Source organism: Crotalus tigris, unplaced genomic scaffold (assembly GCF_016545835.1).
Source record: "Crotalus tigris isolate CLP2741 ecotype Arizona unplaced genomic scaffold, ASM1654583v1 scf7180000019298.7629538967:1458412, whole genome shotgun sequence".
NCBI classification, from domain to species: Eukaryota; Metazoa; Chordata; class Lepidosauria; order Squamata; family Viperidae; genus Crotalus; species Crotalus tigris.
In genome coordinates, this window is record NW_024097474.1 from 698,374 (window position 1) to 769,739 (window position 71,366).

The following is a 71,366-nucleotide window of genomic DNA, read 5'->3' on the forward strand; positions in this document are numbered from 1 at the left end:
CTTGCTTCCGTGGTTAAGCGAATCACGGCCGTCGTCCGCTTAGTCACCCGGTTGCTAAGTGAATCGGGCTGCCCCCTTCGATTGGGCTTCTCAGAAGTTTGCAAAAAAAAAAAAGAGATCACGTGACACCACTATCCCCCCCCCCGGGGGATTGCCGGGACGGTCATCAACACAAGCCAGTTGCTAAACGTCTGAATTTTGATCACGTGACCCTTGGGATGAGAGACGGTCACGAGTTGCTCTTTTCAGTGCCCTGGTCACTTTGAAATGGTCGCTAAATGAACCGTTGTAAGATGAGGACTGCCTGTACTGTACTGTTGCATTTCATTTTTTAATGTTCTTTACCCGCTTTCCATTTTTCAGCCTCTATATATTTATAATATTTTGCCCAGGCCTTGGCCCGGTATTAGTCCATGGACAGGGGACTGGGGACCCTTGGATTAGATAATAGATAGATAGATAGATAGATAGATAGATAGATAGATAGATAGATAGATAGATAGATAGATAGACAGACTAGATGATAAATAGATAGATTAGATAATAGATAGATAGATTAGATGATAGATAGATTAGATGATAATAGATAGATTAGATGATAGATATATTAGATGATGGATAGATAGATTAGATGATTGATAGATTAGATGACTGATAGATAAATAGATTAAATGATTAATATATAGATTAGATGTTAGATAGATTAGATGATAGATTAGATGATAGACAGATTTGATGATAGATAGATAGAGATAGAGATAAATGATAGATAGATGATTGATTGATAGATAGATAGATAGTAGATAGATTAGATGATAGATAGATACACAGACAGACAGACAGACAGACATAGCATGTGTATGTGTTATGTATGTGTATGAGTAGGTACACGTTTTCTTTTGAGAGCAGGCAACAGAATTTCATTTTTAATGTGGGCCAGGGTTTCACAGTAATAAATCACAATAAAATCTTATCTTATCTTATCTTATCTTATCTTATCTTATCTTATCTCATCTCATCTCATCTCATCTCATCTCATCTCATCTCATCTCATCTCATCTCTTCTCTTCTCTTCTCTTCTCTTCTCTTCTCTTCTCTTCTCTTATCTTATCTTATCTTATCTTATCTTATGTTCTTAACTGAGGTCTCCAAAACTAGACTGGAAGAAGACTGAGGACTCCCCCCCCTTCATTTCCCAGATTGCTGGCAGCAACCTGCCCAGATATGGCCAGGGATGAGCGGTTCAGGTCATCTGGAATTGGCTCCCACCCCTGTCATCCGAGACACAATCCCTGGCGGTCCTCACCAGAAGAGATTCCTCAGGACTCGGCTGCTTCTCCACTCTGGGCTGCAGCTGGGGCTGGGGCCCTCTTTCTAAGTTTTAACCGGAGAAGAACCATCCATCCTTGCACTCTCGGTTGAAAAAGGAATTGCAGGTGAACTTTTAAATATTGGGCTCCACACGTCCACAGGGAGGGGGTCAAAACAAGACAGCAGCCACTATTGTCAATCAGGTTTGGTCACCATAATATAAAAAAAGATGTTGAGACTCTGGAAAGAGTACAGAGAAGAGCAACAAGGGTGATTAGGGGACTGGAGGCTAAAACATATAAGGAACGGTTGCTGGAATTGGGGATGTCTAGTTTAATGAAGAGAAGGACGAGGGGGGACAGGATAGCAGTCTTCCAGTATCTCAGGGGCTGCCCCAAAGAAGAGGGAGTCAAGCTCTTCTCCAAAGCCCCTGAAGGCAGGACAAGAAGCAACGGGTGGAAACTAATCAAGGAGAGAAGCAACCTAGAACTAAGGAGAAACTTCCTGACAGTTGAAACAATTAACCAGTGGAACTCCTTGCCTCCAGAAACTGTGAATGCTCCATCACTAGAAGTCTTTAAGAAGAGACTGGACAGCCATTTGTTTGAAATGGTATAGGGTTTCCTACCTGAGCAGGGGGTTGGACTAGAAGACCTTCAAGATCCCTTCCAACTCTGTTTCTATTCTATTCTATTCTATTCTATTCTATTCTATTCTATTCTATTCTATTCTATTCTATTCTATTCTATTCTATTCTAGTCTAGTCTAGTCTAGTCTAGTCTATTCTAGTCTAGTCTAGTCTAGTCTAGTCTAGTCTTTCTACACCAGGACATCAAAAACCGTTGGGTGGGGGTTATGGATTGTCTGAACCTGAGTAGGCAAATTATTCTGGACTCGGTTTCACTTGGGCCTGGGACAGCTCCAAACGTCCAGAAACAGCTTCCATTTTGAAAGAAAATGCATTCTGTGTTTTTTGTGCACGCCCTTATTTTAAGCCTAAATAAGTCTTTTTTTTTTGTTCTATTTTAATTCTTGGTCTTCAAATCTTGTGTTTTAAAAACTTGAAGGTGATTCATGCCAAAGTTGTCCCATCTTGTGTCTCCGAACCAATCTTGGTGCGTCCTCACCATGGATTCCTTTTGCATTTTACATGACTTCGGGGTTTGTTCTTTTCGCCTGTCAAGTCTATTCAAATCACTTAACATATACTAGAGCAATTTTCCACAACTGGATCTGCTGTTTATCCCGTGTGTGTTTGGATCACAACCGCTGCAGTCTTCTTCTTCTTCTTCTTCTTCTTCTTCTTCTTCTTCTTCTTCTTCTTCTTCTTCTTCTTCTTCTTCTTCTTCTTCTTCTTCTTCTTCTTCTTCTTCTTCTTCTTCTTCTTCTTCTTCTTCTTCTTCTTCTTCTTCTTCTTCTTCTTCTTCTTCTTCTTCTTCTTCTTCTTCTTCTTCTTCTTCTTCTTCTTCTCCTCCTCCTCCTCCTCCTCCTCCTCCTCCTCCTCCTCCTCCTCCTCCTCGTCCATCATCATCATCATCATCATCAGTAGAACTCCTTGCCTCCAGAAGCGGTGAATGCTCCAACACTGGAAGTTTTTAAGAAGAGACTGGACCACCCTTTGTCTGAAATGGTGTAGGGTTTCCTGCCTGAGCAGGGGGTTAGACTAGAAGACCTCCAAGGTCCCTTCCAATTCTGTCGTTCTGTTATTCTGAATCAGTCCCACTCTCCAAAAATATTCCGCCACTCAACTAGGGCTTATTTTAGGATGTTTCCCCCCCCCATTTATATCAAGTCTTTTAAATGTAAAATTACAAAGAAAAAGATTGAAATAAATAGTTGTTTCATTTGCTTCTTCAGGTCTCCTTTCAACCAGCTTCACCTCCTTCAAAATACCCTGATATTTGTAATGCTGCGCTACTGCCACAATGCAGTATTTAGTGCCATGCTAAATGCCATTTCATCTTGAAGCCCAAATGCAGTTGCCACTTTCCCAAATGAGACACATTACGAAATTCTGAAAAGACCTCCACGGTCCATTCCAGTTCTTATCAATTGATTGATTGATTGATTGATTGCAGTCTGCTCAGGATGCAATGTAACAATGGTCTTAGCACTATTCTAATGTTTTAAAGGACAATTTCAATCAATCAATCAATCAATCACAATAGAGCTGGAAGGGACCTTGGAGGTCTTCTAGTCCAGCCCTCTGCTCAAACAAGAGACCATAGACAATTTCAATCAATCAATCAATCAATCAATCAGAATAGAGCTGGAAAGGACCTTGGAGGTCTTCTAGTCCAGCCCCCTGCTCAAGCAGGAGATCCTATACCATGTCAGACAAGTGATTGTCCAGTCTCTTCTTAAAAGCTTCCAGTGATGGAGCACCCACAACGTCTGGTGGCAGGCTGTTTCACTGGTTGATTGTCCTCACTGTTAGGAAGTTTCTCTTTAGTTCCAGGCTGCTTCTCTCCTTGATGAGTTTCCACCCGTTGCTTCTTGTCCTGCCTTCAGGTGCTTTGGAGAATACTCAATCCCCCCCTTTCTTTCTTCTTGGAGGTCATCTAGTCCAGCCCCCTGCTCAGGCAGGAAACCCTATACCATTTCAGACGAATGGCTGTCCAATCTATTCTTAAAAACTTCCAGTGTTGGAGCATTCACCACTTCTGGAGGCAGGTAGTTCCACTGGTTAATCGTTCTCACTGTCAGGAAGTTTCTCCTTAGTTCCAGGTTGCTTCTCTCTTTGGTTAGTTTCCATCCGTTGCTTCTTGTCCTGCCTTCAAGCGCTTTGGAGAATAGCTTGACTCCCTCTTCTTTGGGGCAGCCCCTCAAATATTGGAAGACTGCTATCATGTCCCCCCCTAATCCTTCTTTTCTCTAGACCAGCTATTCCCAAATCCTGCAACCGTTCTTCCTATGTTTTAGTCTCCAGGCCTTTAATCATCTTAGTTTTGAAGGAAAGGGCTGTTTTAAAGGAATGTTTAAAAAAAAAAGAGGGGGAATGCGTTAAAGGAAGATTCTTGGTGGATTTGGGGACGGGAAGAGTCTATGGCTGACAATAGCCATGCCTTTATCTCGTCTTACACAGGGCTGTCGGTCCAGCGCCTAAACCAGGGGAGGAAATTTCTTTCAAGATGATTAACAACAGAACTTTTATCGCGCCCATTGGACGTGTTCGAGTTTCTCCTTTCATTTGGAAATGGATAAGTCATGGAAAAGGAAAAGAAAGAAAAAAAAGAACACAAAACCGAGCCTCGGGGTCCCGCCTGTCCTTTGTTCTCCTCGCCCCCCCCTTTAATTTGATTGCAAACAGATGAAAGGCGCGACGGGGAGGGTGTGTGTGTGTGTGTGAGAGAGAGAATCACTGGGGGCCCGGACATCTCCCGTCCGCAGAGCCCCCCAAAAGGCGCTGGTAGCGTTTAAGCTGCTCTCGCGGTGATCAAAGACCCCCGACCCGTCTAGACAGCCGAGGTGTGGAGGGAACAAGTGGCTTTCATTACGCAGCGGTGCTGGGCTATTGTTCTGGGCTGGGGGGCTCGGGTGGGGGACCGCTAGTCTTCTTCACCAGCCAGCCGGTGATTGATTTCGGAGAGGAAGCCGTCCGGCGGGCAGGGGACCTGCCAGTCACCTTAGCGCAAAGTGACACCTGGATTGAGCGCTTTCGTCTGCAGCCCAGTCTCTCTGGAGGCTTCTTTCGGCTCTTGGCTCCGGTCTGGGGGGGGGGGAGTACACAATACAATAGAATACATATTGGAGAAAATAAGAATAGAATAGAATAGAATAGAATAGAATAGAATAGAATAGAATAGAATAGAATAGAATAGAATAGAATAGAATAGGGAATGGAACGGAATGGAACAGAGTAGAGTAGAGTAGAGTAGAGTAGAGTAGAGTAGAGTAGAATAGAATAGAATAGAATAGAATAGAATATAGAATATAGAATATAAAATATAGAATAGAATAGAATAGGGAATGGAACGGAATGGAATAGAATAGAGTAAAGTAGAATAGAAGAATAGAATAGAATAGAATAGAATAGAATAGAATAGAATAGGGAATGGAACAGAATGAAACAGAGTAGAGTAGAGTAGAGTAGAGTAGAGTAGAGTAGAGTAGAATAGAATATAGAATATAAAATATAGAATAGAATAGAATAGAATAGAATCAGAGCTGGAAGGGACCTTGGAGGTCTTCTAGTCCAACCCCTTGCTTTGAGTAGGAGATCCTATAAAATTACAGACGAGTAAGTGGCTTTCCAATCTCTTCTTAAAAGCCTCCAGTGATGAAGTACCTACAATTTCTGGAGCCAAGTCATTCCACTGGTTAATTGTTCTCACTGTTAGGAAATTTCTCCTTAGTTCTAGGTTGCTTCCCTCCTTGATGAGTTTCCATCCGTTGCTTCTTCTGCCTTCGGGGGCTTTGGAGAATACCTTGACTCCCTCTTCTTTGGGGCAGCCCTGAGATACTGGAACAGTGCTATCCTGTCACTCCTCGTCCTTCTCTTCATTAAATTAGACATTCCCAATTCCAGCAACCGTTCCTTGTATGTTTTATCCTCCAGTCCCCTCATCATCTTTGTTGGTCTTCTCTGGACTCTTTCTAGAGTCTCAACATCTTTTTTTATATCATGACGATGTAACAATCTGTCTCCAGAAGTGATGAATGCTCCAACACTGGAGGTTTTTAAGAAGAGACTGGACAGCCACTTGTCTGAAATGGTGTAGGGTTTCCTGCCTGAGCAGGGGGTTGGACTTGATGACCTCCAAGGTCCCTTCCAACTTTTATTATTATTATTATTATTATTATTATTATTATTATTATTATTGTTATTGTTATTGTTATTGTTATTGTTATTGTTATTGTTATTGTTATTGTTATTGTTATTGTTGTTTTATTATTGTTATTGTTGTTTTGTTGTTGTTGTTATTATTATTATTATTATTAACCACAGGCCAGCTGGAAACAGAAAGAGGGACCAACGCTTGGAAGGAAAAGGAAAATGAGCCGGATTTTGAAGGACTCAATAGGTCCACTGAGAAGCAAACTCAGGTGGCTTTGGTAAGACTCAATCAATTTCAATCACAATAGAGCTGGATGGGACCTTGGGAGGTCTTCTAGTCCAGCTCCCCGCTCAAGCAGGAGATCCTATACTATTTCAGACAAATGGCTGTCCGATCTCTTCTTAAAAACCTCCAGTGATGGAGCACCCACAACTTCTGGAGGCAAGCTGTTCCACTGGTTAATTGTCCTCACTGTCGGGAAGTTTCTCCTTTAATTCCAGGTTGCTTCTCTCCTTCATTATTGTTTCTCGTCTTGCCTTACGATGCTTTGGAAAATAGTTTGATCCCCCCCTCCCCTCTTCTCTGGCTCATCTGAAATTCAGCAGCATAGAAGAAATAACCTTCCCCTGGGCATCTTGAATCTGTGTTGCTTGAATAAGAGTGAGCAGAATGATTGCCCCCCTTCCCCATTCATCTGTCCTGGAGGGTCTCTTCTGGATGTGTCTTAACCTTTGCAAAGGTAAAGTGGGATTAGGGCAGTGCTAGCCTTTCTCTAGAGTGGCTTATTCCCTTCCCGGGCATTTCTGCAACCTTTCCAGAGTCCCATGGCCCTTCCAGGAAGCTCCAGTTGGCAAAGAGAGCCAGCAGTGGGCTCTTTCAACTCTCAAGAGAAAGGATCTACCGTTTGTTTGAGGAAGGAATGGAAGCAGTGGTGGGATTCAGCCGGTTCGCACCAGTTCGGCAGAACCGGTAGCTAAATTTTGTTGAGTTCGGAGAACTGCTTCCGGAAGTCTATTCTAGGCTTCGGAGATCTGAAGGAAGCCTCCCAGGCCTAGAAGGGCCTGCCGGAAGTGCATGGATGCCACTTCCGGAAATCCGTTCTAGGCCTCGGAGGCCTGGCGGAGGCCTCCCAGGCCTAGAGGGGCCCGCCGGAAGTGTGTGGATGCCACTTCCGGAAGTCCGTTCTAGGCCTCGGAGGCCCAGGCCTGCATCCATGCAGAGAACCAGTTGTTCTGGTATTTGAATCCCACCACTGAATGGAAGCCTTTATCAGGCTCTCCCTCATATATTTCCAGAGAAGGAACAAGCGGGATTTCCTACTGGCCTCCCATTCATAGCCTTGTGCAGGGGTAGGCAACCTTGGCTCTTTTATGACTGTTGGACTTCAACTCCCAGAATTCCTGAGCCAGCCACGCTGAGGGGAAAGGTTTCCAAGCTGAGTCAGGCTGGTTTAGGAATTCTGGGAATTGAAGTCCACCAGTCATAAAAAAGTCAAGGTGGCCTACCCCTGGCCTTGTGTATCGACTTATAACCATTGACTTAGTGACCGTCCAGAGTTACAATGGCACTGAAAAAAGTGACCTACGACCCTTTTTTTCCCACACTTACAACCATTGCAGGAGCCTTCTGGCCACATGATTGACACTGGGATGCTTGGGAACTGCCTCGCCTTTATGACGGACGCAGCGTCCCGGGAGATGCAAAAAAGTGTGCTTAACTGCTGTTTAAAAAAAAAAAAGCAATTATCTCCTGGATGCCTCTTTTTTTTCTGGAAGTTGTCTTGCACATAGCTCCGCCCCCCCTTCAAGAGGGTCACTGAGTTAAGTCGCCCCAGGCAGAGTCGGTCTTTCCTGACCCCCACTCAGCAGCCCCCCCCCAAGCAGGGAAGAAGCTGCTCACCACACCAAGGGGACAAAGCTCATGTTTGAACATGAACACCCTGCTCACAACTTGGATGCTGCAACTTGCCAAAAGCATTTGCTCTTGTTAACAAACTCAATTTGTTCTGGTCCACTTCCTGGCACAGATTTATTATTATTATTATTATTATTATTATTGATCATCACACAATTATTATTATTATTATGGATCATCGCACAGTCAGCCAGATGTTCAGACTGGATTTGGCATTTTGTCTACCTATTGAGTCCTTACCCAGGACCTGGCAGATGTGGATGTTTGATGGTATTACAGATATCGTCGCAGGATGGAAGCAGTTCCTAATAAGGCCGCCTTTTGCAATTATTATTATTATTATTATTATTATTATTATTATTATTATTATTATTATTATTATTATTATTATTATTTTCCGTGCGAGGAAATCTGAGTGAAAGCTTTAGTCCTCTATTTATGGCCACAATTGAGCCCGTCGTAAACATGAGCCAGTTGCCAAGCATCCGAATTTTGATCACGTGACCACAGGGATGCTGCAAGGGTTGTAAGTGTGAAAAAGGGTCATATGTCCAGGCCTTTAATCATCTTAGTTGCTCCTCGTTGCACTTTTTCCAAAGTCTCAGCAGCTTTTTTGTAAGGTGTTGACCAAAACTGGATGCAGTATATTCTAGGTGTGACCTGACTAAGGCTTTATAAAGTAATACCAATCATTCACCTAATTTTGATGCTCTGCCTCTGTTTATGGTAATAATGAGAGGGTGGAGATCTTGTGGGACTTTCAAATACAGATAGATCGCCATTTGGAACACAACACGCCAGATATCGCAGCTGTAGAGAACTGAAGCATACAATGACTGATATTGCTGTACCAGGAGATGCCAGAGATAAAGAAAAAGTACTGGAAAAAACTAAGAAATATCTGGCCATTGAAACTGTGCGATTATGGATGAAACGTGCAACAGTGATGCCATTGTCAGGGCTTTATTTTTGTCATAGAACGCCCAGAACGGAGTTCTGGCACCTTTTTTGGATGGAACCTTGTAGGGTAGGCAAGGCAGGTTGTATGACGTGTGTGAGTTCCGGCACCTTTTTTTTTTTAACAAAAAAAAAGCACTGCCCATTGTCATCGGGGCATTAGGAATCATGTCCAAAAACTTTGCAAAATACATCAAGAAACTGCAGCTTCCTGCGATAACTCCAGCAATGTTACAAAAAACTGCGCTACTCGGAACAGATTTTAAGGAGGTACCTGGTTGACACCTAGGATGCTGGTAACAACCCATGTCAACCATCAGCGCCAGTCAATTTGAATGTTCAGTTGACTGAAATTCATGTCTAATGAATAATAATAATAATGATGATGATGATGTTGGAAGGGACCTTGGAGGTCATCTAGTCCAACCCCCTGCTCAGGTAGGAAACCCTATACTATTTCAGACAAATGGCTGTCCAGTCTCTTCCTAAAAACTTCCAGTGTTGGAGAATTTACAACTTCTGGAGACAGGTTGTTCCACTGGTTAATTGTTCTAACTTTCAGGAAATTCCTCCTTAGTTCCAGGTTGCTTCTCTCCGTGATTAGATTCCACTCATGGCTTCTTCTCCTGCCTTCAGGCACTTTGGAGAAGAGCTTGACTCCTTCTTCTTTGGGACAGCCCCTGAGATACTGGAAGACTGCTATCATGTCCCCCCTCATCCTTCTCTTCATTGGACTAGACATCCCCAATTCCAGCAACCGTTCCTTATATGTTTTAGCCTCCAGTCCCCTGATCCTCTTTGTTGCTCTTCTCTGCACTCTTTCTAGAGTCTCAACATCTTTTTTACATCGGAGTGACCAAAACTGATCTTTAAGAGGGAGATGGAACCAGGCTCTTCCGCTATGCCACACAGGGCTGAGATGTCTCCGCAGCAGACTCCGTGATGGGGGAGGGGGGAACTCTCATTCTTTCTTCTTCCTGGAAGCAGAAGACCACCCTTTGCAAGGACTCCAACATCCCTTTGGGAGTCGTTTTCCCACCAAACTGTTTCTCAGCCCTTCTGTGCCCTTCAGTTTTGCCTGGGGGGCAGATCTCCCCCCCCCCCGTTCCCAGGCTGTTCCCAGGCAGACTCAAAGACCACAACGGCAGAGACGACAACACAAAGAAAACACCAACAGGCCAGCCCAATTGGTTCCCATGGCTGAGCCTCCGCCCTCCAGGGCTCCAGTTGCTGTTTCCACTCTGCTAACACTTACCCGGAGAGGGGGGGGGACTGGCTCTTTTTTAAATGCGTTTAATTGGACTGCTAGTTAGACAGTATCTATTGCTTGCTTCGCTATTTCCAAATAGCTTGAAGACTTTGATTTTTTTTTTACGTATATATTTCAATTTGTTGTTGTTAATTGTGAAGTCGTGTCCGACCCATCGCGACCCCATGGACAACATTCCTCCAGGTCTTCCTGTCCTCTACCATCTTCTGGAGTACATTTAAATTCACACCTACTGCTTCAGTGACTCCATCCAGCCATCTCATTCTCTGTCGTCCCCTTCTTCTATTGCCCTCCATCTTTCCCAGCATTAGGCTCTTCTCCAGTGAATCCTTCCTTCTCGTTAGGTGGCCAAAGTACTTGAGTTTCAACTTCAGGATCTGGCCTTCTAAAGAGCAGTCGGGGTTGATCTCTTCTAGGACTGACAAGGCAGTAATCCATAAAGGGGATATATTTCAATAGAAACATTAAAAAAAAAACAGAAGAGATTGTGCTATATATGAGAGCTGGGTTTAAATCTCCAAGATGTATTTGGGGCCGTTGTTTAAAGGTTCCTTAATGTCAGCCAAGTTTGGGCTACATTCCTAATTATCACTGATAACAAACTTGAAAACATATAAGGCTAAAACATACAAGGAACGGTTGATGGAATTGGGTCTGTCTAGTTTAATGGAGAGAAGCACGAGGGGTGAAATGATAGCAGTGTTCCAATATCTCAGGGGCTGCCCCAAAGAAGAGGCAGTCAAGCTATTCTCCAAAGCACCTGAAGGCAGGACAAGAAGCAATGGATGGAAACTAACCAAGGAGAGAAGCAACCTAGAACTAAGGAGAAACTTCCTGACTGTTAGAACAATTAACCAGTGGAACTACCTGCCTCCAGAAGTGGTGAATGCGCCAACACTGGAAGTTTTTAACTGGACAGCCATTTGTCTGAAATGGTATAGAATAGAATGGTATGTTTAAAAGTTTCTACCTTTGGATACGAGCGTGTGGTTGTGTGCACACACACACACACACACACACACACAAACTTTTTACACCCACCACTCCACTCTGTGTCTCTAAATGACTTACAAAATCCAAAATTCAATAACAATTAAAAACCACAAATCCAGGCCACTTTTGCTCCTTTTTTTCCTCAGATGAAAGTTATTATTCAGTGGCACCATTGACCTCAGATATACATAAGTAATGAGAGAGGAACTGAATGACATCATTTCAGAAGAACCGTTTATTTTTAAAAGAAGGTTTCTCCTTGGCTTCTAGAATTAACACATGAAAGCCTTCCTTTGGCTAATATAGTCACCCTCCTCATACAATACTTGTAGGCTTTATATTGTGATTAGCGTTATCCCATAATAATAATAATAATAATAACAACAATAACATTCTAGACTTAACAATTGTCGATAAGAAACAACAAAAAAGTCTGGATAGTGGACGTGGCAGTGCCTGGAGACAGCAGAATAGAAGAGAAAGAACTGGAGAAGATCACAAAATACAAAGACCTACAAATAGAAATAGAAAGACTATGGCAAAGGCAAGCAAGGGTAGTACCAATAGTAATAGGCGCCTTGGGTGCAATCCCAAAACAACTGGAGCACCACTTGGACACCATCATCGACATTGACAAATTCGCCATCAGTCAATTGCAAAAGGCCTTACTAGGAACTGCTTCCAACCTGCGACAAAATCTGTAATACCATCAATTCAAACATCCACATCTGCCTATACCAGGTCCTTGGGAAAGACTCGATAGGTAGACAAAAATGCCAAGTCCAGTCTGAACATCTGGCTGACTGTGCGATGATGCATAATAATAATGATAATAATAAAGTAAGCCTACAGCCTATCCTGCTAAGTTCCTGCTGCAAGCTCTGGAAATCATTCTGCACAGAGAGTACATCTTTTGTGGGAAAGATCGTTAGTGCCAAGATGTACAATAGCCTCCACATCACAGTCCTTGCTGGCATTCTTGACTATTTTACAAATACGCTTCTTGTCCCTACTGTCAGTAGCACCTGGAAGACACCTGACCTCTTTCGAAACCTCTGTGTGCTTTCCTAAATTTACATCCCTTATAATTGAATCACCAACCAGAAGGTGGCTTTTCTCTTTGGATAACTTTCTGTTCTTGCATGACATGTGTAATACCTGATTCGCACTTCTCCGTATCAAAAACAAGTTATTCAAACGAGATAAAAATGTTGCAAATCAACTACAGGTAATCCTCAACTTACAATAATTCGTTCAAAGTTACAACCTTGTTGACAAGAGTGACTCATTTTTCACCCTTGTGACCGTTGCAGCAGTCCCCAGGCTCATGTTATCAAAATTCAAACCACTGGCAACTGTCTCATACTTACGACGGTTGCAGAGTCCCGGGGATCAGGTGACCCCCTTTCTGATTTTCTGATGGAGCAGATTTACTTAACAACTGTGTTACTAATTGAACAACGACAGTGAGTCCCTTAACAACAAAGGTGGCCAGAAAAGTCATTAAAATGGGGCGAGGCTCACTTAAGAAATGTCTCTCTTAGCAACATAAATTTTGGCCTCAGTTGTGATGGTAAGTCAAGGACTACCTGTTCTGTATATTATAAGCTACTATTCAGGGCTTATTTCATACCAGGTGTGCTTACCTAAAAAGGTTAAATCATGGCAACTTGACTCAGTTTATTAAAACTGAGATGTTTCGTTACTCATTCGAGCAACTTCAGATTCAGTCCCAGCTTTGTTCCATAAAGTATTAACCTTGTGAACTCTAAAGCTTCCTCCTTCTGTTACGCATTCAAGATGGACAGTGATTAATATTTATAGGTTACTTATGTGTAAGGGTGTGGGTCTATACATATGTTGTATATAGTATGTTTTAAATTGTGTTATGTATGTGTACGCTTTGAAAGCAAGCAACTAAATTTCATTTTTAATGTGTGCTGTTGTGCCCACAGGAAAAAATGACAATAAAGGTAATCTAATCTAATCTAATCTAATCTAATCTAATCTAATCTATAGTAACAATGAAAATTTTGGGTAAGCAGAGAATCAGAGAATTCTGAAGAAGTTACTCGGCCGAGTCACAAAACGTCTCCGTTTTTATAAACTTTGGTCCAGTTGCCACGATTTAATCTTTTTTAAACACCATTAACCTGGATGAATGAAACTCCATTTACAACTAGATGTGCTTATTAGTCTTGCCTTGCTGTAACGAAGGATGACGTTCATAAAGAGCACGATGCTCAAGTTCCCCCCCCCGTCCTCCCAAGTTCCTGAAACTGGCAATGTTCTTTCGAGAAAGGCAAACAGATGCCTCCAACGAATACACGGAGGTGGTTCAGCTCCAAAGTGGTGGTTTTTAAAGACGTTGTCTCCACGCGTGCGCAGTTGCCCGCACGGCTCAGTGCTCAGATCGCATGAAATCAGTGATAATCCTGGTGAGGCTTGATCTTCCCCACCATTCCCCCGTCTGGGGCCTGTCATGAGAAGAATCCAGGACACCTTCTTTGTGTGGCTGCTCTCGGCTAACCGGAGAGCCAACGCCAGACCTGCCTGCTCAGGCAGCTTCCTTCCATCTCCTCCCTGGCTGCTCTCCTCTAGGAAGATACAGAGTCAAGTTCACGTGGTGTGCTGATGCCATTTTGCAAAGCCTTGGCGAGATCACTTGGAATATTGCATCCAGTTTTGGCTGCCAGAATGTAGAAAAGATGTTGAGACTCTAGAACAGGGGTCCCCAACCCACAGTCTGTGGACCGGCACTCGGCCGCGGCAGGTCAGCAACCAGGCCACGCAAACAAGCGAAGCCCCATCCACGGGATGCAGGCAGCACATGAAACCATGGCCCCTGCAGTCCACAGAAAAATCTTTCTCCATAGAACCGGTCCCTGGTGCCCAAAAGGTTGGGGGGGCTCTGCTCTAGAAGTCTCAGAGCAACGAAGGAGAGGAGAGCAACAAAGATGATCAGGAGCCTGGGGGCTGAAACATACGAAGAACGGTTGCAGGAATTGGGTGTGTGTATTCTAAGGAAAAGAAGGACGAGGCGTGACATGATAGCTGTGTTCCAATCTCTCAGGGGCTGCCCCAAAGGAGAGGGAGTCAAGCTATTCTCCAAAGCCTCTGAAGGCAGGACAAGAAGCAACGGAGGGAAACTCATCCAGGAGAGAAGCAACCTGGAACTAAGGAGAAACTTCCTAACAGTTAGAACAATTAACCAGTGGAACAACCTGCCTCCAGAAGAGGTGAATGCTCCAACCCTGGAAGTTTTAAAGAAGAGACTGGGTCAACCACTAGAAGAACACTTCGAGTGACTGAAATACTCAGCTGGCATGGGGGGAGAGCCCAGCACCCTCTAATCATCGTGGGGTCCCACCAAAGATCGCCTTTCATGGTGTCTGAACCTAAGCACCGCGTGGAGGAGCTGAAATATTTAACCTGATTTGCCCCCCTCCTCCCAGCGAATAACATTTTCCCTAGTCATCTCCTGAAAAACGGCTTTCGCAAGCAGATAAGATCAGAACGAAGCAGGAGGGGTGGACTCTTTTGTCTGTGGGAGCCCAAGCCTGGACTCATTGTTTTCCTTTCATAATTAGCTTTTGCACCGCTTTGTCATCCTAATGCATCTGGATATTCTTCAGTTAATCAAACGGAACAAGAACAAGAGGGCTCTGGCTGTTCATGAGGTCACTCGTAGCAGGGACTGGATTTACACCCTCCAAAAGCGGAGCTGAGGAGCGTGTCCTGATCCGTCCTGACAGCCGCTGCCACATTAAGCCACCCCACAGCTGCGATATGAAGGTGCTTTGAGCTGTTATCATAAATACCCTCCACTATCTTTAAAGATCATCAAAACAGCTTCCCATTCTGCGGGAGCCATTGTCAACTGTGGTGTCCGCTGCATTTGAACGGCATAAATTGGTTGAACGTTTTAATAGTAGCTTAAAGCCCTAATGTGGATCATTTTAAAGTGGCGTTCATCCTTGGAGAGTTATCCTATGAACCGCAAGTACGACAAAACGCATAAAGGCTTTAGACGGAGCTGCCTTTCCTTAATAAATACTGAGCATTTTAAAACATTTGCCCAAACAGAATGCCTGAATTAAGGTTGTTGAGTTTGCAGATCACTCTGGGAGATTATGAAGCCTCTCGCTCTTTAAATCGCCATCATGAAGCAGCTTCGAAAAGGATGGTCCTTGAAGATCCAGAAATGTACAGCAGTAGTTCTCAACCTGTGGGTCAGGACCCCATTTGGGGTCGAACGACCATTTCACGGGGTCGCCAAACAACGCAGTCCGCCATTTTTTTCCCCCTTTTCCTTAGCTGTGCTACTCCCTTTTATTCTATTGGCTTTTGAAAGCCAATAGAATAGACTCTCTTGAATAGAGTCTAATTCTATTGGCTTTCAAAAGCCAATAGGAATTGTCCAGGCTGTCTCTGCCCTGCTGAGCCCGCCAAAAGTCCCATTCTGCAAACGGTGCTGCACCAGTTGAGTAGTCCTCGACTTACGACCGGTTGAGTAGTCCTCAACTTACGACTGGTTGGGGTTGCAAGATTAAAAAGGTTGAGAGCCACTGATGTAGAGAGTCTTGATACCAAGTGGGTTAAAATTTATTTGGATAAAAATAAGTTTTTTTAAAAAAATTGTGCAAGCAAAATTCACCCATTCTGCTTCGGTGTGCGGTTTCTTGGACTATTTTGCAGAAGCTTAAGATGTTTTTAAGAGGCTGTGTACTCTCTTAGTAACCTGCAAGCGCATTGTTTGATTGGCAGATTTCAGCAACAGTGAACCAAAGTTTTGGTAACTGTAAATCAGGGGTCCCCAACCCCCGGGCCATGGACCATTTGGAACCGGGCCGCACAAGCAGCAGGCGAGCGCGTGCACCCAGTTCCATTGCGCAAGCAATGGGCACTCGCATGTGCGTATGAAGCTCCATTTGTGTGAGCAATAGGTGAACCTGCCGGTCACACAAATGGTGCTTCATGCGCACGCTCAAGTACCCGCCACTCACGCAAATGGACCAGTGAGTGCATGCTCGCCTGCCGCTCTCACAGAACCATTTCCTCTCCCCCCCTGTAAGTTCGCACAACAGGGATCTCTCCTGTAAATGATCCCATTTGATGTCCCAAAGGTACTTTTTCAGGAGGCAACTGGATTGTCTTGTTTTTCCTTTGAAAACATTTCACTTCTCATCCCAGAAGCTTCTTCAGCTCTGACTACGCGGTGGGGAATGGAAGGATTTATACTCCTTGCAGATAGCTGGTCATTTGCCTCCTTTTAGAGGGTCGTTGAGGCCACTTGGAGGTTTATCTGTGTCCTCAGGGTCACCTGAGTGGTGCAAATGGGTGTGGAGCCTTCTTGGAACTGCTGAAAGGGCTGTGTGGTAGACTGGAGATAGATGATGTCCTATCCCTCCCCCTCTGTTGAGGGAGGGCTGTTCAAATAAGCTGTTCCTCTATCTCCAGTCTACAACACAGTCCTTTCTACAGTTCCAAGAAGGCTCCACACCCATTTGCACCACTCAGGTGACCCTGAGGACACAGATAAACCTCCAAGTGGCCTCAACAACTCTCAAAATGTCTATGGAGATTTTCAGCCATCCAGGTCATGGCTGTCCCAAAGATGCTTTTTTCAGGAGGCAACTGAACTTCCTTGTCTTTCTTTGAAGACATCTCGCTTCTCATCCAAGAAGCTTCTTCAGCTTCTTCCCTCTTTTGCGAGACTGGAAACTCGGTCTGCAGGGAGTCTAGTCAAACACTCCTTCTGGGGATGGAGAACCACCTCTGAGAGCAACCAGCCACTTCTTCCAGGGATCTTCCACAACTCTCTCCAGGGCATGCTGTGGGAGGGTCCAAGTGGCAAAGAAAGAGAGAGCCCTCGGCCCTAGCTGTGGGGGGCCACTGGTGGTGGGTGTAAACTCCTCCTGCAGGTCTTGCCGTCCTGCCTTTTTTCATGTCACCACTACAAGAGCGTAGAGGGACCGACCTCTTCCCGGCTGCCACTGAGGAAATGTGGGTGATAATGGTGGCCTGCAAAGCCAGGAGGCGAGAGATAAGGCCTCTGGAGAAAGCAGGGCGGAAACACTTCAGAGAGAGCTGATAATCTGCCGGTTTCTTTCCCCAAGGAGTTGGCTGAGAGTTGGCAAGCTGCTCCCTTGATTGGCACCCCGTAATGGAGGAGGAAGGGGGACACGTTCAGGAGGAGCAGGCGGGACGAGAGGACGGGAGGTTACCCCATTACCCCCCCCCCCCCGTTGGGAATCCTCGTGAAAGAATTTGGCAATGGTTTTTAAGAAGAAACTGGACAGTCACTTGTCTGAGATGGTATAGGTTCTCCTGCTTGAGTAGGGGGCTGGACTAGAAGAGCTCCAAGGTCCCTGCCAGCTCTATTCTATTCTATTAGAACAATTAACCAGTAGAACTCCTTGTCTCCAGAAGCTGTGAATGCTCCAGCACTGGAAGTTTTTAAGAAGAGACTGGACAGCCATTTGTCTGAAATGATATAGGGTTTCCTGCCTGAGCAGGGGGTTGGACTAGATGACCTCCAAGATACCTTTCAATTATTATTATTATTATTATTATGGATCATCGCACAGTCAGCCAGATGTTCAGACTGGATTTGGCATTTTGTCTACCTATCGAGTCCTTACCCAGGACCTGAGATAGGCAGATGTGGATGTTTGATGGTATTACAGATATCGTCGCAGGATGGAAGCAGTTCCTAGTAAGGCCGCCTTTTGCAATTGACTAATAGCGAATTTGTCAATGCCAATGGTGTTCAAGTGGTGCTCCAGTTGTTTTGGGATTGCACCCAAGGCGCCTATTACTATTGGTACTACCCTTGCTTGCTTTTGCCACAGTCTTTCTATTTCTATTTGTAGGTCTTTGTATTTTGTTATCTTCTCCAGTTCTTTCTCTTCTATTCTGCTATTATTATTATTATTATTATTATTATTATCATCATCATCATCATCATCAATCATCGCACAGTCAGCCAGATGTTCAGATTTGGCATTTTTGTCTACCTATTGAGTCCTTATCATTCTTCTTCTTCTTCTTCTTCTTCTTCTTCTTCTTCTTCTTCTTCTTCTTCTTCTTCTTCTTCTTCTTCTTCTTCTTCTTCTTCTTCTTCTTCTTCTTCTTCTTCTTCTTCTTCTTCTTCTTCCTTCTTCTTCTTCTTCTTCTTCTTCCTTCTTCTTCTTCTTCTTCTTCTTCTTCTTCTTCTTCTTCTTCTTCTTCTTCTTCTTCTTCTTCTCCTTCTCCTTCTCCTTCTCCTTCTCCTTCTCCTTCTCCTTCTTCTTCTTTTCCATTCCATTCCATTCCATATTTTCTATTCTATTCTATTCTATTCTATTCTATTCTATTCTATTCTATTCTATTCTATTCTATTCTATTGCACGTTGGACATCATTTTGATTTTTTTTTTCACGCTCCTTCACAAATCCACCTCCCTTCGGTCACATCTAGCATTAGGAAAAGTGAGGTCCTTTTGCTCTCTCAATACGAGATGAAGATGCTGTTTTCCACATCTGGAAATTTGATTAGGTCACCTAAAAACCTTTAAAAGATTTTTTAAAAAATAGATTAAAGAGCTGCTTTGTTGGCTTTCTTTTTTTTAAATAAATAAAACACCCTGCATTTGCAGCCTGACAGATACACTAAAACGTTCCTTCTGATAGCGTTCTCTGCCATAAGCCTGCAGGCTTTGCGCTCCCTGCTTCGTTAAACAGTTTTTATCTTACATAAAACCCTGGAAAGCTACTTCGAGAGCGACCAGCCTGCTTCGGTGGTGATTTAAGTGAGTTTTCCCCTTGCTCCAACGGCCTCTTGTTAAATACTTTGACGTTGATGCGTCTAGACTTGGATTGTTCCAATATTGATTTTGTGCATAAAATAAGGGTGCGCCAAAGCCATCTCCCACCATCTCTACAAATCATGCGCCTTCCTCCGTGGGCCGCCTTGCTTGATGATAAGAGCGAGACTGGGAGCAGGTCTGTCTGGGCTGCGCATTCGCCTCCCTACGCCGCGTATGTCCCCTGCTTTCTATCACTCCTGCGTAGCTCTGACAAGTGTGCTGCAGCTGCCAAAAAGGCCAACACAGTGCTAGGCTGCATGAACAGAGGGATAGAATCAAGATCACATGAAGTGTTAATACCACTCTTCAAGGCCTTGGTAAGGCTACACTTGGAATACTGCATCCAGTTTTGGTCACCACGATGTAAAAAAGATGTTGAGACTCTAGAAAGAGTACAGAGAAGAGCAACAAAGATGATCAGGGGACTGGAGGCTAAAACATATAAGGAACGGTTGCTAGAATTGGGTATGTCTAGTTTAACGAAGAGAAGGACGAGGGGGGACATGATAGCAGTGTTCCAATATCTCAGGGGCTGCCCCAAAGAAGAGGGAGCCAAGCTATTCTCCAAAGCGCTTGAAGGCAGGACAAGAAGCAACGGGTGGAAACTAATCAAGGAGAGAAGCAACCTAGAACTAAGAAGAAACTTCCTGACACTGAGAACAATTAATCAGTGGAACAACCTGCCTCCAGAAGCAGTAAATGCTCCAAAACTGGAAGTTTTTAAGAAAAGACTGGACAGCCATTTGTCTGAAATGGTGTAGGGTTTCCTGCCTGAGCAGGGGGTTGGACTAGATGACCTCCAAGGTCCCTTCCAACTTTACTACTATTATTATTATTAAGTCTCCGAGTGCGCTCACTCTGCGGCCATCTCTGGTTGTCCTGGCGGCAGTGGAGAACAGGGAACAGGGGTTTGAAGCTGCCCTTCTTGGCCTTCTGCTAGGGGAGTCCGGTCAAAAAAGTCAAGATGGCAGCCGTGACAGTGAGATCAGAGCTTCCTGTTTATGTCTGCAGCTTTGGTCCCACTGTTGGGATGGCCATCTTTTTTTTGACCACCGCTTGCAGAAACCCCTGTATTCAAGTCAAAGAGCTGGGCTCCAGTCCAGAGTAGAATAGAATAGAATTAGAATAGAATAGCACAGCTGGAAGGGACCTTGGAGGTCTTCTAGTCCAACCCCCTGCTCAGGCAGGAAACCCTATACCACAGTGTTTCTCAACCTTGACAATTTTAAGGCATGTGGACTTCAACTCCCAGAATTCCACAGCCAGCATAGCTGAACTTGGAAGCCTTTCCCTTTCCCCTCAGCAGGGCTGGCTCAGGAATTCTGGGAGTTGAAGTCCACCAGTCATAAAAGAGCCAAGGTTGCTTACCCCTGTCCTAGACCCATACCAAGTGACAGCACAAACCTTGCTAGTTCCACAACACCTCCCACCCGTGTTGTGCTCTTCCATCAGATCTGGAGGTGGTATCAGCTCAGCACTCAGAGGAGGGGTCTCCAGCTGTGCTCATAAGGGGAGCCAGGATCCTCCAGCCAGCTGGGGCCTTCTCTGCAACTTGTTCACCAAGTCCCCTTATCGTTCTCTTGAAAAGGGCTGTCCTTCAGTTGACAGTAACCTAATCAAGAGCCTCCTGTGTACAAACAGATAGCAGATAATTCTGACAGATATTGCTTTAATTCCCCCCTCCCCCCACTTCTGCACCCCCGGGTGAGTGCCTACAATTTTCTTAAGTGGTGGAACTGATGGACCGAGAGCAAGAAGCAGATACAGAGTGCGCACGTTTAGGACCCTGGGAAGGAAACATTTGAAAAATACGCCAGCACTGTCCCTACCACTGGGGCAAGGATGTCGCCCAAGGAAAGAGGTTAGCATAAATCTGATTATTGGGAAACAACAGATGTTTCACTCCCAGGGGTGAAAGGAGAAGAAGAAGAATTGGGAGCAACGACACAATACAGAACAAAAGACGTTCACGTGTTCGCACTGGCTGAATGCAGCTTGATGTTTTTCTTTGACACCAAGCAAATCGTCTCTTGCAGGGGTGTGTGTGTATGCATGTGTGTGTGTGTGTGTGTGTGTGTGTGTGTGCGCGCGCGCGCGTATCATGAAATATCAAGTGGGGGAGAGGAGAATCCAAGGACATCCTGAAACATTCAGATGGAAAAATAACAACAATGTTGGTGGGCGTGTGCAGACTCCAAGCCACCCTAACTTAGGTTTCCTTCTTGGGTTATCTAGAGAATCCCCCTTGTTCTAATTTGTTGCCTTTATTTTCTGTAGGTTAGTTGAGCGGCGTGGTGGCGTAGATGTGAAGACGCTCACCTCCCACTTAGAAGTTTGAGAGTTCAATCCTCGGTTGCAGCAGATATTTCTCTCCTAGGGAACAAAGAAAAAATAACTGCTACGAACCCCCTTGAAGGTGTCAGGAAGGGCCTCCAGCCAGTAAATGCTCAGCTCCATCCAGTCACTCTGATTCTACTCCAAATAGTTCAGTGATCCTCTTCTTCTTGTTGTGCCATATCCGTTATCGGACGTTGGCAATCCTGTTGGCGATCCTATTTTTATCAGCAGCCGCACGAAAAAGTGCTGCTGAGTTTTGTCCCAACCAGTCCTTAGATTTTGAAGCCACGACGTTCTTCTTCTGCCTGGACCTCGTTGGCCTTCAATCTTTCCCTGGAGGATTAAATTGGAGTAGGCCGTATCTTTCTGGGTGTCGCATCCCGTGTCCGAAATATTCTAATTTTCGTTTTTTAATTGTTTTGGCGATTTCCCTTGGCTTTCCCAGGCGGCTGATCACCTCCTCATTTCTGATCTTGTCCACCCAGCTTATATGTAACAGCCGCCTGTAAATCCACATTTCAAATGCTTCTGGTCTCTTCAGGTGGCCTTCTGTCGGAGACCAACAATCTACTCCATAGAGCAGGATAGGAAAAATATAGCATCTTACAAGCCTGATTCTCAGTCTTAGGCTTATGCCATGATTGCAGAAGACCTTTTTCATTTTGAGGAATGCTGTTCAAGCTTTCTTTATCCTTGTCTTTACTTCAACGGTCATGTCCCAGCTTCCATGTAAATAGTTAAGTGATCACAGGATCATAAAAAGGGAGTTTTCTTTACATTCGTTCACAGGATCCCAGAGTTGGAAGGGGTCTCAGAAGTAATCTATTCCAACCTTTTCTGCTTGGTGCAGGACTGGTTAAAGTACCACAGCTCTGCTTGAACATTTCCAGTGAAGCAACCAATGGCACAAACTGAGACAGATTTCTGGTTGTCAAGAAATTCCTCTAGCTAAATCTACTGCTTCTGCAAGCTGAGATGGTTGGCAGTGGGCCTGCCCTCTTCCATATCACAAACCCTTTGGAGAGTGGAGCATGGGTATCTTCACCCGGGCTAAAGGTACCCGGATCGTTCAACCTGTCCTGTCGGCCTTGCTTTCCAGGACATCGACTTGGAAGCCTCCTTTGAACTCTTACGTTTACTCAGCGCTGCTTAGAACCATGCCCAGGAATTCAAGTGGGACCTGGTCAAAGCAAAGTGCAGGAGACAGCATGGAAAATTCCAGAGAAGGCAGGTATCCACTACCTGAGCCTTGAGAATCAGTAATATTGAAAGAAACCTAAAATGGCCTATCTCCACTTAGAACCACCGACGTTGACATTCCGACTCAAATCTTCGGGTGGGCTACTTAGGACCCAGAGCCACGAGTTTGAAGTTTGAAGGCAAGGAAAACTTGACTTAATACGTTTGATACTTATTAAGAATACAAATTATGTAAGAAACAGGAATGGGTTTGGGTAGAAAAATCTCTGCCTGTCAGTCGCAACGGTCTTGACAGGAAGAGCTGAGAAATAAACACCTTATTATTCCTGTGTCTTGGTTGGCAGCTAGAAGCAATGACCTGAAGCAAACATGGATAACTGTGGCTCAAATACAAGTGGCCGAATATTAATTTGGGATGACAGCTCAGGGTTCGGCCTTGCGCTTTTCTTAGTTTCTCCTACTAATTAGTAACCTTTCACCTCATCCCAACCAGGGAGAATTGCTACTGGCTAAGCAGGCAGGTCAAGTCAAAGTCCACCGACGAAACTTTGCAGCCCTAGATTGGCTTCATTCCTTCTCTTTGTCCCCCTTCAAATCAAGCCAGCTGGCTTCTGGTTGGAATTCCAAAGGCCTGGATTGGATACTTGGCAAAGCCCATGAAACATGGAAGGTTTTTCTCCACTTGGTCCAGAGAGAAAGATTCATTATTGCACACAGAGTTTGTATGTCTATGGAGATTCTCCATCATCCAGATCACAGTTATCCCAAAGGTGCTTTTTTCATGAGGCAACTGGACTTTCTTATTTTTCTTTGAAGACGTTTCGCTTCTCATCCCAGAAACTTCTTCAGCTCTGACTGGATGGTGGGGAATGGGAGGATTTATACTCCTTGCAGACAGCCAGTCATTTGCCTTCTTTTAGAGGGTCATTGAGGCCACTTGAAGATTTGTCTGTGTCCTGAGGGTCATCTGAGTGGTGCAAATGGGTGTGGAGCCTTCTTAGAACTGCTGAAAGGACCGTGTGGTAGACTGGAGATAGAGGATGTCGTATCCCTTCCCCTCTGTTGAGGGAGGGCTGTTCAATTTTGACAATGTTGACTTTGACCCTTCTTTCAAACCAGCGGTCCTCTCTGTCCAAAATGTGGACTTTGCTGTCTTCGAAAGAGCGGCCTTGGTCTTTTAAATGTAGAAACAAGAGTTTGCATCTAGGCAAAATGAACACAAAATTAACCCTACGTATCATTACGACGAATTCATTTGGCACGTGAAGTTTTGGTACTTTGTTAGGATTTTAATCCCAGCGGTAAATGTAGAACAGACTTTAATATGGTTTTGTGCATAGGAGCTGCTAAGGGGTCTAGGACAAACTTGCCACTGCCATCTTGCCGCAACCAGCTTACTATGGACAACTCACTGCCATGGCATCCAAGTCATCAGTCCTGTTTTGTGACATTTTCCACAGTGGCTGTTAAACATACCCATTCTTCCCAACTGCTGCTGTTGGAAACCAGCAACTAAATAAATAAATAGTAAAGCATGGTCATGTGATCATGGGATAGTGCAGCTGTTTGCCAAGTGCCCGAAATGCAATCATGTTATTGGGTGGGTGGGGGTTGTTGGTAAACCCCCAGCCAGGCAGAGGGGACCCTCAAGTGCAGAATTAGCCTTGAGTCCTTGGTCAGCCACAAGAGATCCAGAACTGAGTCTCCCTTAAGCGCCATAGACTCTTATGTTTCTGTTTCCAAGCTGAGACTGGCAATCTGGGGAGATTCTTGTATTATAGGCAGAATGTAATAAAGTAGTATGCTTGAACCTGGTGTGGATCTAGTTGTTTACCTTTTATGAAGTGCTTTACCAGGCGGCTGTAACAGAACGATTGTAAAACAACCAGTTGTAAGACAAGGACTCTCTGTATCTTCTCCATCTGTTCCCTCTCTCCCTCCCCCCAGTGCTTTTTCCACTCTTTCCTTTCCCAAGGCTTCCCTGCTCCACTTCTGGGTAGTTGTTTTGCTCGTCCTTTCCTTGCTTTCCCATTATTTTCCTAACACCAACCACATCTTTCCCTCTGCAGATTTCCCAGCTGTTTTCAGCCATTTCCCAGAAACCTGAAGCTTCCTTCCCAACCAACTAACCATCTGCAGCCATAGCATGCCACTTTCCCTAACACCCCTGGACTATCACTGTCACTAAAGCTACAGAGATTTCCGTTCGTTTGCTTGCTTTGCTCTCTAATGAAGCTGTAGCCTTTTTAACCACTAGAGGGGGAACTAAACAGGAAGAGTCTTTGTGCCAGAGTGCCCTCTACTGGTAGAGAAAGCAGTTGCAGTTCTTTGGAAAAAGGTAAAATCATTGCTTCTCTATTGCCCTGGCATTCATAATGATGAAGACTTTATGTATAATTTATTAACTGGAATAATTTAAAAAAGTATTCAATCTATTTTACTACTTTTTACTGCTTTGTGACTTTTTTTTTGTCTTCTTCAAATAATCTTTCCCCTTAAGTGGTCAATAAAATTGTAATGTTACTAGGAATCATTTTTCTAGGGGCATGTGTGTGTCAGGAATTAATTTTCCCCAGACCTCTTACAGTACACCGCAATACTTTGTTAAAATTTGTAATAGAGTATGTACATTTGAATTAATTCATATTCACAAACAATGAAATGAGTTTGTCCTCTTCGGTTTTGGATAGCACTCAACTTTATTCAATAAACCATTGTATTTCTGCTCACACAAGATAACTGCAAAAGTGGGCAAAGTGATCTCTCGGAGGTCATTCCCGACAAGATGAAACTTGTGTTTTTTTTTTTACTTCTAAAAAGCAGTTATTCAAAAGGACAAATTGCAAAGTTTTCCCCAGATTATTAACTTTGCACGCTTGGTATTTTCCTAGCTCAGGGGTAGGCAACCTTGGCTCTTTGATGACTGGTGGACTTCAACTCCCAGAATTTCTGAGCCAGCCTGGCTCAGCTTGGAAACCTCTCCCTTTCCCCTCAGCATGGCTGCCTCCGGAATTCTGGGAGTTGAAGTCCACGAGTCATAAAAGGGCCATGTTTGAAGACCCCTCATTTAGAGGAACATATGAAAGCATAATTAATGTTAATTAATGTAGACTTTATTAGTTTAGACCAGGGGTAGGCAACCTTGGCTCTTTTATGACTGGTGGACTTCAACTCCCAGAATTCCTGAGCCAGTATGGCTCAGCTTGGAAACCTCTCCCTTTTCTCTCAGCGTGGCTGGCTCAGGAATTCTGGGAGTTGAAGTCCACCAGTCATAAAAGAGCCAAGGTTGCCTACCTCTGGCCTAGGGAAAAGATATGAATGTATTTTTTTCAGATGCCCATAATCTTGATTTGGCCTTAAATGTTTATAGACAGGAACCCAAAGTCTCTTTTATTTGATAGATATATAAAAGAGTGGGAAGGAACCTTGGAGGTCTTCTAGTCCAACCCCTTGTCCAGGCAGGAAACCCTATAAAATTTCAGTCAAATCTTCTTAAAAACTTCCAGTGTTGGAGCATTCACCCCGTCTGGAGGCAGGTTGTTCCACTGGTTAATTGTTCTAACTGTCAGAAAATTTCTCTCTTAGTTCCAGGTTGCTTCTTTCTTTGATGAGTTTCCATCCGTTGCTTCTTGTCTTGCCTTCAGGGGCTTTGGAGAATAGCTTGACTCCCTCTTCTTTGTGGCAGCCCCTGAGATATTGGAACGCTGCTATCATGTCCCCCCTCGTCCTCCTCTTCATTAAACTAGACGTACCCAATTCCAGCAACCATTCTTTATATGTGTTAGCCTCCAGTCCAGTCCCCTAATCATCTTTCTTGCTCTTCTCTGCACTCTTTCTAGAATCTCTATATTTTTTCACATTGTGGTGATCAAAACTAGATGCAGAATTCCACGTGTGCCAAGGCGTTATAGTGTGATATTAACACATCACATAATCTTGATTCTATCCCTCTGTTGATGCAACCAAGATTACATTGGCTTTTTTTTGGCAGCTGCAGCACACGACTGGCTCATATTTAAGTGCTCGTCCACTAGGCCTCCAAGATCCCTCTCACTGTTATTGAGCCAGAGACCACCTATACCAGGAGTAGGCAACCTTGGCTCTTTTATGACTGGTGGACTTCAACTCCCAGAATTCCTGAGCCAGCTATGTTGAGGGGAAAGGGAGAGGTTTCCAAGCTGAGCCATGCTGGCTCAGGAATTCTGGGAGTTGAAGTCCACGAGTCATAAAAGAGCCAAGGTTGCCTACCCCTGACCTATACTATAACTGTGCATTTGGTTTTTCTGGCCTAAATGTAGAACCTTACTTTTTTTTCACCACTGGATTTCATTTTGATAGAGCCCAATGTTCAACTATTAACAATACGGAGGAGTAACAGAACAGAAAACAAACTGCAAATGAACAGTCAGTTGCCAGAGGTCAATTTGGAAACACTTTTGAAGACGCTGTGCTGCTAGGTTGAGCCCAGCATGGACCTCTCAGGAGATGCTTTACGAATATCTCCAGGTCACTGCTAAGTCTTCCCTCATCATTGAATCCCAGCATTTGGTGGCACCAAGCTGTAATCCAGACTTGCTTGATCCCGTCTCCAATGCTGCTCGCCTCTGCTTTGCTTCCTCAAACGTCACCCTTAATCTCTTTAAGATGGGCTGCTGACCTGGCTGGAAATGCAGGAGACCATGTGTGGGGGGATATTTCCTGCTTCTCCTGCCCTTCGGCTCTCCAGCACATCTTGGGGCCAGCTGGATTTTCTCCTTCTCCGGCAGTTGACCTGTGTCCTTCCAAGTCTGGGAAATCCCACCTGTTTGGGCTGACTTGAGAAGAAGCGGGGGTGGGTTTTTCTCAGCCAAGGTGCTTCCCTGTGACGGCTGTGGTCCATGCAGAAGTTCACATGGCATTCCTTTCAAGCAAAGCTTTATTTTTTGGCAGGGTGTATGGGATCCAGATGTGCCTGGCCAAGTCAGGGTTTCTACTTTGGGGAATTGGTGTTTTCCAAGCACTCAGGCAACGCTGAACGTTCTCCATGGACCCAGCTCTCCGAACGCAATTCATTGCACTCGTGGCGGGTATAAAATGGACTTTGATAAATGACAGGGAGCCATTCAAGTCATTGAGGCTGAGATGCCAAGTTCGATCACCTATCTTGGGAACACCAAAGGAGGAAAAAAAATGAATCCGTGAAGACTGAAAAATGACGGATGAAGGCGAATGTACATGTCCCAGGATAATTCTGCAGGATCCAACCTGGGTCGGCCCCTGGAACTGGAGGTCTATTCTTCTGAGCTTTCAGGCTCGTGCTGAAGTCCGTCTTCAGAGAACCCCAAAAAACATGGCGGTGGAGGAGAAGGAAAAGCAAACTGGGCCGGACTCCAACAATTCAGAAGCCTTCGTCATCCGTAATGGGCAGCTGGATGCAGTTTTAGAGGCCTGAAGTAACCCTGGCCAGAGGGAGGACCACTTGACACTCTGAGAAGAAACAGGAAGGGGGAGAAGACGAAGGAAAAGCAAGTGCAAAGGAGAGAGAAGACAGCCCAGGAGAAACACAAAGGGAAGGAGGGTTTCAACTCTAGGCGTTTATAAATCAATAAAAATACATTCGGTAGCTTTCAGGACTTGGCCAGACATGTGGAGAAGAGTGTGGGAGTCTGTTTTTCAGACAGGACAGTCCCCCAGCACCATGGAAATACGATGTTTAAATTTAGTAGCTGGAACAATGAGCCAGAACACAGAGTTGATAGTGCCTGCCTGAGGCAATCTGCACTGCGATTAGTTGCTGTGGCTGTGGAGGGGGAATTTCCCTTTTTTCCCCGCCTTTTTCTTCTGTGTGCTTTATGCCAAAGATGCTTTTTGTCACAAGGTATCTGGGCTTTCTTGTTTTTCTTTGCAGATGTTTCGTTTCTCATCCCAGAAGCTTCTTCAGCTCTGACTGGATGGGAGGATTTATACTCCTTGCAGACAGCTGGTCATTTGCCTTCTTTTAGAGAGTCTCTGAGGCCACTTGGAGGTTTAATCTGTGTCCTCATGGTCACCTGAGTAGTGCAAATGGATGAGGAGCCTTCTTGGAACTACTGAAAGGACGGTGTTGTCAGCACTTCCAAGAAGGCTCCACACCCACTTGCACCACTCAGGTGACCCTGAGGACACAGACAAACCCCCAAGTGGCCTCAATGACTCTCTAACAGAATGCAAACAACCAGTTTTCTGCAAGGAGTATAAATCCTTCCATTCCCCAGTCAGAGCTGAAGAAGCGTCTTGGGTGAGAAACGAAACATCTTCAAAGAAAAACCAGGAAGTCCAGTTGAAAAAGCGCCTTTGGGACAGCCATGACCTGGATGACTGAGAATCTCTGTAATTTCCCTCATTATATTCCTGTGTGCCTGACTGTCTTGTTTGCTGTATGTAGTGCTGTAAAATATATTTATTTATATGAAACTACAAGTTCGTGTCAGCGTCTCTGACTTCATTTGGACACCCGCTGCGCAATTCCCTGACAAAAGATATTAAGAGCAACCAAGACAGAAATTCATGATGGCAAAAATCTCCCCTTCACAGCAACCACTACTTGGAGGGTGGCTGACCTTTAAGACTGAGATCTGATTTTTTTTTTCAAAAGCTGTCTAAATTGGTGTCCTCCACAACATAAGGCAGCCAAGATTTGCCATGCATTTTACCTTGATATTTCCTCATTGTTTCACCACAAAGTTGCTTTTTTGTTCCCTAAAGCAGGGATCCCCAACCCCTGGTGCATGGACCGGTACTGGGCCATAGCATGCCAGCAACCAGTCCACACAAACAAGCAAAGCCCCATCTGCGGGATGCAGGCAGCACACAAAACCACACATACTCTCCGGTCCGTGGAAAAATGTTTCTCCACAGAAGCGGTCCCTGGTACCCAAAAGGTTGGTCATCTCTGTTCTAAAGTCCCAGGCGGGGTTAATATTTTCCTTGGACAATTTACTGCATTTGCCCGTTCCTTTTCCTGATCGATCTCTGCTGGATCAAAGTTCTAAAATGACCCACGGGCTATTTTCCGTCAGATGGCCCTCAAAATTTAGCATCCTCCTTAGCTCATGGCAGAATTTCTTAGGGAGAAAGAAAGAGGGAGTCAAGCTATCCTCCAAAGCACCTGAGGGCAGGACAAGAAGCAACGGATGGAAACTAATCAAGGAGAGGAGCAACCTAGAACTAAGGAGAAACTTCCTGACAGTCAGAACAATTAACCAGCTGAACAACCTGCCTCCAGAAGCGGTGAATGCTCCAACACTGGAAGTTTTTAAGAAGAGACTGTACAGCCATTTGTCTGAAATGGTATAGGGTTTCCTGCCTGAGCAGGGGGTTGGACTCAATGACCTCCAAGGTCCCTTCCAACTTCTTCTTCTTCTTCTTCTTCTTCTCCTTCTCCTTCTCCTTCTCCTTCTCCTTCTCCTTCTCCTTCTCCTTCTCCTTCTCCTTCTCCTTCTCCTTCTCCTTCTCCTTCTCCTTCTCCTTCTCCTTCTCCTTCTTCTTCTTCTTCTTCTTCTTCTTCTTCTTCTTCTTCTTCTTCTTCTTCATTATTATTATTATTAATCATTGCACAGTCAGCCAGATGTTCAGACTGGATTTGGCATTTTGTCTACCTATCGAGTCCTTCCCAAGGACCTGGGATAGGCAGATGTGGATGTATGATGTTATTACAGATATCGTTGCAGGATGGAGGCGGTTCCTAGTATGGCCGCCTTTTGCAATTGACTAATGGCAAATTTGTCAATGCCAATGGTGTTCAAGTGGTTGTTGTTGTTGTTATTATTATTATTATTCCTGGAAATGTCAAAAGGGATCACAAACTTTAAAGCACACTCTCTAGTCGTTGAGAAATAATCAGTCTGGTGACTAATGACATTGGAAGGAGGAAAACACCGTAATATGGAAACAACCACTACATTGAGTTTTTTTAAAAATTTTAATACATAGCAAATTTTAATGCAGAGGAGAAAACGAAATGCAGGAAAGGATAAGAGAAGCCATGTTAGATCAACAGAGTCCCATTCCATTCCAGTTCTGGGCCAGGTAGCAATGGAAATACCACTGGGAACCACCAGCGTAGCCGGGGACGGGCGCAGGATAAAATAGTTCAGCTCTGCTTCAGCAACCACAAAGGTTTCTGCTGATTCAGAGAACTGAAATATGGCCACCACCAAGGCTTCTCCCTTGCCCCGACTGATCGCTCTTCGTTCTTCCTTAACTCTGTCCGGGCATGAGGATCAAAGTCTTCCAAAGGGTCATAGGCCCGCCTCGCGGGAAGTTTTCTAAACTTTCCGTTGACGGCTTGCAGGATGAAGTCGACCCGACCAGCTCTTATCATCTTTGCAGGCAAAGTCACCTTCTTCAGGACTTTACTGTAGCCCCTGGCCTGGGCACTCACGATGTAGGTGCCAGGGGGCAGAAGTCTCCAATAATCTCCGTCATCCGCTAAAATGAAACAAAAAACAACCGTATGTCAACGCTGCAAATATTGTATATTCTTGCTTTTGACAATATGCAGAATTGTCTGGTAAATAGGGGGTTAATAAAGAGCAGAAGGGGCGTTGGGGGTAAAGCCCGGGAAAGAAAGAGGAAGAAAACATTTGACCTTCACACTAATTGGATAATGTGAGATATGACGGCTAATTTAGGGAGGGAACATGCTGATAATTGAACTGCTCAGAGGAAGAGAACTTAGATCCTAGCATCCCTCCGTTGTGCCTGTGCCGACATTTTGTAACAATAAAAGACTTTTAGGAAAATCAATGCCTGGAAGTTCTTTGGAATGTTTCATTAGCTGGAACCACAACACCGTACCATCTCAATTTAAAGGACAGGGATAGTCCAATTTGAACTTCTGGGACATTCGTTCCGGTTTTACTTTGCCTATGGCAGAACCCAAATTCGGGGCTTTGAACTTACCTTCTTTCGTCTTTAAAATTCTGCTTATACAGTAGTGGCCAAAATTGTGGAAACCTTTTGGGAAAAGTGTACAGTAGAAGCAGTAACCACCTTTGGTTAAGTTTCCACCCATTTTTCTTCTCATTTCTTTATAACTGTAGCCTTGCTCACTTAAGAATACTATTTTACATCGTTTCTGGGCAACCAGTCAACTCTTTGCACCATTACTTTTAATTTTATTACATTTTATTACATTTTACAAGCTCACTGAATGAAAGAACACAAAAAACCCCCCCACCAACTTGATAGCGATCATATAACACACTGACCAATGTCCTCCTCTCAGCTTCAATACAGGACATCAATAACTGGATCCTACTGTGATCTGATTGGCTCATTGGCAAAAGAAGAGGACACCTGATTGGCTCTCTAAAAGCTCATGCTCATTGGCTACAGTCAGATGAAGGAAAGCTACCTGAGATCAACCTAAGCAAGTTGTGCTTCCTTTTTCTGGTTATTCAGCTATAACTTTTCATAGGATACAGTACAGACAATTGAACAAACTTTGTTGCATTACATTCTTGATTAAATTATCTTTCCATTGATATATAATTTTATGGTACTATTCCCCCCCCCCCAAAAAAGTGGTGTTATTAGCCATCAGACCTCAAAAAATACACTTTTCCCAAAAGGTTTCCACAATTTTGGCCCCTATTGTATGTATCACCGAATTACTAATGGATTCAGTTATCATGTTGTCTATTGAGCGCTTGTTTGTGAAAATAGAAAATTAATAAAACATTTATTTAAAAAATCAAATAAAATTCTGCTTGGAACCACGGAGGCTAAAATACAGGTTGCTCCTTGACTTACAACGGTTCCTTTAGCGACCGTTCAAAGTTACAACGGCGCTGAAAAAGGGGTCTTAGGACCGTGTTTCAAAGTTGTGACTTTTGCAGCCGCCCCATCGTCACCCGACCAACATTCGGACGCTTGTAGAACATTATCCAAGGCTGAAAGTGCACTTAAATAATTTATTGATCAACAAATGAGGGAACACTGTGTAATGAGATATGAAAGAGGCAGAGAGAACTCTGTGTTGGCTCCGGATAGGGCGCTTAAATCACGAAATCAAGCTGCTTGGAGTTTTCAAATGTGCTCATCAAGAGAGGTCTGCGTTGCTGGATTACTGGAGATACTAACATAAGATATTTCTGGAATGTGTTTTAATTCTGTGGTTGTTTCCCCCCCCCCCTTTTCAAAGGTAACATTTATTGTTTTTGGATTTTGTAAGTGGAATAAGTTGGGATGCAAAAATAGGTGAATCAATCAACACAATAGTTTGTTTTCCAGGCGAAAGGTTGCGTAACATTCCAGAGGGGAAAAATCTAAACCCAAAAGTTTGCTTCTCCAAATTTGTTACCTGTAAGAATATCGTGGCGGATGCCTTTCACTGAAATCCGGGCGTTCTTGATTGGGTTTCCAAATTTGTCAGATACAATTCCTTTTATGCCACGGTGAACCTGCCCAGAATCAGAAGAAGGTGATTAAGTCGTGATTCTTTTATGTTCCTTCCTCATTTCTCTTCACACCCATCATCCATTTCCTACTCTAAGAGGTTGTGTGGGCTTCCCTTTGCTGTCCAACCGATTTAATGACAGAATTCTAGTTCATGAATGCTAAAGTCTTAAGAAATGGCTGTGATATGTTCCCTTGCTGTTTTTAGTAGCCCCCCCCCAAAATTGATATTGTCTTCAACATGGGGAACTGTATTATGGGGTCACGGCATTAGAAAGGTTGAGAATCATTGGTCTATTCTATTGGCTTTCAAAAGCCAATAGAATAAAAGGGAGTAGCACAGCTAAGGAAAAGGGGAAAAAAATGGCGGACTGCGTTGTTTAGCGACCCCCGTGAAATGGTCGTTCGACCCCAAATGGGGTCCCGACCCACAGGTTGAGAACCCCTGCTCTAAAAGAAGGCAAATGACTAGTTTTCTGCAAGGAGTATAAATCCTTCCATTCCCCACTATCCAATCAGAGCTGAAGAAGCTTCTGGGATGAGAAGCGAAACGTCTTCAAAGAAAAACAAAGGAAATCCAGTTGCCTCCTGAAAAGGGGACATTATGAGTGCAGGAGAAATTCTGTCTGGTCTTTGCCAGGCACCCAGTCTTTGGGACGAGATTGGCATTGCCTGCAAATTTTACCAGCTGAAGATGTATCATTGTGCACAAAATCTCCCTGTCTCTAGGGCAATGGAAAAAAAAAAAAGGAAAAAAAAAAGAGAGACAAGCCATTTGAACAAGGGGGTGTGAAATGAGCCCGTGATCCTTTTGCTTAATCTTGTTGCTTTTAAGTCTGATTGCTCCCTGGGGAGGTGAGGTCAGGGCTGATGGGGTGGGTGGGATAACAGCCGACGACTATATACAATAGGAGTGGGTTGGCACAGTCACGGCTAATATAGGATTCCCCCCCCCCTCTCTGAGGCTTCAAGTAGACGTAATCCACTTCCATTTGGATTTACGGAACAGATTAGCTGAAGACAAGCTTAAAACCAAACGGAATCCTATTTTATTGAAAGGTAAAAGCACGAGCTGGATTTGCGGCTGCGGAAAGCGTTTCAATTGTCTGAAAAGCCATGTTCTGGGTGAAAGAGACTGGGAACAGTTGCTAGAATTGGGTATGTCTAGTTTAACGAAGAGAAGGACAAGGGGGGACATGATAGCAGTCTTCCAATCTCTCAGGGGCTGCCCCAAAGAAGAGGGAATCAAGCTATTTTCCAAAGCACCTGAAGGCAGGACAAGAAGCAACGGGTGGAAACTCATCAAGGAGAGAAGCAACCTAGAACTAAGGAGAAACTTCCTGACAGTGAGGACAATTAATCAGTGGAACAGCCTGTCTCCAGAAGCAGTAAATGCTCCAACACTGGAAGTTTTTAAGAAGAAACTGGACAGCCATTTGTCCGAAATGGTGTAGGGTTTCCTGCCTGAGCAGGGGGTTGGACTAGATGACCTTCAAGGTCCCTTCTAACTTTACTACTATTACTTAGCAAAGATGGTCTTGTGTCCCTTCGGTGGAATTGGTGGCGGTTCCTGCTCTGATCACCTTTTTAGAAAACTCAGCTGGGCTGGTGACTCCAAAAGCTCTCAGAGGAGAACCTCCAGACAGAACTTATTAGGTAAGACAGATGAAAATGTCCACCAGAGAAGACAAACTGAGATCCAGGAAGATGGATGGATGGATGGCCTTTCCAAGTCCCTACAAATGCTTCTATTTTTAGGGCAGCAAAACAAGGAAATTATTATGCGGACAATCATATGAAGTCTATCCCAAAGGTGTTTTTTCAAGAGGCAACTGGACTTTTTCTTTGAAGACATTTCGCTTCTCATCCCAGAAGCTTCTTCAACTCTGGCTGGATGGTGGGGAAGGGAAGGATTTATATTCCTTGCAGACAGCTGGTCATTTGCCTTCTTTTGGAGGGTCGTTGAGGCCACGTGGAGCTTTGTCTGTGTCCTCAGGGTCCCCTGAGTGGTGCAAATGGGGGTGGACCTTCTTGGAACTGCTGAAAGGACGGTGTGGTAGACTGGAGATAGAGGATGTCATATCCCTCCCCTCTGTTGAGGGAGAGCTGTACAATTTTGACAATTTTGACTTTGACCCTTCTTTCAAACCAGCGGTCCTCTCTGTCCAAAATGTGGACTTGTCTTCAAAAGAGTGGACTTTGTCTTTTAAATACATCACAGTCCTTTCAACAGTTCCAAGAAGGCTCCACACTCATATTCTATTCTATTCTGTTCTGTTCTATTCTATATTCTATTCTATTCTATTCTGTTCTGTTCTGTTCTGTTCTGTTCTATTCTTTCCATATTCTATTCTATTCTATTCTATTCTATTCTATTCTATTCTATTCTATTCTATTCTATTCTATTCTATTCTATTCTATTCTATTTTCTATTCTATTCTATTCTATTCTATTCTATTCTATTCTATTCTATTCTTTCCATATTCTATTCTATTCTATTCTATTCTATTCTATTCTATTCTATTCTATTCTATTCTATTCTATTCTATTCTTTCCATATTCTATTCTATCCTATCCTATCCTATCCTATCCTATCCTATCCTATCCTATCCTTTACATATTTTATTCTGTTCTGTTCCCACTGACTGCAAATGTGAACAAACTCTTGTTTTGGTGGAGACGTCTGTGACAGAAAGAAGAGAGAAGTCGAGGGGAAAAAAAAGAGGTACCATTTCCATGAATTTCAAAAGGGCCTCCTTGTTCTCGTGCCACAGTTTGTACAGCTCATCAGGCAAAGGGAACTTCTCGCATCCAAGCTCCAAAGTAATTTCAAAACAGTTTGTGTGGAGATAATTAAAATCTGCCATTCCTGGAAAAAGAAGGACACTAAAAGGCTGATCAATCGATACCTTTTAAGCATGTCTTTATCCAAACTATTTTTTAAAACGGGAATAATAAAATTGGGGAAACAATTCTGAATTGTAAGTGGCATAACATTAGTAGCATACGCAGTTCACTCACAAGCACATAAAAATTAAAGCGCTTGTGGATATGCCTGATCTTCAGGGCATGCTGTGGAGGGATAATGCTACACAATCTACCACATCAGAGGCGCTGAGATTGTGCATCTGAATGGCGGAGTTACAAATGGTACATCAACAACGCACGCTGTGTAAAAGATTTTCTGAACTACCTGCCTTTAGGTTTTAAAAAGAGTGTCGGGCACACACCACGGGGGAATAAATTTACACCGCCAACTGGTATTCAAGAACGATTCGAAAATAAGCTAAGGCTGGCTTAAGTCACACCCAGTTCCAAATGTGCACAAAGGTGGTCCTCGACGTATGAGCACAACGGAGACCAAAATCACGTGACCCCCGGGGATGCTGCAATCCGTCATAAATATGAGTCAGTGGCCAAGCGTCTGAATTCTGATCACGTGACCGCAGGGATGTGGCAATGGACATTAGTGTAAAAAACGGTGCTAAGTTCCTTTTTTCAGAGCTTTGAACGGTCACTAAACGGTCACTAAATTGCAAGTAAGGATTATCTAGAACAGATACCACAAATAAGACACACACACCCAGCGCCTTCACAGCCAGGTCAGGAATCAGCTGGATCACTGCAAACACGCAGACAATGGCACCAGCCATGGGCCAGGCTCAGCCAAGCAGGGGATCCTCCAGTTGAAGGTCTGTTTTTTTAGGCAAGCATCTACAACAGACGACCCCCAGCCTTTGGGCCAACAGGGACCAGTTCCGTGGAGGGAGGTTTTTCTGCGGACCGGAGAGTGTGTGGTTTTGTGTACTGCCTGCATCCCGCGGATGGGGCTTGTGCGGACCAGTTGTTGGCATACTGCGGCCTGGTACCGGTTCACAGACCGGGGGTCTACAAAACAGACTGGTCCACAGACCCTGGTCTACAAAACATTGAGGGGTTTCCCCCCCCCTTCTGAAGTCATCAGAAAGTTTCTTGCTGGACCCGATTAGCCCTCCTTTGCGATCATCGTGAGGCTGGTTTTGCTGCCTGCCCAAGATGTCGGAAATGGAGTTGGTCGGTCGCAGGCTCTCGTATGCAGCAGCCAGACTGTCTTTTGGTTCGGGGGGCCTTGTAAATTATGCATGCCTGCATTAACACAACCAGCAAGACATATGGGTTTTTCGATGGCTATGGCTCCACCGAGGTAGCCCCCGTTTTTAAGTGGTAGGTTTTCTCTCTCACTTATGGAGCGATGACGTGCACTTCCCCCCTTCTCCAGGCGTTTTCCTCCTACGGCCAGTTAGAAAACATATATATATATATCCAAATATCTTTTTCTGACAAAGAATTAAAGAATTAAATTGGGAGACTAAGATGGCCATTTTGAGCTCATTCTGCTCTCGTCAGTTAGCCACACCCTTTATGGGATTAGAACCTGGGCAGTTTACATACTATGCAGTGATCTAGTTGGGGGCTGCAAGGCAAAAGAGATTGTAAAAAGTAAAACTGCAGTATAGCAGTTAAAAAATGTCAAGGTTTTCTGAGGTTTTCGCGGGTTCAGGCTGGTGTTTTCAGCTTCGTGCTTCGAGCAGCAATGTGTGGTCTTAGCTGTTTCTTCCTTTTAACTGCCAGTGGGGGTATGAACTGATTGGGTGGGAGCTAAGACCACACATTGCTGCTCGAAGCACGAAGCTGAAAACATCAGCCTGAAGATGACGAATGGGACTTCGTCGAAACGTCGCCAAGACACTTCCAATTTTATGCGGGAGAAAACCCGAACAACCAAAGACCTACATATATATATATATATACACATACATACATACATACATACATATATATATAAGTTTTACCTCCGGTAAAGCTGTACCACTCAGCCCCATTGATGATGCCTCCTCGTTTCACGAAATTTCCACCACAACGCATTTCTGATTTGTCCGAGATTCCAGGATGCGCGTCTGCGTAGGTTTTAGAAAGGAGCTTGAACATCTAAAATGAGATTAATTAAATTTGCTTTGTAGATCAAACTCCGGTATGTTCCGTGCATTCAGTTCACAGTGCTGGGCTGCCTTCGAGAAGTCTCCCAAAGCCACGGGACCCTCAGCTGACCTACAGCCCCAGGCAAAGCTCTGGCTTCTGCAGAAAGAAAAGCTCTCACTTCAGATCCCAAAGGGGCTGTTTTTTCAGGAGGCAACTGGAGTTTCTGGTTTTTCTTTGAAGACGTTTCGCATCTCATCCCAGAAGCTTCTTCAGCTCTGGCTGGATGGTGGGGAACGGAAGGATTTATACTCCTTGCAGACAGCCGGTCATTTGCCTTCTTTTAGAGAGTCGTTGAGGCCACTTGGAGGCTTATCTGTTTCCTCAAGGTCACCTGAGCGGTGCAAATGGGTGTGGAGCCTTCTTGGAACTGCTGAAAGGACTGTGTGGTAGACTGGAGGTAGATGGTATCGTATGCCCCCCTCTGTTGAGAGAAGGCTGTTCAATAATCCTCCCAGTGGCCTCAACAACAGGAAATGTTCCAGAGGGAGGGAGCCACCACGGAGAAGGCCCTTCTTCTGGGTCCCACCAACTGGACCTCCTTAAAGTGGGGGACCCATAACATCCTCTGACTCCCTGCTATAGTGGGTCAGATGGATATAACTGGGAAATGATGGTCCTTCAAAATAACAGGGAGGGAGCCACCACGGAGAAGACCCTTCTTCTCCAGATGGACCTCCTTAGCAGATGGGACCCCCAACATTCCTGGCCTCCCCGCTCTAGTGGGTCAGGTGGACGTGACCAGCGAGAGACGGTCCCTCAGATAACCTGGTCCCAAGACATGAAGGGCTTTCAAGGTGACAACCAGCATCTTGAATTGCACCCGGAAGCAAATCAGCAAGCCAGGCAGCTCTCTGCAGGAGAGGTGACACATGGGCATACTGAGCGCTGCACAAAACTATGCAGGCCACTGCATTTTGCACCAACAGGAGCTTTTCAAGGGCAGCCCTATGTAGAGCATCCCATTTTTCTCCTTTCTTTGTGGGTAAATGTTGTGGTCTGTTCACAACCCCAGAGACTGGGGAGCAGAAGATGAATTGGGCCATGGAGTGGTCAGCCAGAATAGCCCCCACCTCCCTACTAAAGATATGGCTCTTTGACCAGGCTGTTGGCAAGGACCACCGCCCCCTCCCTTCTTCTTCTTTCTCTTTTGTTCCACTTGATGTTGTTCCTTCTTGGGTTTTTTTTGGGGGGGGGTGTTTCCTGTGTGTTTTCTCATTTTAATTTTCTAAAACTCTATAAACTGTCCCCGGGAGTCGGGTGGCCAATTAATTTAATTAGAAGTACATCAATGAATATTTGCTTGCCGTTTGTTGGATTCCATCCTCGTGAAACGGCATCGTTTGGGAATGGCGAGTGAAGCCTAATTTTTTTAAACAGGGGGAGGAAAAAAATGAGACAGAGGGCTCCACTTTGGCAAAAAAATGAAAAATATGCATCCTTTCTTTTCCTCGTTCCTATTATCTTTATATTTTAGTCGAGTATTTTAAAACCATATTCCCGTGGCGTTACCTTCTCATCCGGGGTTGGAGAAAACATCTTATCTTCCGTAGGGTGGACGGAGTAATCGTAAGGATAAGAAACGACCAAATCGCCCCCATGCAGACTGGCAGACAGCACAAATGGCACAGACTTCATCCATTTCATCACTGCTTTGGTCTCTGGGGCCACCTGAAAATTGGGTTCAAAAGGATCACAGGAAGAAAGGATGGCTAAGGATGCTTCAAAGAGCCCTGGTGGCACAGTGGTTAGAAGGCGGTATTGCAGGCTGACTCTGCATTCTACAGCTAGCAGTTCGATCCTGACTGGACCAAGGTCGACTCAGACGTCCAACCTTCTGAGGTCGGTAAAATGAGGACCCAGATTGTTGGGGGTCATAGGTTGACTCTGTAAACCACTTGGAGAGGGCTGTAAAGCACTGTGAAGCGGTATGTAAGTCTAAGTGCTTTTGCGAACTATTATCTATCTATCATCTATCTGTCTATCTCTCTGTCTCTCTTCTGTCTATCTACAATATCTGTCTATCACTATCTATCTATCGCTCTATCTATCTATCTATCTATCTATCTATCTATCTACCTCAAGATTCATGATGGTGCAGTGGTTAGAATGTGGTATTGCAGGCTAGTTCTGCCCACTGCCAGGAGTTCGATCCTGACCAGCTCAAGGTTGACTCAAGCTACCATCCTTCCGAGGTCGGTAAAATGAGGATCCAGATTGTTGCGGGGGGGGGGCAAATAGGCTGACTCTGTAAACTGCTTAGAGAGGGCTGTAAAGCATTGTGAAGCAGTATATAAGTCTAAGTCAGGCATGTCAAACTCATGACGTCATATCATGATGTATCGCAATGTATCGCGATTTTTTCTCCATTGCCGGCAATGGGGTGGGCACGGTTTCAGTGTGACGCATCTGGCCTGTGGGCTGGCAGTTTGACATGCCTGGTCTAAGTGCTATTGCTAACTATCATCTATCTATCTATCTATCTATCTATCTATCTATCTATCTATCTATCTATCTTCTTTCTCTCTCTTCTGTCTATTTACAATCTCTCTCTCTCTCTATATATATACACACACACACACACACACACACACACACACACACACACACACATATATATATATATATATATATCAAGAGCCATGAGGGTGCAGTGGTTAGAATGCAATAGTGCAAGCTAACTCTGCTCACTGCAAGGGATTCGATCCTGAGAAGCTCAAGGCTGACTCAAGCTTCCATCCTTCTGAGGTTGGTAAAATGAGGACCTAGATTGTTCGAGGGAAAATGCTGACTCTGTAAACCGCTCAGAGAGGGCTGTAAAGCACTGTGAAGTGGTATATAAGTCTAAGTGTTATTGCTATTCAGAAATGCCCATTGATATAAAATATAGGGAGGTGGGCTCTAGATGGCTTTAAAAGAAAACCTGAGCCCCAGTACGAGTTGCGACGGTCTGTGAAATTAAAAATGGGTCATTTTAAGATTTGCTAGTTAAAAATTTGTACTGGAACAACCACCGCTTTTTCCTACATTAGGGATCCAGTGTTGGACTTTGGAATAGTGGACAGACAGAACAATTAAGCAGTGGAACAACCTGCCTCCAGAAGCGGTGAATGCCCCAACACAGGAAGCTTTTAAGAACAGACTGGACAATCCTTTGTCTGAAATGGTAGAGGGTTTACTGCTTGAGCAGGGGGTTGGACTAGATGACCTTTTCCAACTCTGTATTTTTTATTTTGATAGACTCTACCCTGTGTGTGCTTGCAGTTTCCCACCTTGCCCAGCCAGTAAGATTGTGGAATAGGGAGGTGATCCATCCGAGCCCCTCGGATCTTTGCAAGTCTGTAAGCTTCAGAGGTCAAATCTGGGAAATTCCTGTTGAGATCGAGATTCTGAGCTGTTTGCCTCCCGTTGATCCACCCGTTATAGCCGGCGCCCTGTTAGCAGAGGAACAAGCGAGAATTCAGAGGGTAGCCTGAAAGAATGGATGCCCTGAAACATTCATTCTACCACAAAGGGATTTTGATGATTGTGTCACATAATACACGGCTAGGTTGTCCACTGCGACTCCAAGGTGCCTCTCACAGTGACCTGGGTCCAAAACAGTCACTGTGAGAGGGACCTTGGAGTCCCAGCGGACGATCACTTAAACACGAGCCAGCCTTGTGCGGCAGGAGCCAGAAAAGCTAACGCCTCCCGTTGTACAAACAGAGGCACAGGATCAAAATCACATGAAGTATTAACACCTTGGTAAGACCCACGGCCTGGAACACTGCATCCGGTTTTGGTCACCACCTTACCAAAAAGATGTTGAGACATTGGAAAAAGGGCAGAGAAGAGCAACTAAGACGATTGAAGGCCTGGAGACTAAAACATACGAAGAACGGTTGCAAGATTTGGGTTTGGCCAGTCTAGAGAAAAGAAGGACGAGGGGGGACATGATAGCAGTCTTGCAGCATTTGAGGGGCTGCCACAAAGAAGAAGCAGTCTTCTATTCTCCAAAGCATCTCAGGGCAGGACAAGAAACAATGGATGGAAACTGATCAAGGAGAGAAGCAACCTGGAATGAAGGAGAAACTTCCTAACAGTGAGAACAGTTAACCAGGGGAACAACATGCCTCCAGAAGTTGTTCTGGAGGCAAGCTGTTCCACAGGTTAATTGTTCTAACTGTCAGGAAAATTCTCCTTAGTTCTAGATTGTTTCTCTCCTTGATTGGTTTCCATCCGTTGCTTCTTGTCCTGCCTTCAGGCGCTTTAGAAGTAGCCCATGAAATCTTGGCCAGGCCACTGACCATAAAATCGGTCTGGAGATATTTTTTTCAAACTCCAATCAGTTCCAAAGGGGCTAATTAGGATGTCTTTATGAGGCTCTCTCTCTCCTGGCGAACCCACCTTGGCTGATTTCAAAAGGGACGTAAGAACTTTTGGATCCCAATTGGGACGCTTACCTCTTCGGCGGCCAGTTCGTATCCGTCTGGGTTCATGGAAGGCAGAAGGTGAATCCGAGTGTGGTTGACCAGGGTCTGGATCCTGGTGTTGCCCAGAAGATACTCAGAGCACAGATACTGGGCAAGGTAGATCAACATCTCTCGCCCCACCACTTCGTTTCCGTGCATGTTGCCGATATACTTCACTTCCGGCTTGACTGTGGAGAGAGACGAGTCAGGACAGGCTTCGTCAGAAGACCTTCCTGATACTCAAAAAGGACAGCCAGTGGTGGGATTCAGCAGCTAATTTTTTTTTTTGTTGACTTCGGCGAGTCGGCTGATGCCTTAGCCCTTTTTCACAAGGCTCAGAACGGACTGCCGGAAGTACATGGATGCCACTTCCTGAAGTCCGTTCTGAGATGGGGAGGCCTCCCAAACAGCCAACTTTTCTGCCAGTGGCCTCTGATCAGCTTGGCTTCAGCTGCCCTGCCCAAATGGCCCCCTCCCCAACTGGCAGGACGGTGGCCCGCCATTAGGACTCAACATCTGGCAAACAGATGTCAGAGTGCCTCAGTCCATCAAGAGCCCAGGACAGGGAGGCTGCACCGTCCATATTCCCCAGCTGACTTCTTATCCCCAGCCAAGGCTTCTGGCACTATACTCAGCGCCTCCCTCCCACCCCACACACAACTGTGTTGCTGTCCTTTGCAGAGGCAAAAGAAACAACAGCTTTCTGAGAAGGAAGCAGCAGGCCAGGGTGGAAGAGGCTGGAAAGGAACAGAAGAAGAGCCAAAGAGGAGGAGGAAGGGGAGAGGGGGATAAGGAGGGGGAGGAAGGGGAGGGGGAGGAGGGGGGAGGAGAAGCAGGAAGAGGAAGTGGAGGGGAGGAGAAAGAGGAGGAGGAGGAGAAGCTGGAAGGGGGGGAAGGAAGAGGAAGAGGGGGGGAAGGAGGAAGAGGAGAAAGAAGAGAAGAAGGAAGGGGGAAGGAAGAGGAAGAGGAGAGTGAGGAGGAGGAAGAAAAAGAAGGGAAGGAGGAAGAGGAGGGGAAGAGAGGGAGAAGGAAGGAGAAGCAGGTACAGGAGGGGGGAGGAGCAGGAGCAGAAAAAAGAAGAGGAGAAAGAGGAAAGGGAGGAGGAGGAGGAGGAGAAGCTGGGGAAGGAGGGAGAGGGGAAGGAAGAGGAAGAGGAGGGGAAGGAAGAAGAGGAGAAGGAAGGGGGGAAGGAGAGGGAAGGAAGAGGAAGAGGAGAGTGAGGAGGAAGAAGAAGAAAGGAAGGAGGAAGAGGAGGGGAAGAGAGGGAGAAGGAAGGAGGAGCAGGTACAGGAGGGGGGAGGAGCAGGAGCAGGAAAAAGAAGAGGAGAAAGAGGAGGAGGAGGAGGAGGAGGAGGAGGAGAAAGAAGAGGAGGAAGAGGAGGGGAGGGGGAGACCAGAGGTGCAGGCGAATGCCTTGCAAGCATCCTTGTCTTGCTCACGCAGTTCGTGGTTCCCGGGGCTGGTGGAGAACTCAATCACAAAGAGGTCTTTTCCTTCAAAGCTGCGTCCAATGCTGGACAATCGGGCGATGTGGGGACATCTGGAGACCACCTTCTTCAAAACTTTCACCATTTGCGGGAAGGAGTGGTGGGCGAACTGAATGGAGGCTGGAGCTTCCCTCAGGGCCTCCTCAGCAAATTCTATTTCCCCTTCAGGGAGGCAAGGTGGGTTGAGATTCAAAGCCACGGAGGTAGATCACGGTTAGTTAGCCGTTCACAAACAACAGCCCGTTGCCCCTGCTAGCCAAGCTGGGACAACCTTAACCAAGAGCCACCCTGAGATCAACCTGTACTCAAAACACCCGGAGTCCTAACCATCATGTTGCATACTTGCACACGACCCAACCAGGGTTTGGAGAAAGGGCGTTGTCTTGGGGAGAGGAGTAGGGAATTCTCCCTTCTCTATCAAGGGTGATATCCCCCCGTGGGGATAGGAGTTTTAGACTCCTTTGGAAGTTTAAAATTTAAAAATTTAGCAGTAGACCAAATAAACTGAGTCCAATTACTTGCTACCAACTCTCAGCTACTGGAAGATAATCCACCAAAAGGAGAGAGACTGTACCTGCCTAAGAGCCAAAATTGCACGTCTGGTCACTGGGCGAGATCAGTCAAGACTGGGGATCTCGTGGTCCAGGACGGGCATGGCAACTTTGGCTGACTGATCTGATTGGGCAGGAATACAGTCTCAACCCATTGGTGGATTCTCCGTCTCCAGTGCTGGAGAACAGGATCCCACCGAAGAATGGGATCCCTCTGAAAGCCGGATGATTTCATGGCAGGGGAACAAAACTGGACTCTCCCTTCTTACGTCTCATCCTTTAAAATGCCAACCCATCCCACTGCGACTCACATGAAAACCACATCTTCTCAGCCACCTACAAACAACACAACCAAGATCTCAGACATTCTTCTTTAAATCAATAAGCAGGTGCATTTTATTGGGTTCAGATACCTCAGTGCCCCATACGGTAATCTGTGCTTTGGCTTCGGATGTCATACGAACCCATCCATGCGGTTTGTAAACCATGCTTTCTGACTTGACGCGACACGTGAATCCATTGAACCTTGCTTAACAAAGGCAAGGCTTGGTTAATTCTCAGTATTTCAGATCTGTCATCTGGATCTTAGGTTTGGGGGGCAGGGATGGGTGGGAGGGAAAAAATGGAAAAATTGAAGGCCACATCTCGATCCCACATGAGACGGAGGAAGAACCTCTGAGCAACAAGGACCAGCAGAACCCAAATCGTAATTTGGATTTCATTTGGTACCTCAAATTTCTGTCATTTTCTCCAGAAACAGTGCCAAAGAACATGGAATATGTATTTATCTATTTTCTTTAATTCTTCTTCTTCTTTTCTTTTTTTTTTGCAAGGAGGATTTACTAACTGATCTATGATTTAGTAGGAAAGATTGCAACGCGAGCCTTCGCCGAGGAGAATGTGATAGCTCCCCCTTTTTTAATTAAATAAAATTCTGTGGCCATTTGTCAAAAAAAAAAAAAAAAGCAAAGCTTGGTATGAGGTATAAACTTAGCCATTAGGCTGCAAAGGAATCCCACAAGAGATTTTTACATATATGTATGTGTGTGGTGTGTGTAAACACAGACATGCACACAGACACACATAAGTAGTAAATCTCTAGTTTCACGAAGAGAACTGGATAGACCAGGGGTAGGCAACCTTGCCTCTTTTAGGACTCGTGGACTTCAACTCCCAGAATTCCTGAGCCAGCCATGCTGAGGAGAAAGGGAGCGTTTCCAAGCTGAGCCATGATGGCTCAGGAATTCTGGGAGTTGAAGTCCACCAGTCATAAAAGAGCCACGGTTGCCTACCCCTGGGATAGACACTAAAATAAATTTCTAAGACATTGGTGAGACAATAAAGTTGACTATAGAGAGGCTGAGGATATTGGAGAAGGGGGGGGACCTCTCCCCTGAGCATTCAGCCAAGGTGGAGCAGAAGGCAGTGAGTATGTCCAAATGGGCATCTTCAAAGGGCCAAGCAAAGATCCTTCAGTAGCCATTTGGGGCTTTAAGGAATACGGCCATGCTGGGTTAAAAAAATGGAGGAACTTACTTAGATTTGACTCGGAGTTTGTTCCTCCCCACCCCAAAAGACCCCAACAGCCTCTAGATCAGAGGTCCCCAACCTTTTGGGCACCAGGGACTGCTTCCATGGAGAGAGGTTTTTCTGCGGACTGGAGGGTGCGTGGTTTTGTGTGTTGCCTGCATCCCGTGGATGGGGCTTTGCTTGTTTGTGCGGACCGGTTGCTGGCATGCCGTGGCCCGGTGCTGGTCCACGGACCAGGGCTTGGGGACCCCTGGCTCTAGATACTTCAACAACATTGCTTGTTCAACCCGGGTCAAGAATGGAATATATATCAACTGCATATTGAGGTCATTCCTCAAAGTTGGTGTTACAGGAGGGGGAAGAGTATTAATTTCCAGAAGATCCCTCAAAAGAAGAGCTTTGGGCCCATCCTGCCTCCCACTTCTTCCTGATCATTCCCTAAAATGCTTCTGGTCCTGTTCAGTGGGTCCTGATTGGGTTATTAAAAGAAAAGTTGTTGGAGAGGGCATGTGGAAACGTGTTATTCTGCGCCCGTTTACAGGCACTGGGACCCATTGGGATTTTGCTAACCAAGCTGAAGGAGCTCTCCATCCTTCGTCCCTCACTAGACGTGGTTATTCCATTTCACAACTGGTTTGCAATGATTGGACGGGCTGGTGCTACTTCAAGATGAGTTGGCACCAGCTAAATCAATAAGCAGTCAATTGGTACAATGGCCAACAGCTTAACCCCTAATTGTCCCAAAGGTGCTTTCTCAGGAGGCAACTGGACTCCCTTGTTTTTCTTTGAAGACGTTTCACTTCTCATCCCAGAAGCTTCTTCAGCTCTGACTGGATGGTGGGGAATGGAAGGATTTATACTCCTTGCAGACAGCTGGTCCTTTGCCTTCTTTTAGAGCGTCGTTGAAGCCTTTACCTCATTCTCAACATGGACTTATCCCCAACCGCCTGCGCCCATCTCCAACTGTGAAGGGACCCAAGACAGAAAATATCCTGCAGCCAAGAAGCTCCACACCCATTTGCACCACTCCTCAGGTGACCCTAAGGACACAGGTGAACCTCCAAGTGGTCTCAACAACTCTCTAAAAGAAGGCAAACGACCAGCTGTCTGCAAGGAGTATAAATCCTTCCATTCCCCACCATCCAGCCAGAGGTGAAGAAGCTTCTGGGATGAGAAGTGAAATGTCTTCAAAGAAAAACAAGAAAGTCCAATTGCCTCCTGGAAAAGCACCTTTGGGACAACCATGATCTGGATGACGGGGAATCTCCATAGACCTTTAATACCTGATTGTTGACCAAATTCTCAGATTTCCTTCTTAAAGAGTTAAGGTTGGCAAGTCAGTTGACCAAATTCACCTTGGGAGTCAACTTGAGTCAAGTCAAAGTCAACTCCCTAGATTCAAGGATTCAAACTAAATCTTGGCGTCCAGTCAAAATCACTTCTGGAAGGAACTACATTGAGTCTTCCCAAGCATGGAGACCCACCTGGCTTGGCCTCTTACCTCGCAGCTTCTCCAGAGGATTGAAGCATCCTTCCGCTTCGCCCACAAAGAAGCGGTCGCAGTCCAGGAAATACGGCCAGGCCATTTCAATTGCGTCGAAGGCAGGCAGGCAATTTTTTCTCAGGGTTTCGCACACCCTTCGACAAGGCTTGACGACCGTGCCGTTATCACACTTCGGAGCCATAATGGAGCAACTCAAGATTCGCAGGTCAGGATTGCATTCTCCCTGTAGCAGGTTGTGAAGGACACTCACCAAGACGTATTCGGAACTGAATTCAATCGCCTCTCGGGTTTTCTGATCCAGTAAATTGGGATACGTCGTTTTTGAATAAGATACATCATTACAAGAGCCCAAGCCGATGTCCACGCAGTTTTCTGGAAGAAAGGAGAAGCTATTAATAATCGATCAAGAACTACCTGGAAGCAGACAAAGACTAATGACGAGAATTATCGATACGTTTCCAATGGTTTGCCAGATGCTGGTGTGTCCGACGGTGTGAGTTTGGGAGTTGATCTTATTCACAAGAAACATTATTTAACCAATAAAACCACAAGGTCTGGAGAATTCTCTGAATCGTTGTCATGGTTCCGACGGATGAAACTCTTCAAAGAACTTCGAGGCATTGTTTACCTTAAAGAATCTTTATTCGAGAAGCATGGCATTGGCACTTACATAATCGAAGCCAAAAACTAAATTCCCCTCCCCTGAGCACATAGTATCAAAGCACAATTCCCTCCTCCAATTAACAGTCATAAATCACATTCTCCAATTAGTTTGAAATGCAGACTCTCCCTCCAGTTCTCCAGCCGGCCATTTCTTATCATCTCTTATTTCAAAAACCTTGATTCTCATACTGGTTACAGTATTGTTATGTCTAACTAAACTCCCATGGACATTCCTCCCACCCTCCAGTATCATCTAATTCTAACTCTAATTCTAAGAGTAAAACATAAGAATGTGCATCTCCATATGTTGACAAAGCAAAAACATCCAATGTTAGCAGCATTGACAATTATGTAATCAAGACAACTCGGACAGGCACTGCACTCCACCCTCTGACCAGGTGCCAAACAGTGTGGCTTTTGTGGTCCAGGCCTTCTTCTCATTCTCCAAGTCTTCTTCCTGCCTTCCATTGAGGACCTGTTTACAGAAAGAGGGCTATGACAATATCTGCAGATGCCCTCACATTCTGGGCACAAACTGTTTCAACTTCTACCTTCAAAATGACACTATAGAGCAAGGGTCTTCAAACTTGGCTCTTTTATGACTTCTGGACTTCAACTCCCAGAATTCCTCAGCCAGGCGTGCCTGGTTGAGGAATTCTGGGAGTTGAAGTCCACAAGTCATGAAAGAGCCAAGTTTGAAGACCTCTGCTATAGAGCATTGCATAATAAAACAACTAGACACAAGGATAGTTTTCCCCCCATGCTATCACTCTGCTAAACAACTAATTCCCACAACACTGTCAAACTATCTAGTAAGGCTGTATTACTGCGTTAATATTATTATTATTGTCATTTTCATATTACCTATCAACCAAACTACTTATGACTATAACTTTGTTGCTTGTATCTTACAATTTATATCGTTTTTATTTAGTATCCTAGTATGATTTATGTTGATGGCTTATTTTAGTATCCTATGACTATCCCTAATTGTTGTACCTTATGATTTATGATGAATGCATTGTTATGATGACTGTGATCAGGATTTATCACTTATTGCTTGAATGTACACTGATAGCTTTTGCACCGGAGACAAATTCCTTGTGTGTCCAATCACACTTGGCCAATAAAGAATTTCTATTCTATTCTATTCTATTCTATTCTATTCTATTCTATTCTATTCTATTCTATTCTATTCTGTTCTGTTCTTTATTACATTCTTCATTATTCTATTCTGTTTATTCCATTCTTCATTATTCTATTCTATTCTATTCTATTCTATTCTATTCTATTCTATTCTATTCTATTCTATTCTATTCTATTCTATTCTATTCCATTATTCTATTCTATTCCATTCCATATTCTATTCCATATTCTATTCCATTCTATTCCACTCCACTCCATTCCACTCCACTCTACTCTACTCTACTCCATTCCATTCCATTCCATTCCACCTATCTCCATCTTGACAGGGCTTCAAGGGTGCTGTCCAATTGCTAGTGCTGACCTTCTGGGCTGGGCACACAGGAGTATCCTGTGATCAGACATCCTGGGAACTACTCTTGCTGTGTTCTCAGACTGATCATGCAATACTTGTTTTTCTCCCTTCAAAAGAGCAAACTTGCTACGACTGGATCCATGGGAAAAGACTGCCCACCTGGCACATTCCTTGGCATGCCCAAATAAGACACCTATAACTTTGGAATAACAGAACAACAGAGTTGGAAGGGACCTTGAAGGTCTTCTAGTCCAACCCCTTGCTCAAGCAGGAGACCTTTACAGAACAACAGAATTGGAAGGGACCTTGGAGGTCTTCTAGTCCAACCCCCTGCTCAGGCAGGAGACCCTATACCATTTCAGATCAGTAGTTGTCTCATCTCTTCTTAAAAGCCTCCAGTGTTGGAGCACCCACAACTTCTGGAGGCAGGCTGTTCCACTGGTTAATTGTTCTCACTGTCCGTAAATTTCTCCTTAGTTCTAGGTTGCTTCTCTGCTTGATCAGTTTCCATCCGTTGCTTCTTGTCCTGCCTTCACGGGCTTTGGAGAAGAGCTTGACTCCCTCTTCTTTGGGGCAACCCCTGAGATATTGGAACCCTGCTTATCATGTCACTCCTCTTCATTAAACGACACAGCGGAGTGAGTACTTAAGCAATTCTTCCTCAGCCTGAAGTCTTCTACTGTGAGCAAATTCCGTTTGGTGGCAGAGAGAACAGCTGCCAGAGTCTTCCGTTTCCTCCCCTGTTGCTAAATTTCATGAAAAGATAGGCAGGGGAGTCGGTGCTGCATTCCAGGCTGATACCTCCTCCCTTTCCCACTGATCAATTATTTCTGATCCCCCATACTCTCCACTCTGAGTGGAGACTACTGAGGGGGAAGCTTTCTCGTTTGGCCAGCAACCAGGAGCATCCCAGGACTGGGCACGCTTCCACCCGGTCAAAGCTACGCCATTCCCATCAGTGTTAGTACTTTCAGGGGATTGGCTTTTGAACCAGAAGGAGAAGCCGAACCTCCGGAAGCGGAGCTGAAACAAAGCATGGATCTCTGCTCCCCTCTAGTGGGAAACATTTTCTCAGAGAGATTCAAAAGTGATTTCCCTATTTTATGAGGATGTGAATGAAAAGAAGCTGGACCCTGTTTGGGCCTTTCAGGTGTGCCTTTGAGCGTATTCTTAATTTCACTTTTAACTTACTTAACGTAGACTAGGGGTAGGCAACCTTGGCTCTTTTATGACTGGTGGACTTCAACTCCCAGAATTCCTCAGCCAGCATGGCTCAGCTTGGAAACCTCTCCCTTTCCCCTCAGCATGGCTGGCTCAGGAATTCTGGGACTTGAAGTCCACGAGTCATAAAAGAGCCAAGGTGGCCTACCCCTGGCCTAAGTCCTCCTGTTCTAAGCGGTGAGCTTCCTAGACCAGGGGTAGGCAACCTTGGCTCTTTTATGACTGGTGGACTTCAACTCCCAGAATTCCTAAGCCAGCATGGTTCAGCTTGGAAACCTTTTCCTGCCCCCTCAGCATGGCTGGCTCGGGAATTCTGGGAATTGAAGTCCATGAGTCATAAAAGAGCCAAGGTTGCCTATCCCTGGCCTAGACTAACCTAACCTATCCTAACAGTGAGAACAATTAACCAGTGGAACAGCTTGCCACCAGAAGTTGTTGGTGCTCCATCACTGGAGATTTTTAAGGACAGCTACCTGTCTGGAATAGTATAGGGCACGGGTGTCAAACTCGCTGCGTCATGTGACATATTGTGACTTTTTTTGCGTTGCCAGAGCTGGCGTGGGCGCAGTCTCCGTATGATGCAACCGGCCTGCGGGCTAGCAGTTTGACACCCCTGATATAGGGTCTCCTGCTTGAGCAGAGGGCTGGACTAGAAGACCTCCAAGGTCCCTTCCAGCTCTATTTTGCCCCGATGATGGCAAGAAAAGTCGTAAAAATGGGGGGGGGGAAACTCACTTTTAAAATTTCTCACTTAGCTACCTAAATTTGGGGGCTTCAATTGTGCTCCTACGTCAAGGCCTGCTTGTAATGAAAAAGTTATTCAACAATGACGGACGGTGCCCCACACACACTCCGTGTAACCCAGGGGTAGACAACCTTGGCTCTTTTATGACTGGTGGACTTCAACTCCCAGAATTCCTGAGCCAGCCATGCTGAGGGGAAAGGGAGAGGCTTCCAAGCTGAGCCAGGCTGGCTCAGGAATTCTGGGCGTTGAAGTCCACCGGTCATCAAAGAGCCAAGGTTGCCCACCCCTGAATGGACGGGAGCTAAGAGGGTCAAAGCACATAGAGCATCATCAGAGAGCATGGAAACTCAGCTTTGGGGAAGACAGGGGATATTTGGGGCACCCGAAAGAGATTTACCCTGAGCATCAGACTCTGGAATGCCTCTCAGACACACCAAGAAATTAAACCAATATGTCTGACGTTATTTTTCGCTTGCTTTAATTCTGCACTTCTTTCTCTTCCCAGGGTGAAGAGCAAGCATGCGGCAGACCATGAACAGACCACAAACTAACCATAGCTGTGACTTGAAAACTCTGTAACTTAAAATGGGGGGAGAGGGAAACGGGGAGGGGTGGTGGTGGGGAGGGTAGCACAATATGAGTGTCTTGCAGCAAGTTAAGTTGCTTGAGCCAGACTAAGAGAATTGCAAAGGATCCTTATCGCAACTAGACTGTCTTCCATTGAGGACCTGTATATTGTACAGGTCAAAAAGAGGGCTGTGAAAATATCTACAGACCCCTCACATCCTGGACGTAAACTGTTTCAGCTTCTTCTCTCAGGATCCTGCTATAAGGCATTGCATGCCAAAACAACTAGACATAAAGTTTTTTTTTTCCCCGTGCCATCACTCTGCTGAACACTTAATTCCCACAGCACTATCTCGTTTCTCATCTTTTCCAATCTTCTCACCTTTCCTTCTCCTGTTGGATTCTTAAGATTTATCAGTTGCTCTTTGTAACTTATGATTAATGATTGTAACTATGGTTTATGACCTATGGCCTATTACTTGCTGGTTATATGTACACTATGAGCTTATGCACTGGAGACAAATTCCTTGTGTGTCTGATCAAACTTGGCCAATAAAGATTTCTATCTATCTATCTATCTATCTATCTATCTATCTATCTATCTATCTATCTATCTACCTATCTATCTCTATATCTGTATATCTGTCTGTCTATCTATCTCTATCATTTCTGTATCTCTGTATCTCTATCTATCTATCTATCTATCTATCTATCTATCTATCTATCTATCACATCTCTCTACCTCTATCCATCCATCTATCTCTCTGTCTATCATCTGTCCGTCTCTCTCTGTCTACCTACCTACCTACCTATCTATATCGATTTTCTTTCTCCCTCTGTCTATATCTATCTATCTATCTATCTATCTATCTATCTATCTATCTATCTAGCTTTCTATCTATCTATCTATCTATCTATCTATCTATCTATCATCTATCACATCTCTCTATCTCTGTCTATCTATCCATCCATCTATCTCTGTCTGTCTAGCATCTGTCCGTCTGTCTGTCTGTCTACCTACCTACCTACCTATCTATCTATATCTATTTTCTCTCTCTCTGTATCTATCTATCTATCTATCTATCTATCTATCTATCTATCCATCTATCATCATCATCTATCACATCTCTCTATCTCTATCTATCCATCCATTGTCTGTCTATCATCTGTCTCTCTGTCTCTCTCTCCATCCATCCATCCATCCATCCATCCATCCATCCATCCATCCATCTCTCATCATCATCATCTATCACATCTCTCTATCTATCCATCCATCTCTGTCTGTCTGTCTATGACCCATCTGTCTGAGACTGAATAGGAAAGACATCCACTGATGTTCCATCAGGTGCCCCAACCATCCAGTACTTTGCAATAGGATTCATGGAAGTAAGTAAATAAGTAAGTAAGTAAGTAAGTAAGTAAGTAAGTAAGTAAGTAAATAAGTAAATGTAAAAATGAGAGAGAGGGGGGGGGAGGGAGGGAGCTGAGCTCTCCTCTATTGTTCTTTTCAAATGAGAGGCCCCATCCTGTCTCCTAAGGGTTGCCAAAGCCGTTGCCTTTCTCCTCCTCCAGGGCTACCAAGCTGCCCATCCCAGGAGGCCAGGCTGAAACAGAGAAGCGAAGCAGGGGGACACATGTGCCCGCCCTACCCCGACCTTCTGTGTGTGTGTGTGTGTGTGTGTGTGTGTGTGTGTGTGTGTGTGTGTGCCAGAGGTACCACTGTTGCTCTCCAGCAGGGGGGAATTGTCTTCCAAAGAGAAGGAGAAGCACAAACTCTTCAGGAAGCCATTGTGATTTCTGCTGCTGGTCAACCGCAATTAGATGAATGACCGGGAGGAATGGGGGGAGGGGGGGGGTAGAAGGGGGACTGTCCCCTTGGGTCCACCCAAAATGGGAGGAAACCCGTCCCCAAAGAGCTGCTTCGCTTGGCCTGCCCAGAAAAGGCAGACAAAGGAAAGGCAGACGACTCTCTCAGTCTCAGCTCATCCACTGGAAGTGACCGGGCTGAAATCCAAGGAAAGGCCCACTTTGGCCTCCCCCCCTTCCTCTGCCAAGCCATGGGAGGTGGAAGGGGGGGGGGGAAGGAAAACTGACCTCAAGCATCTTTGAAAAACCCCAGGGGCCCCCATTTACAGCCCAAAGGCTGGAGATGTGGTAGCTTGGATGGCAACCTCTTTTCCTGTTTGGTGGACTTGTAGAAATATAAAAAGTTTTTGGATTAAGATTTGGTGGAACATTCAAAGAATTTTTAAAAGAAAGATAAAGTTCACGCCACAACTATTTTTGTTGGGTGTTATTGTAGATCAGTGGTTCTCAACCTTTTTAATGACGCAACCCCCCCAACCAGTCGTAAGTCGAGGACTACTCAACTGGTGCAGCACCATTTGCAGAATGGGACTTTTGGCGGGCTCAGCAGGGCAGAGACAGCCTGGACAATTCCTATTGGCTTTGGAAAGCCAATAGAATTAGACTCTGTCCCCTCTCCCCCCCACCCCATTGAACTTTGCTTGTCAGAAGCAACGGTCATAAACAGGAGTCAGTTGTGCCAAAGGTCTGACTTTGCATCACCTGACCCTGGGGACGCTGTAAGGGTTGTAAGTGTGGGAAACAAGGTCCTCAGTCGCTTTTCTCACTGCTGTTGTAACTTCAAATGGTCACTAAATGAACGGTTGTGAGGACTATCTGTGTTCCTCCTCCTCCTCCTCCTCCTCCTCCTCCTCCTCCTCCCAATTTCCCTTCTTCTTCTCCTCCCAACTCTCTTCTAGCACTGATGATGTTACCTAGTTTGGGTAATGAAACGTCTGCAAGAAAACAAGGAAGCTCAGAGAGCACCAAGAATCCCACAGTTCTCCTCCATCTCCTCCATTTCCATCTCCTCCTCCTCCTCCTCCTCCCCCTCCTCCTCCTCCTCCTCTCTGCAAACCCCCCTCCCTTCTAGCACTGATGATGTTACCTCCTTGGGTCATGAAACGTCTGCAAGGAAACAAGCAAGCTCAGAGAGCACCAAGGACCCCACAGTTCTCCTCCATCTCCTCCATTTCCATCTCCTCCTCCTTCTCCTCCTCCCCTCCTCCTCCTCCTCCTCTCTGCAAACACCCCTCTCTTCCAGCACTGATGATGTTACCTCGTTTGGGTAAGAAACTGCGAGAAAACAAGGAAGCTCAGAGAGTAGCAAGCACCCCACAGTTCTCCTCCATTTCTAATTCTCCTCCTCCTCCTCCTCCTCACCCCCCATTGATCCTCTTCAACCACTTAATCTTAACCTCGCCGCTTCCGGCCCCACCAGGAGCCCCCCCCCACCGTGGGAAGCGCTGCGCCCTAGGAGCGAAGGGCGAATCCACGCGCCTCGGGGTAACGTCGCAGGATCCAATCCGGATGGGTCACCGGAGCTGGAGCCCATCCTCGGGGAAGGGGCCAGGTGGCATCCTGCTCCGCCCGGGGCCCAAGCAGATGCTGCGCTGGGCTGGGCTACTCTTGGGGCCTCTCCCCCCCGCCAGCTTGCCCCGGCTTTGCCAAGCCCCGGCCGGCCTTGCCCGTTCTTCCGCGGGGCTGCAAGGACCCGCGTGGGACCCCCTTCGGGGGCTCCTGCCTCCCTTCTGCCTCTTAGCCCACCCGTGAAGCGGCGGCAGGAAGTCGGGAGGGGGTGGAGAGGGGGTCGCAGTTCGGGACTTCGCCTCCCCTCCCCGGGCTGCTGAAAAGGTGGGGATCCCCTCTTTCCCACCCACCCCCCCTCGTCTGCCGGCTGGACCTGCTCTCTACCCACCCTCCCTCCAAGAATCGGGAAAAGTGCTCCCCACGCGGGGCAGGGTCCGACCTGGATGCTGGTCTCCGGAATCGCCCCTTCCCACGCAGCCCCAGCCCCCATGGGGCTGGGAGTCACTCGGGGCCCTAAAGACTACCCACCCACTCACCCACCCTGCAAAACTCGGGAAAAATGCTCCCACACGGGGCAGGGTCCGACCTGGAAGCTGGCCTCCGGGGCCGCCCCTTCCCACGCAGCTCCAGCCCCCATGAAGGGGCTGGGAGTCACTCGGGGCCCCGAAGACCACCCACCCACTCACCATCCTTCCACGACTCGGGAAAAGTGCTCCCACGCGGGGCAGGGTCCGACCTGGAAGCTGGCCTCCGGAGCCACCCGTTCCCACGCAGCTCCAGCCCCGACCAGGGGGCTGGGAGTCCCTCGGGGCGCCGAAGACCACCCACCCACTCACCCACCCTGCAAAACTCGGGAAAAGTGCTCCCACGCGGGGCAGGGTCCGACCTGGAAGCTGTCCTCCGGGGCCGCCCCTTCCCACGCAGCCCCAGCCCCGACGAAGGGGGCTGGGAGTTCCTCGGGGCGCCGAAGACCACCCCCCCACTCACCCACCCCCCCCACCTCGGCGGCTTTCCCCTACCCGGAGGAGCCGGTCCGGCCAGCGAGGAGGTGGCGGGCGCCAGGACGCCGATGGCCGCGAAGGCAGCCGCCAGCCACGCGTGCAGCCGCCGCCGCCAGCGCTCGCCGTGATGTGGCATCGTCCCTGGTCCGGCGAGGTTCCGCTTTGCGCCGGTCCTGGGGCTCTGGACGCTGCCCCGGGGGAAGCGCTGCCCGCCTCTTCGGGGATATACGGCCGGGATCGGGTTTCAGCCGGGGAGGGGGGAAGAGGGGGGGAGGGGGAGGGGGCTGGGCGGGGGGCGGGGACGCGGCCCCCAAGCGGCCCCCTCGCCCCCCCGCCTCCCCCGCCTCCGCCGAGAGGAGAGCTGGCCGGGCTCCGCGCCTGTCTGTGCTCGCCTTGGCGGAAGCCTCCTCGCTCCAGCATCCTGGGCTGAAGACGCGTCCTGGCTGGTTTCCGACGTTCTCCTTGGGGACATCAACCCACCCCAAAGGGGCAGATGCAACCCCGGCCTGAAGGTCGGCAGATTCCCGGCTGGCTTGGTCAAAGGAGCTCAGAATAACAAGAGCTGGGAGGGAACCCCGAGGTCTTCTAGTCCAACCCCCTGCTCCAGCAGCAGACCGTCACGGAATTACAGAGTAGCAAGAGTTAAAAGGGACCCCCGGAGGTCTCCTAGTCCAACCCCCTGCTCCAACAGGAGACCTTTACGGAATTCCGGAGTTGGAAGGGACCTTGGAGGTCTTCTAGTCCAACCCCCTGCTCCAGCAGGAGACCTTCACGGAATTACGTAGTTGGAAGGGACCTTGGAGGTCATCTAGTCCAACCCCCTGCTCAGGCAGGAAACCCTATACCATTTCGGACAAATGGCTGTCCAGTTTCTTCTTAAAAACTTCCAGTGTTGGCACATTCACTTCTTCTGGAGGCAGGTGGTTCCACTGGTTAATTGTTCTCACTGTCAGGAAGTTTCTCCTTAGTTCTAGGTTGCTTCTCTCCTCACTTAGTTTCCATCCGTTGCTTCTTGTCCTGCCTTCAGGCGCTTTGGAGAATAGCTTGACTCCCTCTTCTTTGGGGCAGCCCCTGAGATATTGGAACACTGCTATCATGTCCCCCCTCGTCCTTCTCTTCATTAAATTAAACATATCCAATTCTAGCAACTGTTCCTTTGTTTGTTGTAGCCTCCAGTCCCCTCATCATCTTGGTTGCTCTTCTGTGTACTCTTTCTGAAGTCTCAACATCTTTTTTACATCGTGGTGACCAAAACTGGATGCCGTATTCCAAGTGTGGCCTTCCCAAGGCCTTGTAAAGTGGTATTAACACTTCATGTGATCTGGATTCTATCCCTCTGTTAATGCAGCCTAGCACTGTGTTGGCCTTTTTGGGCAGCTGAGGTGGCAGAAAAAAACCCGCCACCTCCATAGTTAGAAAGAAAGAGATCTGAGGGTTCCCACATAAAGCAGGTATTTTCCCCTTCTCCTGGGACCTCTTGCTAGCCAATAAAGTTCACATGAGTTGTTTCGGGAATAGTTCTCAAGTTTGGTGCCTCTTGGTGGGCGTTCGCCTTCCGTTCCCACGTCTGTGTCCTTGGATCGGTCACCCGTTGCCTCTGGTTGGCACCCCTGGTTCCCATCATCCCCCTTTCTCTGTATTCTCCTTTCTCTCCCCCTTCCCATTCCTTTTAGGACAGACTGCCATCCAAGTGAAGTAAGGCCGAAGCGGTGCCAGGCGATGGCAGATCTGACAAGCAGATTCGTCCAGCGGGAAATCTTTCTTTTTTAAACAAATTTTATTAAGTTTTCCAGTTTTACATTTTGGTGCTTGGAAAGCAGCATGGTGATTGGGCAGTCAATGGTTCAATAACAAAGTCTCTAGACCAGTGGTTCTCAACCTTTCTAATGCCGTGACCCCATAATACAGTTCCCCATGTTGTGGTGACCCCCCAAGTGGGTGTGGCCACCAATAAGAGGGAGTAGGACAGCTAGGGAAAAGGGAAAAAAATGGCGGACAGCATGGTTTGGCGACCCCCGTGAAATGGTCGTTTGACCCCAAATGGGGTCCCGACCCACAGGTTGAGAACCACTGCTCTAGTACATATCTCAGGTTACATGATCAAAAATTCCTTCTCTATTTCCCTTAACATTCAATGTATCATGCTTAAATTAGTACATTTCGAACCATGGCAAACTCAATGAGAACATTTATCAGTATTTTTTTTACTTATCCATATCCACATCCCGTTTTAAGTTTTAGCTAATTTTTCATTTTCCGTTACAATATTCCAGTGTACCTTTAACATCCGTAGCATTTAAAGTCCTGGTCACCCAAATTTCCTTTATTTCATTGCGCTAAAATTATAATATCTAAAACGCACATATGACTTATTTAAATATATTCTTCTTCTATTTCATGTAGATTTTCTATCTCTCGTCCTAATAGATCACTACTTACAAATAGAATAACCTTTATTGTCTGAAATCCATCATCTATTATATTTTTTGGGCTAAAGAATAGTTCAAGCCAGATTCCTTTATTTTTATTTTTTTATTTTTTATTTTTAACCAACAAGACAAAACAAAACAAAGCCAAACATAACATACATACAGACACAATTATATATTCCTCCTTTTTTTTTACAGCAATTGCGTAACGGTAATCTATTATTTACATTTCCCCCCTTATTCTTCTTTAGAATATTTGTCCTTATAGCCCCATTATTTCTTGTTTACATTTTTCTTCCTTTATGTTCTACTTCTTACTAAGAATAATTCATATTATTATTATTATACATTATTATACACCTATTTTCACTTTTGACCTTTCCATATTTATTCTCTTCTATTATTTCTAGTCTCCAACCAGACATACAACTTGTTCCATGTTAGATAGTACTCTGTGTCTTCCTTTTCTTTTATCTCTTTTGTTAATTTGTCCATATCAGCACAGTCCAGGATTTTTCTTATCACTTCTTCCTCTGATGGTATATTCTCATTTTTCCAGCACTGGGCATATGCCATTCTTGTCAAGGCAGATTCCTAATAGTTGTTTTAAATTTCCTTTATAAATCTCGATCGCCATGAAATCGGATCAATATATTGGCTGAGGCCCCCCCCAGGGACTCGGACCTTCCCTGGATTTATTTATTTACTTATACAAAGGCATAGGCCACCCATCTTACTCTCACCGTTCGCGCCTCTGCCAAAGCCACCATCCCGGAAGTGAGATTGGTTGCGCTTTTTTTGCAGCCATGGTGTGGTGCCACTACTACCAAGAAACTCAGACCTGGAGAATCCACCAGAGCTGGGAAAGAGGAAGAGAAGAGGGTGAGCTGGCTCCAGCAGCCCCCAAACCTCATGTCTGCATGGTTTTTGGCCAGTTCATGGGCATGTGATGAGTGCTTTAAGGAAAGAGTTCAGGAACTGGGCGTGTTTCTCCTTGAGAAAAAAAAAGAAAGGAGATTATGGCTGAACCCCGTCATCCATCATCTCGCCCTGCAGGAGACAAAAGTTGCTGCAAATAGAAAGAAACGTCTCTTTAGGCCACTGGTTCTCAACCTGTGGGTCGGGACCCCATTTGGGGTCGAACGACCATTTCACGGGGGTCGCCAAACAACGCAGTCCGCCATTTTCTTTCCCCCTTTTCCTTAGCTGTGCTCCTTCCTTTTATTCTATTGGCTTTTGAAAGCCAATAGAATAGACTCTCTTGAATAGAGTCTAATTCTATTGGCTTTCAAAAGCCAATAGGAATTGTCCAGGCTGTCTCTGCCCTGCTGATCCCGCCAAAAGTCCCATTCTGCAAACGGTGCTGCACCAGTTGAGTAGTCCTCGACTTACGACCGGTTGAGTAGTCCTCGACTTACAACCGGTTGGGGGTTGCGGCATTAAAAAGGTTGAGAACCACTGCTTTAGGCTTATGGTGCACATAACGGACCAGGAGAAATTTGATTCCCTGGACTGTGCTTTTGAGAGTGCTTGCTCAAGCCCCAAGAACAGGGAACAGAACTATTATTAATTATTTTTAATTAATGGAATGGGAATGGAAAGGTTTCTATTCCTTGCAGACTGCTGATCCTTTGCATTCTTGAAAGATGCCAATAAAAAAGGAGTATAAGTCCTTCCATTCCTCCACCCTCCAGCCAGAGCTGACGAAGCTTCTGGGATGAGAAGTGAAACGTCTTCAAAGAAAAACAAGGAAGTCCAGTGGCCTCCTGAAAAAAGCATATTTGGAATTCTCCTAGAAATCCTGTCTGTCTGATTTTTTGTTTTTTTGTTTTTTGCAAAATCTAAACAAAAATAGCTTCCTGGAAATCCTGATGTTAACATAAACCAGCGAATCAGAATGCTTGTCTGTGTATTCTTCTAGATTGTTACCAGTGGCATCAAGGCTGATTTACTCCAGATTTATTTCTATAGTAGCCAGAGAGGCTTCCCAAATCTGGCGTGAAACAAAGAGTTAGAAAGAGGAGATAGATAGAGGAAGAAAAGGAAGATTATGAGCCTGTTCAGACTCTACATGCCTTTCCACCGAAGGAGGAGCCACTCTTAACAATCAGCTGGAATTAATGGGTGGACTAAATCTTATTGGTCCTTGATTGAAATTAAGGGGGAACTCAAAATGATACAGAAAGCTTTCTCAGAGTCCAGAGAAATTATAACTGTGGACTCCTTCTATTTTGAGGAAAAAGCAGAAGTCTGACTTTTAAGATCTAGTATTGGGAGAAGTTTGTTGATCCTGTATAGATCCAACAAACAAGTGGAAGAACACCCTGCAATCAAGGCTGCGAAGTAGCACTTAAAAACACTGGGTCCACATTTATCAAGGAAATTGATCTATAATTAGAAGTGACAAAAGGATCCTTGCCCTGCTTAAAAATAACTATATTTGCCTCATTCGGACCAAAGGGCAGGGATATATTTGGAAAGGTTTCACCACAACGGTAATAAAATCGAAGATGAAAACCCATTTAATGAATAGAATAGAATAGAATAGAATAGAATAGGATAGGATAGGATAGGATAGGATAGGATAGGATAGGATAGGATAGGATAGAATAGGAGTAGAGTAGAGTAGAGTAGAGTAAGTAGAATAGAATAGAGTAGAACAGAACAGAATAGAGAAATGAAGAATAGAATAGAATAGAATAGAATAGAATAGAATAGAATAGGAGTAGAGTAGAGTATAGAGTAGAGTAAGTAGAACAGAATAGAGTAGAGTAGAACAGAACAGAATAGAGAAATGAAGAATAGAATAGAATAGAATAGAACAGAATAGAATAGAATAGAATAGAATAGAATAGAATAGGAGTAGAGTAGAGTATAGAGTAGAGTAAGTAGAATAGAATAGAGTAGAACAGAACAGAATAGAGAAATGAAGAATAGAATAGAATAGAATAGAATAGAATAGAATAGAATAGAATAGGAGTAGAGTAGAGTATAGAGTAGAGTAAGTAGAATAGAATAGAGTAGAACAGAACAGAATAGAGAAATGAAGAATAGAATAGAATAAATAGAATAGAATAGAATAGAATAGAGTAGAGTAGAGTAGAACAGAACAGAATAGAGAAATGAAGAATAGAATAGAATAGAATAGAATAGAATAGAAGAGAATAGAAGAGAAGAGAAGAGAAGAGAAGAGAAGAGAAGAGAAGAGAAGAGAAGAGAAGAGAAGAGAAGAGAATGCTGTGGATATAATTTATTTGGACTTCAGCAAGGCATGTGATAAAGTAGATCACAACCTACTACTTGATAAGATAGAAAAATGTGGGTTAGACAGCATCACCACCAGATGGATTCTTAGCTGGCTGACCAGCTGCACTCAGCGTGTGGTCCTCAATGGAACCGCATCTACATGGAGGGAAGTGTGTAGTGGGGTGTCCCAGGGCTCTGTTCTGGGCCCAGTGCTCTTCAACATCTTCATCAGCGATCAGGACGAGGGGATAGATGGGGAACTCATCAAATTTGCAGACGACACCAAGTTGGCAGGAATAGCCAACCCTCCAGAAGACAGGCTTAAGATACAGGAGGATCTGGACAGACTTGAACACTGGGCGCTATCTAACAAAATGAAATTCAGTGGTGAAAAAAGCAAGGTTCTACATTTAGGCAAGAAAAACCAAACATACATGTATATATACCATTTCAGACAAATGGTTGTCCAGTCTCTCACTATCACGCTCTGAGCTTTTCTTGCAGACGTTTCATTGCCCAGCTAAGTAACATCATCAGTGCATGCGAGGCAAGGCAGTTATGACATGACACATTACATTAGATTACTGCATCTAAGGAATAGAACAGAATAGACTCTAGACTAGACTAGACTCAGCTCTATACACTGGACTAGACTAGACAAGACTTGACAAGACTCCCGGCCACGAACCTTGGGGGTTGAAGAGGGCTGGGCCCGAGACAGGACCACGAGGGATCCCTCTGCACGCGTCCCTCGGTGTAGGAGAAGCCCCACTGAGGATCAGCCTCTGAGTGTGGTTGGTCACCCCATTGTGAATCCATCTGGCGGTGGTACTAATTACCCCACATTGCTTTGTCTTACCAAGAAGTGGGCTGAGGGCTGTTGTCTCCTCTGCCTTACTCAGGTTTAAGTAAACGATGCCCACAGCATTTGTCAGGCACAAATAAACCAGGAACAGGATTTGATTTCAATGCACTGAAAGTTTAATACGTGCAACTTATATATCCAGGTATCTGGATTTTGTCAAAGGAGGCCATAGTCTGCGGCACCACAGCTCTTTCCCAGTCCTCTGGTGGTCTCACTGTACTCCAAGGACGGTGAAATATTATGTTCCGGGGCTCCAGATCAATTCTGTGAGCTCCTTCAGGACTCTGGGAAATAATTCATTTACTTCCTCTGATTTGAACTGGTCTGAAGCAGATAAGCGTCCTCAGATCATCTCCGGGTCTGTCTGTCTATCTATCTATCTATCTATCTATCTATCTATCTATCTATCTATCTATCTATCTATCTATCTATCTATCTATCTATCTATCTATCACTATTCTATCTATCTATCTATCTATCTATCACTATTCTATCTATCTATCACTATTCTAGCTATCTATCTATCATTATCTCTATCTATATCTATCTATCTATATCATTATCTATCTATCTATCTATCTATCTATCATATCTCTATATCTATCTATCTATCACTATTCTATATCTATCTATCTATCACTTCTATATCTATCTATCTATCATCTATCATATCTCTATCTCTATCTATCTATCTATCACTATTCTATCTATCTATCTATCATCTATTATATATCTATCTATCATCTATCATATCTCTATCTCTATCTATCTATCTATATCACTAATCTATCTATCTATCTATCTATCTATCTATCACTATTCTATCTATCTGTCTATCTATCTATCTATCTATCTATATATCACTATTCTATCTATCTATCTATCTATCTATCTATCTATCTATCACTATTCTAGCTATCTATTTATCTATCATTATCTCTATCTATATCTATCTATCTATATCATTATATCTATCTATCTATCTATCATATCTCTTTCTCTATCTATCTATCTATCTATCACTATTCTATATCTATCTATCTATCACTTCTATATCTATCTATCTATCATCTATCATATCTCTATCTCTATCTATCTATCTATCTATCACTATTCTATCTATCTATCTATCTATCTATCTATCTATCTATCATATATCTATCTATCATCTATCATATCTCTATCTCTATCTATCTATCTATATCACTATTCTTTCTTTCTATCTATCTATCTATCTATCTATCTATCTATCTATCTATCACTATTCTATCTATCTATCTATCATATCTATCTCTATCTGTCTATCTATCTATCATATCTCTATCTATCTATCTATCTATCTATCTATCTATCTATCTATCTATCTATCTATCTAGCACTATTCTCTCTCTCTCTCTCTCTCTCTCTCTCTCTCTCTCTCTCTCTCTCTCTCTCTCTCTCTCTCTCTCCTTTCCACCCTCCTCCACCTCAGGGATCATTTGATGTGACACAAAAAGCCAATCTCAACTCACTAATCTAAATCTTTATTGAGAAGGGTTATTTTTCGTGTATTTTTGTGTGATGTTCTTCTACTCCAACTACACTTGGGAGCTAGGTCAAAGTTGTAAATGCGAACGAAAACAAATTGAAAATCCACTTGGAGATTCCTGCAAACGTGGGCTGAATGAAGGCTAATTCTTAAGGCGAGGGATTAGTTAAACCTGGCACAAGACCCCTCTCTTGGTTGCTTTCCTCTGCATGAATGGGCAGGAGGACGGATGGCCAGGAGGGTGCAAAGCTCTATTGAAGAGGAAGAGGAGCAACCCGCCCCCCTCCCCAGCAGACCCCACTTTTTTCCAGCCCACGGAACGGCGGCCAGGGCACTGGCACTCTGCACAAGCTCAGAGGTCACCCGCTCCGCCTTCAGCCAGGGCCGCGGGGCGGAAGCGCGAGGAGCGGCCGGGCGGCCCCGAGGCAGGCGGCGCACCTGCCGCGCCCCTCCCCGCTTCCTCCTCCACCTGTCCACGAAGCAGGATTTCTCCTCCTCCGCCCGGGCGAGGCCAGCCCGCGGGCATCGCCATGGACAGCGTCGCCGCCGCCGGGTCCTTCTCGGCCTCTGCCTGCTGCTCTGCGTGAGTCCCGGCCCCTTCCCACGACCCGCTGACCCGCATCAGCAGAACCCGTGTCTTCGCTGCAGGCGCGGTCAAAACGCGGGCGGTTTGTCGCGCGGCCGGCCAGCCGCCCCGCCTGAAGCGCTTGGAATTCGCGGGTCGTGAATGCGGACCCGCGAAGCTGGGCGGGCTGAACACAAATCAATCAATCGGGATAGGAGCTGGAAGGACCTCGGAGGTCTTCTAGTCCAGCCCCCAGCTCAAGCAGCAGACCCTGTACCATTTCGGACAAGGGCTGTCCAGTCTCTTCTTAAAAACCTGGGAGTGAGGAAGTGCCCACAACGTCTGAAGGCAACTTCTGTTCCGCTGGTTGATGGTTGTCCACGTTGTCCTTTCCTTTGCCCAAGTTTCCCCCCCCCCCCCCCCGGGTTCCCAGGGGAAGGGTGGCCTTCAGGAATTGGGGGCGCTCCATCGCTGGAGGTCTTTAAGAAGAGACTGGACAGCCCCTTGTCTGGAATGGCGTAGGGCTCCTGGTTGAGCAGGGGGGTTGGACTAGATGACCTTCAAGGTCCCTTCCGGTGCTGCTATTCTGAACGAGTTGCTTCCAAAGTTGGGGGATGCTCCATCACTGAGGTCTTTAACAAGAGACCTGACAGCCGCGTGTCCAGAAGGATGTAGGAGCTCCTGGTTGAGCAGGGGGTTGGACTAGATGGCCTTCGAGTTCCCTTCTGCTTCTGTTGCTCTCTTTTTTGTTTGCTTCTGTTTTTGTCTTTGTACACACATGTGCTCCCCCACTCCTTTCTCCTTTCTCCTTCCGTGACTTCGGCCTGCAGAATCCCTGTAATTAATCCTATTCATTTATTCACATTAATTAGCTCTTCATTAATTAATGAGGTGATGGGGAGGTGCTGTTTCTAGGCCCAGCATTTTACTTTTATTTTACTTGCTGTAATTTAATTTTTTTAGGTAAGGTTTTGTCTTCATTTTGTTTTACTTTGCGGGCATGCATGTTGAAATGTTTTAGAACATTTCATGCTGGCTGTGGAATCTTCTGGGAGTTGAAGTCCACTGCCTTAAAATGGTCAAGGTTGAGAAACACTGTTTTAGAAAGAGGGTTAAAACCAGTACAAACTAAGACAGGCAGTTCTCGATTGATGATCACAGAGGAACCAGAAATTTTCGTTGCTAAGGGAGACAGTTGTTAAGTGAGTTTGGCCCCATTTTACCGACCTTTCTTGCCTCCGTTATTAAGATCGATCGTGGCAGTTGTTTAAATTCGTAACACGGTCGTTAAGTGAACCTGGTTCCCCCATTGGCTTTGCTTATGAGAAGGTTTGCAAAAGGGGATCTCGTGACCCTGGGACACTGCAACTGTCCTAGGTACATGCCATTGCCAAGCAATTAACCAGTGCAACGACTTGCCTCCAGAGGTTGTGGTGCTCCAACACTGGACGTTTTTACGAAGAGATCGGACAACCATTTGGCTAAAATGGTTTAAGGCTTCCTGCCTGAGCAGGAGGTTGGACTAGAAGATCTCCAAGGTCCCTCTCAACTCTCCATTCTATTCTATTCTATTCTATTCTATTCTATTCTATTCTTTCTATTCTATTCTATTCTTTTCTATATTCTCCAATATCTATCTATTCTATTCTATCTATTCTATTCTCTCTATTCTATTCGATCTATTCTATTCTATTCTATTCTATTCTATTCTATTCTATTCTATTCTATTCTATTGCTATTCTATTCTATTCTATTCTATTCTATTCTATTCTATTCTATTCTATTCTTTATTCCTATTCATTCTATGTATTCTATTTCCATATTATATTCTATTCAGATTCTATTCCATTCCAGATTCTATCTATTCAATGTCCAACATTTCCTTATCTTTCTTCTTAGAGAAGTGGACAATCCTTCGGAAAGGAGACATTGCTGACCACGCCAACGTCCCCGAGTCTCGGCACAAGTTAATTTCTGAGGATTTTATCCGCCTGGATGTTTGGGAGAAGAGGTTGAGTCATCGTGCTGGCATTTCGCTGGCCTATTCTGCTCGAAGCCGTGCACCGTTACCTTAGAAGCCGTAGCTTCCTTGGACTTCAGGAAGACCTCTCAGTGTACAAGAAACGGTGGACGGGGGTCCAGTTTGGAAGAATCGAATGGTCAGCTTGAGGTTCCCCAATAGTATGGGTCTTCAGATGATTATCTGATCCAACGGTCGGTAAATGTGCACTGGGTCATCCTGTATGCCTGGATTACTCCGAAGGAGGCGACGGTCCACCATGCTCCAGAAGCAGCAGCTACTGGCGTGCAATTGCCCGGGATTACCGCTTTTTGACCCGGTTCCACCTTTCGAACGTCCGTACAAGGAGCATAAAGTATGCTTGACCTGGAGCGTGGAACAGATGTGGAAACTCCGAGCGAGCAGGATACCCCAATGTCCTCGCGAGAACGGTAGGGACACAAGGATTTCTTCTCCCTGGCAAACCACGTTGTGAGTTTGCAACTACTGAATGTGGACCTAGCAATCCTTTCTCAATTGTTTAGCATGAAGGAAAGTTCTGTCATCTGACCCTTTGTAGGGGTCTCAGTCCAAGCCCCCTAAGCAGGGGGTTGGACTAGAAGATCTCCAAGGTCCCTTCCAACTATTCCTATTCTATTCTATTCTATTCTCTATTCTTTCTATTCTATTCTATTCTATTCTATTCTTCAATCAATCAATTTCTCCTATTCTATTCTAATTCTATTCTATTCTATTCTATTCTATTCTATTCTATTCTATTCTATTCTATTCTATTCTATTCTATTCTATACTATTCTATTCTATTCTGTATTCTATTCTTTCTATTCTATTCTATTTCTATTATTAATTCTATTCTATTCTATTCTATTCTATTTTTCTAAATTTCTATTCTATTCTATTCTATTCTATTCTGTTCTATTCTATTCTATTCTATTCTTAACCTTGTCTTCCTTTGGCATTTAAGTGGGATAGCTATTGCTGTGTTGAAGTTAGCTAATACCTATGGAGATTCCCAGTCATCCAGGTCAGGGCTGTCCCAGAGGTGCTTTTCAAGAGGCAAATGGACTTTCTTATTTTCTTTGAAGACGTTTCACTTCTCATCCCAGAAGCTTCTTCAGCTCTGACTGGTTGGTGGGGAAAGGAAGGTTCATACTCCTTGCAGACAGCTGTCCTTGCCTCCTTTTGGACAGTCCTTGAGGCCACCTGGAGCTTATAAATCTTCTGTTCCCCACCATCCAGCTAGAACTGAAGAAGCTTCTGGGATGAGAAGCGAAACGTCTTCAAAGAAAACAGGAAGTCCAGTTGCCTCCTGAAAAAGCACCTTTGGGACAATGAGTGAGCTGGTAGTTCTGGACAAAGAGGAATGGAAACAATTTTGCTTGCTGAATCCCAGTAAATGCTTGCTAAAAATGAAACCCCAAATGTAGACAGGGACAAGGTGATGGCATGAACAGGAAACCTGGGGAACAGATGTGCTTAAAGTACATTTAGAACTAGATGATTAGGCTGAAATATATATCTCTATCATCTCTATCTCTATCTATGCATACAAAAAAGCAGTTGAAATGACCTTTTGCAATTCCTTTGATTGCATTAAGAACAGTCTTGTTTTTACAGATGTGTTGGACATCCTCGCCTTTCCATATGCATCCAGTGGAGAGGCAACAGGAATCGTAAAGAAATTCCAGAAATTTAAAAACAGCGAACTTGAAGCCATCCGGAAGCATCATAAACGAATTATCCAACGTAGTAATCGCTAGCAATAAAGATCTTTTTATTATTGTTGTGTTGTTGTTTTTCTGCAATGTGCATAGGGCTGCCCGCTGTTTATCCTGTGACATTTAGGCAAATCTGTTAGCCCACTTGATTTGACTTCTCTCAAGATTTCAGACTTAAGTGGCAATAGTGAAGCAGTTTATTTGTTTGTTTGTTTTTCTAAATGCCTATCTTTTGGGAGGGACAAAATTTATACAGTCAGAAACTTGATTGCTTTTCTAGAAACATTAATTCCATCTCATTAAATAGTAATTAGTATAGCAGTGTTTTTTGGTAATAGACAACCATTTGTCTGAAATGGGATAGGGTTTCCTGCCTGAGCAAGGGGTTGGACTAGAAGACCCAAGGTGTTCCTTCCAAACTTCTTCTTCTTCTTTTCCTGCTTCTTCTTCTTCTTCTTCTTCTTCTTCTTCTTCTTCTTCTTCTTCTTCTCTTCTTCTTCTTCTTCTTCTTCTTCTTCTTCTTCTTCTTCTTCTTCTTCTTCTTCTTCTTCTTCTTCTTCTTCTTCTTCTTCTTCTCCTCCTCCTCTCCTCCTCCTCCTCCTTCCTCCTCCTCCTCCTCCTCCTCCTCCTCCTCCTCCTCCTTGCAAATCCCACTCCCTTCTAAGAACTGATGATGTTACCTGGCTGAATCATGAAATGTCTGCAAGAAAACAAGCAAGCTCAGAGACACCAATACCCCACAATAATTCTTCTTCTTCTTCTTCTTCTTCTTCTTCTTCTTCTTCTTCTTCTTCTTCTTCTTCTTCTTCTTCTTCTCTTCTTCTTCTTCTTCTTCTTCTTCTTCTTCTTCTTCTTCTTCTTCTTCTTTTCTTCCTTCTTCTTCTTCTTTCTTCTCCTCCTCCTCCTCCTCCTCCTCCTCCTGCAAATCCCACTCCCTTCTAAACTGAGATGTTACCTGGCTGAATCATGAAAGGTCTGCAAGAAAAAAGCTCAGAGAGCACCAATACCCCACAATAATTCTTCTTCTTCTTCTTCTTCTTCTTCTTCTTCTCTTTCTTCCTTCTTCTTCTTCTTCTTCTTCTTCTTCTTCTTCTTCTTCTTCTTCTTCTTCTTCTTCTTCTTCTTCTTCTTCTCTCTTCTTCTTCTTCTTCTTCCTTCTCTTCTTCTTCTCTTCGTCTTCTCCTCCTCCTCCTCTCCTCCTCCTTCCTCCTCCTCATCATTACTGTTATTGTTATCCTTTGAAGAACACACAATAATTTCCAGGCTGAGAAGTGGGCTAGGTGGTTCCGTTGAATTGACTGGATTATATCAGATAGTTTCAGGAGTCAGTAAGCTGTTTCTCACCAGCCTGTTTGTGCTTCTACAGCTTTACTTTCTCGGTCTGGCTTTATTTACTGCGCTATTGCGAGAGCCACTGTGTGGCATCCTGTATTTCATCGATTCGGAAGAGATGTACGGCACCCCTGCTGTATTTCTCACCAATAAGGTAAGAGGAAGAAAAAGAGATCCGTCTGGCGGGAAACCAGAAGCAGGGACTTCTCCGTGGTGGCTCCCTCCTCGGGAACATCATCCCTCTAGAAATTAGACCGGTCCTCACTCTGACACTCTTTCGGAAGGCCCCGAAGATGAGGTTCTGCCAGCGGGCCTGGGGAGCCCAGAGCGGGACGGAGCCCATCAAATGACTGATTTGAGTGTGGGCGGTCCGCTGGGGATGGGGGGGGCGAGGGGTGATAATTTTATTTTTTATTATTTTTTTTCTTTTATATTGCGTTTGATGTCCTGTCAGCCGCCTTGAGTTGCCATGAGCGAGTAGGCGGAGATAAAAAATGTCTAAATAATAAATATACAAATCAATAAATAGATATGTTAATAAGTAAGTCGGGGATCACATTTCAGGTGATCTTCACATCCAAATGCACCTGGTCAAAGAGGGGATCTAGCAGGAAAGAGCACGTTCTGCCTTCCTCTGAAGCAGTGGTTGCGGCTGGATCTCTCCGTTAATGGACAGGAGGTATGTCCTGTCTGTCTCTCTCTCTTTTTCTCTCTTTCTCTCTCTCTTTCTCTGTCTCTCTTTGTCTCTTTCTCTGTCTGTCTCTTTCTCTCTTTCTCTTTCTGTCTCTCTCTCTGTGTCTCTTTCTCTCTGTCTCTTTCTGACTTTTTTTCTTCTCTCTGTCTCTGTCTCTCTCTCACTGTCTCTCTTTCTCTCTGTCTGTCTCATTCTTCTCTCTTTCCCTCCCCTCTCTCTGTCTCTCTCTGTCTCTTTCTCTCGTCTCTCTCTCTTTTGTCTCTCTCTGTCTCTCTCTCTCTTTTTCTCTCTTTCTCTGTCTCTCTTTGTCTCTTTCTCTGTCTCTTTCT

General features: G+C 45.1%; 1 protein-coding gene and 1 pseudogene across 3 annotated transcripts; one reads left to right on the forward strand and one right to left on the reverse strand.

Moving 5' to 3' along the window:
- Nucleotides 1–30,584: 30,584 nt before the first annotated feature.
- CPZ (carboxypeptidase Z) lies at nt 30,585–56,794 on the reverse strand. 3 transcript variants are annotated; one of them, XM_039361544.1, is made up of 10 exons: nt 56,659–56,794; nt 47,568–47,942; nt 43,938–44,147; nt 42,490–42,686; nt 41,317–41,478; nt 39,557–39,715; nt 37,861–37,996; nt 35,758–35,897; nt 32,934–33,033; nt 30,585–31,057 (listed from the first exon to the last, which is right to left on the reverse strand). In XM_039361544.1, the coding sequence occupies exons 1-10, from the start codon at nt 56,774–56,776 to the stop codon at nt 30,720–30,722; spliced, it is 1,935 nt and encodes a 644-aa protein (XP_039217478.1). In that variant the 5' UTR covers nt 56,777–56,794; the 3' UTR covers nt 30,585–30,719. The 3 variants fall into 3 exon arrangements, with proteins under 3 accessions (XP_039217478.1, XP_039217479.1, XP_039217480.1); XM_039361545.1 differs by lacking the exon at nt 56,659–56,794 and adding an exon at nt 49,891–50,029; XM_039361546.1 differs by lacking the exon at nt 56,659–56,794 and adding an exon at nt 49,233–49,365.
- An 8,444-nt stretch (nt 56,795–65,238) lies between these two features.
- Nucleotides 65,239–71,366, forward strand: part of LOC120316223 — a 6,535-nt pseudogene continuing 407 nt past the window's right edge.

What these genes read in the sequence shown, in the direction of transcription:
- CPZ (XM_039361544.1), bottom strand. Translation starts at nt 56,776, where the DNA reads ATGCCACATCACGGCGAGCGCTGGCGGCGGCGGCTGCACGCGTGGCTG. An exon ending in GGCCGGACCGGCTCCTCCGG is followed by an intron (nt 47,943 to 56,658) that starts GTAGGGGAAAGC and finishes CCTTTCTTCCAG; the next exon opens with AAAACTGCGTGGACATCGGC. An exon ending in ACGAACTGGCCGCCGAAGAG is followed by an intron (nt 41,479 to 42,489) that starts GTAAGCGTCCCA and finishes CTCTGCTAACAG; the next exon opens with GGCGCCGGCTATAACGGGTG.